General features: G+C 46.4%; 5 protein-coding genes and 1 pseudogene across 7 annotated transcripts; 2 read left to right on the top strand and 4 right to left on the bottom strand.

The window, feature by feature from the left end:
* The first annotated feature begins 15,896 nt into the window (after positions 1-15,896).
* LOC136523862 (putative E3 ubiquitin-protein ligase RING1a) lies at positions 15,897-22,419 on the top strand. Of its 2 annotated transcripts, XM_066517403.1 has the most exons (10): positions 15,897-16,433; positions 16,560-16,632; positions 18,769-18,827; positions 19,315-19,396; positions 19,559-19,679; positions 19,756-19,797; positions 20,670-21,200; positions 21,281-21,388; positions 21,705-21,875; positions 21,949-22,419. In XM_066517403.1, the coding sequence occupies exons 1-10, from the start codon at positions 16,244-16,246 to the stop codon at positions 21,979-21,981; spliced, it is 1,410 nt and encodes a 469-aa protein (XP_066373500.1). In that variant the 5' UTR covers positions 15,897-16,243; the 3' UTR covers positions 21,982-22,419. The 2 variants fall into 2 exon arrangements, with proteins under 2 accessions (XP_066373500.1, XP_066373504.1); XM_066517407.1 differs by lacking the exons at positions 15,897-16,433; positions 16,560-16,632 and adding an exon at positions 17,863-18,037.
* Positions 22,420-22,631: 212 nt separating this feature from the next.
* On the bottom strand, positions 22,632-27,809 carry LOC136523876 (probable sodium/metabolite cotransporter BASS1, chloroplastic). Of its 2 annotated transcripts, none has more exons than XM_066517413.1 (8): positions 27,358-27,809; positions 25,811-25,899; positions 24,362-24,455; positions 24,251-24,284; positions 23,887-23,941; positions 23,703-23,786; positions 23,336-23,623; positions 22,632-23,119 (listed from the first exon to the last, which is right to left on the bottom strand). In XM_066517413.1, the coding sequence occupies exons 1-8, from the start codon at positions 27,743-27,745 to the stop codon at positions 22,967-22,969; spliced, it is 1,185 nt and encodes a 394-aa protein (XP_066373510.1). In that variant the 5' UTR covers positions 27,746-27,809; the 3' UTR covers positions 22,632-22,966. The 2 variants fall into 2 exon arrangements, with proteins under 2 accessions (XP_066373510.1, XP_066373514.1); XM_066517417.1 differs by having other exon boundaries at positions 27,704-27,786.
* Positions 27,810-29,706: 1,897 nt separating this feature from the next.
* LOC136538776 (dormancy-associated protein 1-like) lies at positions 29,707-31,612 on the bottom strand. Its single transcript, XM_066530728.1, has 3 exons — positions 31,370-31,612; positions 30,716-30,938; positions 29,707-30,110 (listed from the first exon to the last, which is right to left on the bottom strand). The coding sequence occupies exons 1-3, from the start codon at positions 31,473-31,475 to the stop codon at positions 30,074-30,076; spliced, it is 366 nt and encodes a 121-aa protein (XP_066386825.1). The 5' UTR covers positions 31,476-31,612; the 3' UTR covers positions 29,707-30,073.
* Positions 31,613-36,848: 5,236 nt separating this feature from the next.
* On the bottom strand, positions 36,849-37,854 carry LOC136536539 (F-box protein At5g07610-like; annotated as a pseudogene).
* Positions 37,855-38,669: 815 nt separating this feature from the next.
* On the top strand, positions 38,670-49,086 carry LOC136523890 (uncharacterized). Its single transcript, XM_066517420.1, has 2 exons — positions 38,670-39,477; positions 48,627-49,086. Exons 1-2 carry the CDS (start codon positions 38,753-38,755, stop codon positions 48,874-48,876), a joined length of 975 nt encoding a protein of 324 aa, XP_066373517.1. The 5' UTR covers positions 38,670-38,752; the 3' UTR covers positions 48,877-49,086.
* A 212-nt stretch (positions 49,087-49,298) lies between these two features.
* Positions 49,299-49,616, bottom strand: LOC136536540 (auxin-responsive protein SAUR71-like). Its single transcript, XM_066528797.1, has one exon. The coding sequence runs from the start codon at positions 49,614-49,616 to the stop codon at positions 49,299-49,301; it is 318 nt and encodes a 105-aa protein (XP_066384894.1).
* Between the last annotated feature and the right edge of the window lie 20,924 nt (positions 49,617-70,540).

Here is a 70,540-nt window from a genome sequence, read left to right on the forward strand (position 1 = left end):
ACCGGTGCGTCCGGTGCTGCGTCCGGTCAGTTGGACCGGAGCGTCTGGTCAGCCCGTGTTATGCCCAGTGAAGGAGTATAACGGCTCTATTTCGTGGGGGCTTCTATTTAAGCCCCATGACCGGCTATAGCTCACAACCTTTAGCCATTTTCATTGACATAGCAACCTTGTGCGCTTAGCCAAAGCCCTCCCACTCATCTTCATCATTAATTTATCATCTTTGTGAGATTGGGAGAGAATCCAAGTGCATTGCTTGAGTGTTTGCATCTAGAGGCACTTGATGTTCGTGCTTCGCTGTGGATTTTGCTTTGTTACTCTTGGTGGTTGCCGCCACCTAGACGGCTTGGAGCAGCGAAGATCATTGAGCGAAGGGTGGTGATTGTCTCCGGCTCCGATCGTGGTAAATGTGATGGGTTCTTGATCTTTCCCCGGTGAAGCGCCAAAAGGTACTCTAGTGGATTGCTCGTGGCTTGTGTGATCCTCATCTTGTGTTGGTTGTGCGGCACCTTATTGAGGGTTTAGCGTGTAAAGCCAATTAGCGCGTGAACCTCCAAGTGAATGAATCGCCACAACGAGGAGTATCTTGCCGGCAAGCAAGTGAGCCTCGGTAAAAATCATTGTGTTCATCCTTTGATTCCGATGTGATTGGTCTTCATTGTTATTCATCCTTGTGATTGATTGGTTCCTTCATCTATACGGCGGTATAATCTTCTTGATCACTCTCTTTACATTACCGTAAACTAGTTGTCAAGCTCTTTAGTGTAGCTAGTTGTGAGAGCTTGCTTGCTTAGTTAGTGTGGCTCTTTAGTTAGCCTTTGAGAGCATACTAACATAGGGTAGTGTCATAGCCATGTGTGAATAGACACTATCTAAACTAGAATTGTGGTAGATGGTGAAAGGATCAAGATGCCCAAGAGGGGGGGTGAATTGGGCTAATTCGAAATTCTCTTGCAATAAACAAATCCTACGGATAGCCCAATTAACCCCTTGTGCCTAGAAAAGTGTTTCTATCAAACTAATGCACAATGAACTCACCACCTATGTTCCAACCTTACTCAAGCAAGCAATTCTATGGATGTAAAACAAGTATTGAATTGCTCAAAGTAAATACTCAAAGTAAGTGCTCAAAGTAAATAGGGAGAGAGAGGAACGCGGCGATGTTTTGCTGAGGTATCGAAGAGTCGCCACTCTCCACTAGTCCTCGTTGGAGCACCCGCGCAAGGGTGTAGCTCCCCCTTGATCCGCGCAAGGATCAAGTGCTCTTTACGGGTTGATTCTTCGACACTCCGTCGTGGCGAATCACCCAAAGCCGCTCACAACTTGAGTTGGGTCACCCACAAGCTCCGCCGGGTGAACACCAAACTCCTAATCACCACCAAGCCGTCTAGGTGATGGCGATCACCAAGAGTAACAAGCACGAACTCTCACTTGACCACGCGAAGCCTAATGAGAAGATGGATGCACACTTTGCTACTCTTGATTTGCTAGTGAGGCTACTCTCTTGGATTCTCAAATCACAAACACCTCACTAGGACCTTGCTCTTCTTGGCACTCACAAACGTGTTTCTCAGCTGTTGGAATGAGCAAAAGTTGCTCCACTCACGAGTGGAGCTTCTATTTATAAGGCAGCCTGAAAAACTAACCGTTATGAGCTTCTGCGGGGTGACCGGACGCTCCGGTCATGATGACCGGACGCTCCGGTCAGTTCAACCCGCGAACCAGTTTTCAAGTGATGACCGGACGCTGCCAGGGTCCGGTCAGTACCGACCGGACGCGTCCGGTCGCTCTTGGATGCTTACTGTAAACGACCGGATGCTGGATACACAGGGTCCGGTCACACTGACCGGACGCATCCGGTCACTCTTTTCCAAGTCTGGACCCTTACTGGAGTCGACCGGACGCTAGCCCTCAGCGTCCGATCACACAACCTTCCAGCGTCCGGTCACAACAGACTTAACCACCTCAGTCAAACGAACTGACCGGACCTTGCGGCCAGCGTCCGGTCGCACCGGAGCCAGCGTCCGGTCAGTGTTTGACCCTCCATTCACTTCCAACTTTCGAACATATGTGAATGAAGTTTGCTCCAAAGGATCTTAGGCATTCATAGGAGCTACCTAGAGCTAGTTTTAACAAGTGTGCACCACACCTAACTCACTAGACTCAACTAGGTCAAGCTACTCGTTCATACCCCCCTTCATAGTACGGCCAAAGGAAAAACAAAGTCCTAAACTACTCTAAGTGTCTCTCCAACTCCAATCGACACTTAGAACTAGTTATCCTTAACCTTGTCGTCCATCCTTTGAAAACCGAAACGATTTCCATCGTAGGGGCATGACAACCTCGATTGCCCAATCGATCTCCATTACCATGACCTAACTTAATTGCCTCTGCAAAACACACGTTAGTCATAGTAATCTTGTATTGACATTAATCACCGAAATCCAACTAGGGGCCTAGATGCTTTCAATCTCCCCCTTTTTGGTGATTGATGACAATACCACCTCGAGTATGTTATGGAGTGAGGTTTTTGACGGGCTTGGTTCATATAAGCTTTTGTCAATAAGAACCAAAGAGTTAGTCAAGCTTATATGACCCAAGCCAACACAATGTACTCAAAGGATATGAATTAAGCATGAGTACTAATTACAAAGCTCATTTGCTTCGAAGTATAACCGCGGAAGCAAAGGGCAAATGAGCATTACTCAAGTGATATGACATATAGATAAAGCAAAGTAGAAATCACACATGTCAAATATCACAATCACGTAGATAGCACTATCACATATATATAATAGTATGCATGAAAGTAAACACACGAATGCATAAGTAATAGTGTATCACACAAATGAAACTCCAAATGTATATAATAAGCTAATACTAGATAACTAGCCCCCCTAAAACTCGCTCCCCCTGAGTCTACATACTCAAACCCTCTCCCCCTTTGGCGTCAAACACCAAAACCTAAGGGTCGGACGGCGGGGCTGCAGCAGACGAGTCGGGCGCTGAAGTACGTGGAGCAAGATGGAACTGGGCGGCATCATCATCTGATCCTGAGCTCTGAACTGACTGACCCTCTGAAGCAGGAAGTGTCGCTGAAGCGGTCTGGGTCTGAGCTGAGGCTGGTGCTGCCTGTGACGCTGCAAGTAAGTCTGTCGTAGGATCTGACGAGGCGACAGACGAGGGGAGCCTCTAAGTGGTCATGATAGCTGGAGCTGCTGTAGACGGTCCGGCAGTATGCATGTGAGGCGGAGTAGGCATGCCGGTCAACTCGCTGAATGATGCTCCAAGACTCCTAGAGACTGATGACTCAGGCACGAACAGCGAGGAAGACTGCTCTGGTGTAAAGCTTGTCTGAAAGGGCGTGAACTGCGGGGCAACACCCGGTGAGGCTAACCACTGGGACACCTGTACTGGAGGTGACGTGAACTGAACTGGAGGCTGTCCCTGACTCTGAAGCCCGATGGGCTGTACTGCTGGAGTCGTCGAAGTGGTAGGAGGCTGTGCAAGCTGGGGCGAAGGCTGTGGCATTGGGACCCCAATAGCTGTCACTACATGCTGCATGAATCCCATAAGCTGCTGCTGCATTAGTAGCTGCTGGTGCTGAAGGAGCTGCTGCTGCCGCTGGAACTCGTCCTGACGAGCCTGAAACTGTGTGAAGTTGGCAGCTGTCTCCTGTGCCTGTCGTGTCTGATCCTGCTGCATCCGCTCAAGAATAGCAATGAGAGCGGGGTCTGTCTGTGGAGCAGGTGGAGCAGAACTGGAGCTACCGGCCTCTGCATCGTGTCTGCGTGGAGGCATCTGAGGTATAGGCTGGTAGTCGTCGTCGGAGCTATCACTGTACTCGCTCACCTCCTGCTGTGCCTCTAGCTCCGCCTCCTCAGTAGCTGCAATCCCTCTGATGATCTCATCCTGCTGAGCTGCAGACTCTGGCACGTCGGGGCGACGGCTAGGCTGACTGGGTGCCTGAGGAGTGGCGTGTCTGATCTGCTGTGACAGGTTGTAAGCTGGGAACTCTGTGGTGGCACCTGTATACTCATCCATCATGCCAGGGGGCTTATCCATCACAACTCTGCGAATGAGGAAGGTGATCCAGTGAGCATAGGGAAGCTGCCTGCGGCCCTTGAATCCCTCAGCAATAGTATCCTCCATCTCTGAAAGAAGGAGGTCCTAGATGTCAAACACTGTCATCTGCATGATGGCATTGAGAAGCCAGAGCTGTAAGCGAGTCAGGCCCTCCCTGTATCCCAACCTGGGAAGCAGTGTCCTCCTGATGATGGCCTCTAGTATCCTCGCTGTAGGAGTCAAGTCACTGGGGTTCCTGCTCGACCCCTCACCAAATGGCTCCTTGAAGCAATGCCGCACTAAGTCTGTAGGGGGTACCAACCCTCCATGGGGACGCCTGGGAGGTCCCTGCTGTCCATAGCAAACCTCATGCATCTTTATAGGTTGCTCCTGTAGTCTCAGTATCTCCCTGGCTCTGCCACTAGTCACTCTATGGTCTTTGCCGTTGAAAGCAAAGTGAATGAATCTGTGATGAGGATCAACATAGAGCGAGGCATAGAACTGACGGACCCAAGAAGGTACATATATCCCTGTCCGTCCAATCAGATCTGACAGTCCTGGCAAATATGACAAGTATTGCCGAATGCCCTCTCCGGCTGCTGCCACAATAGACTCTATCTGACAGACCCTCTGTGATCTGAACACTGCCCCACTGTTAAGATATGCATTGTAGAAATCCTCATGCAGTGGCGTGTAGAACCCCTCAGCTGCTCTCTCATCCCTCCTCGGAGGAAACCATACCTCAAACTCAACAAACCGCAGCTGCTGAACCTGCCTGGCTGTAGCGGCCCTCAAGTCGAGGTGAACCACTGGAGGCGGACCCTGAGGTCTGGGCGGAGGACGTGAACCCCTGCGCCGTGTAACTGGCCTCGGTGGAACTGCAGCACTGGTGCGACTCGAGCGACGTAGCTGAGGTGCCGGCTCGGTCTCCTGACTCTCCTGAGTCTCCTGGGCTGGCTGAGGCTCTGATGGTGGGGGCTGCTCCTGTGCTGACGGACCCTCCTCAATGGCAACCCGTCGTCCTGCCAACGTGGCAGTCCCAGCTGGACTACCATGACGACGCTCAGCCTCCTCAATCGCAGCTCTGAATGTAGGTGAAACTGGCTGATCTGCAATGACAACTCCGCTGCGGGTACCACCTCTCTCGGCACGCTCTACGGCCTCTGCAACAGCTGCTGCTCTCGCTGTCTTGGCGTTGGGGTACTTCCGCTTCTTGGATGTTACTTGCTTGGTTGACTTGCCTTTGGATCCGGCTGGCTGTCGAGGCGGGGGCCTCCGATCATCATCACCTGGACCACCACCAACATTCTTGGTGCGAGCCATCTGAACTGACAAGATGGTGAACTGTCGCTGATGAAGATCAACTGTCAAACTGCTGCTTTCGAGGCTTGGCCTCGATCCTTACTCGCGAGCTTGGCTCCGAGTTTACTGCCAACTGCCAGACGAAACACAACGGAACCGACTCGCTGCACGATGGAATAGATGGATATACAAATAAATACAATATATCTAATAGATGCGAAATCCTAATAGAGAAAGCAATGTAGATGCGAAATTGAATCGAGTGGCTTTCTACCTGACGATCAGCAATCCGAGAATAGGTAAGATGTAATGTGGGGGATCTCGGAACCGGCTAGGGTTAGGTCAAATGCCCTGAATGCAATGGGGAACAGTGTATTTAGAATTTGATCTAGGTCACAATTGGAGATCAAATTGAAACATAAAGATTTCCATACCAATCACTGGGAGAATAGGGCAAGAACACTTGGCGAAGACCGGCAGCCTTGGCACGATTGATCGGCGAGCTTTGGTCAAGAGGAGGCCGGCGAGGAGCTGAGCAGGCGAGGTGGCGCGGGCGGTGCTCCGAGATGAGCTGGCGCGGGGCTCGGTAGCGCGCGGCTGGGCTGCAGCGGCGCGTGGCTGGCAAGGGGGCCGAGCGCGGTGGCGCAAAGGATGGCAGCGTCTTGGGCGCGGCGGCGGCTCGGGCTAGGGCACGGCTGCGCGGGCGTGAGGTGAGGCGCGAGGAGGCGACGGCGCAACGGTGCGGCGGCGACTTGGGCTGAGGTCAAAGAAGAAAGAGAGATCCGAATATATAACCCCCAACGCGCGACAGAGAAGGAAACGGGAAAAGAGTCCTTAAGACGCGCGAGATCTACTGACCGGACGCTCCGGTGGTAGCGACCGGACGCTACCACCCAGCGTCCGGTCGATTCCAGAGAGGTCCAAATCCTCTGAAATCGCGACCGGACGCGTCCGGTGGTCCATGACCGGACGCAGGCAGGGTCCGGTCAGTACAGTTTGTCCTTCCTTCATCGACCGGACGCTGAACCCTTTCTGACCGGACGCACAGACGCAGCGTCCGGTCACTCCTTCAACAGCAGTTCACCTCCTGTGAACTGACCGGACGCTGGACAGCAGCGTCCGGTGCAGTGTCCGGTGCACCTCTTCCAGCAATTCTTCAACATACCTTCGCGCTACCTGTTCCCAATCAAGTCCCAACTTGAATAAGATCCAAATAAACACCAATTAGGACTGATGTGAGTGACCTCTCTCAAACCCTCATATTTTTCAAAATATTTTGCCTTAGGCTATAATTCTTTTTAAGAAAATAGGCAACAAGAGGGCAAATGGAACAAAATGACAAAACAACATTCATGCATATGTAATACTTGTAAGTAAATCTAGTTGCTTGTCAAGTTTGATCCAAGGTTAAGCTTCTTCACACGCTCTTCGGCGGTTATCTTAACCATGTTAGACAAGCCCTATATGCATTGCCACAAATTAAACATGTTGTATTTTACAATGAATGCAAGGGACAACACAAGCTCAATTTTTTGTGAAGTTACTAAAATCAAGTACATTGAGCTCGTTCCGCAATCTATAAAATGTAGCTTCATCTAGCGGTTTAGTGAAGATATCCGCTAATTGATCTTCGGATCTTACACCTTCTAGTGATATATCATTTTTAGCTACATGATCTCTTAGAAAGTGATGGCGGATATCTATATGCTTGGTGCGAGAGTGTTGAACCGGATTATTTGCAAGTTTTACCGCACTTTCATTGTCGCACAAAAGAGGTACTTTCACTAGAACTACTCCATAGTCTAGTAAAGTTTGTTTCATGTATAATATTTGTGCACAACAAGCACCCGCGGCAATGTATTCCGCTTCGGCGGTGGACAAAGCCACACTATTTTGTTTCTTGGAGGACCAAGACACAAGTGATCTACCAAGCAAATGGCACCCTCCAGATGTGCTCTTTCTATCAACTTTGTATCCTGGCGTAGTCCGAATCGGAATAGCCAATTAATTCAAATAAAGCTCCTTTGGGATACCAAAGGCCAATGCTTGGTGTGTGCTTAAGATACCTAAGGATTCTTTTTACGGCAATTAAATGTGTTTCCTTAGGACTAGCTTGAAATCTAGCACACATACACACACTAAACATGATGTCGGGCCTAGATGCGGTTAAATATAACAAGCTACCAATCATAGAACGGTAGAGAGTTTGATCAACCGAGTTACCTCCCTCATCTAGGTCGAGATGTCCATTGGTAGGCATTGGGGTCTTGATTGGCTTACATTCATCCATCTTGAATCTCTTGAGAAGATCTTTTGTGTATTTCTCTTGAGAGATGAAGATGCCTTCTTTCATTTGCTTGACTTGAAAACCAAGAAAGAATGTAAGCTCACCAATCATTGACATCTCGAACTCCTTAGACATCAATTCACCAAATTCTTTGCATGAGTCTTCATTTGATGATCCAAAGATGATATCATCAACATATACTTGACAAATGAAGATATGCCCATCAAGCTTCTTGGTGAATAGTGTGGTGTCGACCTTCCCAATGGTGAAGCCCTTCTCAATGAGGAAGTCCCGAAGGCGCTCATACCAAGCTCTTGGGGCTTGCTTAAGCCCATATAGTGCCTTGGACAACCTATAAACATGATTAGGATATCTAGGGTCTTCAAACCCGGGAGGTTGATCAACATAGACTAGTTCATTAATAAAGCCATTTAAGAATGCACTTTTCACATCCATTTGATATAGTTTCATTTCATGATGTGATGCATATGCAAGAAGGATACGGATGGCTTCTAATCTTGCAACCGGTGCAAAGGTTTCTCCAAAATCTAAACCTTCAACTTGAGAGAACCCCTTTGCCACTAGTCTTGCCTTGTTCCTCACAACAACACCTTGATCATCTTGCTTGTTGCGGAACACCCACTTTGTTCCAATGACTCTTGCATCTTTTGGTCGCTCTTCAAGATTCCAAACTTCATTGCGAGTGAAGTTGTTCAACTCTTCATGCATGGCATTGATCCAATCCGGATCTTTAAGAGCATCTTCTACCTTGGTAGGCTCATAGCAAGAGACAAAGGAGTGATGAGCAATAAATGAAGTAAGTTTTTGAGATCGAGTCATCACCCCCTTTGTTGGACTCCCTATGATGAGATCTTGTGGATGATCTTGTAGGAGAGGTGTATTTCTTCTATTGACCACTTGAGGAGGAGGTTGTGGAGCATCAACATCTTGTGCTTGTACCACCATTTGTTCATGGGAGATATGAGTATCTTCATTTTCTACTCTCCCAACTTTTTCACCATCTTGTGGTACATTTGATGAAGAGGGTTGATTAATGACTTGTACATCATCTTCATCATCTTTTGGCTTGATGTCTCCCACCGGAATATTCTTCATAGCCTCCCTCAATGGTTCATCACCTACATCATCAAGATTCTCATGTGCTCCTTGGGAGCCGTTAGATTCATCAAATTCCACATCATATGTTTCTTCAACCAAGCCGGTGGCATGATTAAATACTCTATATGCTTTGGACTTTAATGAGTAACCAACAAGAAAACCTATATCACAACGCCTTTGAAACTTCCCTAGGTGTTGCCGCTTCTTGTAGATGTAGCACTTGCAACCAAACACCCTAAAGAAGGAGACGTCCGGCTTCTTCCCATTGAGCAACTCATATGGTGTCTTGACAAGGAACTTTTGAAGAAATAGGCGGTTGGATGCATAACATGCGGTGTTGATTGCTTCCGCCCATAGAGCTTCGGGAGTGTTGTACTCATCTAGCATTGTTCTTGCAAGAGTGATCAAAGTCCGGTTCTTCCTCTCAACTACACCATTTTGTTGAGGAGTATAGGTTGCGGAGACTTCATGTTTGATTCCAACTTCATCACAATAAGCTTCTATGTTTGTGTTGTCAAACTCTTTGCCATTGTCACTTCTTATCTTCTTGAGCTTCACTTCAAATTCATTTTGAGCTCTCTTGGCAAACTTCTTGAAACAAGATGCAACTTCGGATTTGTCATGAAGGAAGAACACCCATGTATATCTTGAATAGTCATCCACAATCACAAGACAATAGAGATTTCCTCCCAAACTCTTGTATGTTGTTGGTCCAAATAAATCCATGTGTAGGAGTTCTAGCACTCTTGTGGTTGACATGAAAGCTTTGGTTGGATGAGTGTTTGCAACTTGCTTGCCGGCTTGACATGCACTACAAAGCTTGTCCTTCTCAAACTTCACATCCTTCAACCCTCTCACCAAATCATTCTTCATAAGCTTCTTGAGTGAGCTCATCCCAACATGAGCAAGTCTTCTATGCCATAGCCACCCAAGTGTTGTTTTGGTGAATAGGCAAGTCTTCAAGTTTGCATCTTCGGAGGTGAAGTCAACTAGATATAAATTGTTGTATCTAAATCCATTGAATATCACTTGATTGTCATCTACCTTGGATACAACAACCTCCTTCTCGGTGAATAAGCATTGAAAGCCAAGATCACACAATTGCCCAACGGATAGCAAGTTGAAGCTCAATGAAGCAACATAGAGCACATTGGAGATGGAATGATCATTTGATATTGCCACTTTGCCCAATCCTTTGACCTTGCCCTTAGAATTATCTCCAAATGTTATTTTCTCTTGTCCATCTACCTCTTCATCTAGTGAGGTGAACATACGTGGATCACCGGTCATATGTTGAGTGCAACCACTATCAATAACCCAATGACTTCCACCGGTCTTGTAGTTCACCTACACACAAGAGATTCAAGCTTTAGGGATCCAAGCTTGTTGAGGGCCCTTCACCTTCTCAACAAGTGACTTAGCCACCCAAATTTTCTTAGGCCTACTCTTGTTGGGGGGACCTAAGAACATGACTTTCATCTTTCCACTCGAATCTTTTCTAAGCATGTAGTGAGCATTGAAAGCAAAGGGTCTAGCATGCTTGGGCAAGGGTTGTGGTGGTGGAGTTTGACACTCATGAGCAAAGTGGCCTTCTTGTCCACACTCAAAACATCTCTTTGGCTTTGGCTTTGGCTTTGATTGTTGGTGTTGAGCTTGAGCCTTCTTCTTCTCTACACTTGCCATGTATCCAATGCCACTTCTATCCATCTTCATGACGGTATTCATGAGTAGCTCACTTTGGAGATGCTTGCCTCTAGCAAACTTGCTCAATCCCACCTTGAGATGCTCTTTCTCCATCTTGAGCTTCTTGTTCTCTTCTTTGAGAATATCATTGTTCTTTTCCTCCTTGAGTTTCTTGATTTCTTCTTTTAGCTTCTCATTCTCAAGGATCACCTCTTTGTCATGATCAAGAGTTTCTAGCACAATGGTGTTGTGACTTTTTATTTCTTCAAGATCTTTCATGAGCTTCTCATTGTCACTCTTGAGCTTGACAAACTCATCATAGTCATTGCACTCAACCACTTGCTTGCCCTTGCTACTAGATCCATGCTCAATGCTTTCATCAATTAAATCATCACATGAGGTAGCTATATCAATCTTAACAACATGGTTAGTAGCATCATGTGGCTCATTTGGTAAGAATTCTTGTGCAATAATAAGGGTATCATAATTGATCTTTAGAGTTGTATATTCATCTTTTAGCTTATGGTGACTAGTGACAAGCTCATTGTGCACCCACTCAAGTTTATCATTTTTATCTTTAAGCTCTTTCTTAGAAGATTTGAGCTCCTTGAGTTTGGATGATATAGAATCATTTGTTTCTTTGAGCTCATCATTAGCCTTTTCTAATGTATCACACTTAGCTAAGAGTGAATCATTTTTAGCATCAAGTTTTTCATTTGTGGCTCTACTCTTTCTAATGATCTTAGTATATTTTCTTAGTATTTTGACAAGATCATCATATGTAGGTGAGTCATCATCATCGCTATCACTATCATCATCACTAGCATGTTCATCATCACTACTATCATCACTCTTAGTTACCTTGCGTTCACCTTTGGCCATAAGGCATAGGTGTGTAGAGGATGATGGCGATGGTGGCGGTGAAGATGCAAGATCAATAGCAATGGCGGCCACCTTTTCATCGTCACTCTCATCATCGGATGATCCACTTGATGAATCAATGTCCGTGAGCCAATCACCGACAATGTAGGCCTTGCCACTCTTCTTCTTCTTGTAGAAGTCCCTCTTTTTGCCATCTCTCTTCTTGTATGGCTTGTTCTTCTTCTTTTCATCTTCATCACTTGAATCATCTTTCTTGCCCTTGTTCTTGAACTTGTCTTTCTTGGGCTTTGTGCATTGATGAGCTAGATGGCCAAGTTCGCCACAATTGTAGCAATCCATCTCGGAGATTGGCTTTCTTCTTGAGCTTGTGAAGAACTTCTTCTTCTTGCCATCAAACTTGATGCCACTCTTATTTAGCCTTTTTAGCATCTTGGTGGTCTTCTTCACCATGAGGGCAAGACTTTCTTCATCATCTTCATCACTTGAGCTCTCATACTCAAGTTTTGCTTTGCCCTTGTCTTGGCTAGCTTTGAATGCTAAGTCCTTCTCTTTCTTCTTTGTAGAGGATGAGCCATCTTGTGGTGTGATGTGCATGTACATCTCATGAGCATTGATCTTTCCCAAGATTTGTGTCGGTGTAGCGGTGGAAAGATCACCTTGATGTAGCACGGTCACAATGTGCCCATATTTATCAATGGGGAGGACACTCAAGATTTTTCTCACAACATCGGATGGTGACATTTGAGTAAGTCCAAGCCCATTGACTTCCTCTACAAGAACATTTAATCGAGAATACATCTCATTAGCACTTTCTTTGGGAAACATCTCAAAAGAATTTAGCTTTTTAATCACAAGATGATAGCGTTCCTCACGCTCACTCTTGGTTCCCTCATGGAGCGCACAAACGTCCGACCATAGAGCATGGGCGTCTTTGTGGTTCCTTACACGATTGAACACCTCTTTGCAAAGGCCTCTAAAAATGGTGTTGCGAGCCTTTGCATTCCATTTCTCATAATTTACTTCATCGCCTTGAAGTTGTGCGGCATTCCTAGGTGCGGGGAACCCTTGAGAGGCGGCTCTAAGAATTCCAACATCTAGAGCTTCTAAGTATGCCTCCATGCGGATTTTCCAATATGGAAAATCATCTCCCTCAAAGATAGGAGGAGGTCCATCCCCGTGAGACATCTTGCTCTAAGCGATTAAGCTTAAAAACGTGAGCACGAGGCTCTGATACCAATTGAAAGGATCAAGATGCCCAAGAGGGGGGGTGAATTGGGCTAATTCGAAATTCTCTTGCAATAAACAAATCCTACGGATAGCCCAATTAACCCCTTGTGCCTAGAAAAGTGTTTCTATCAAACTAATGCACAACTGAACTCACCACCTATGTTCCAACCTTACTCAAGCAAGCAATTCTATGGATGTAAAACAAGTATTGAATTGCTCAAAGTAAATACTCAAAGTAAGTGCTCAAAGTAAATAGGGAGAGAGAGGAACGCGGCGATGTTTTGCCGAGGTATCGAAGAGTCGCCACTCTCCACTAGTCCTCGTTGGAGCACCCGCGCAAGGGTGTAGCTCCCCCTTGATCCGCGCAAGGATCAAGTGCTCTTTACGGGTTGATTCTTCGACACTCCGTCGCGGCGAATCACCCAAAGCCGCTCACAACTTGAGTTGGGTCACCCACAAGCTCCGCCGGGTGAACACCAAACTCCCAATCACCACCAAGCCGTCTAGGTGATGGCGATCACCAAGAGTAACAAGCACGAACTCTCACTTGACCACGCGAAGCCTAATGAGAAGATGGATGCACACTTTGCTACTCTTGATTTGCTAGTGAGGCTACTCTCTTGGATTCTCAAATCACAAACACCTCACTAGGACCTTGCTCTTCTTGGCACTCACAAACGTGTTTCTCAGCTGTTGGAATGAGCAAAAGTTGCTCCACTCACGAGTGGAGCTTCTATTTATAAGGCAGCCTGAAAAACTAACCGTTATGAGCTTCTGCGGGGTGACCGGACGCTCCGGTCGTGATGACCGGACGCTCCGGTCAGTTCAACCCGCGAACCAGTTTTCAAGTGATGACCGGACGCTGCCAGGGTCCGGTCAGTACCGACCGGACGCGTCCGGTCGCTCTTGGATGCTTACTGTAAACGACCGGACGCTGGATACACAGGGTCCGGTCACACTGACCGGACGCGTCCGGTCACTCTTTTCCAAGTCTGGACCCTTACTGGAGTCGACCGGACGCTAGCCCTCAGCGTCCGATCACACAACCTTCCAGCGTCCGGTCACAACAGACTTAACCACCTCAGTCAAACGAACTGATCGGACCCTGCGGCCAGCGTCCGGTCGCACCGGAGCCAGCGTCCGGTCAGTGTTTGACCCTCCATTCACTTCCAACTTTCGAACATATGTGAATGAAGTTTGCTCCAAAGGATCTTAGGCATTCATAGGAGCTACCTAGAGCTAGTTTTAACAAGTGTGCACCACACCTAACTCACTAGACTCAACTAGGTCAAGCTACTCGTTCATACCCCCCTTCATAGTACGGCCAAAGGAAAAACAAAGTCCTAAACTACTCTAAGTGTCTCTCCAACTCCAATCGACACTTAGAACTAGTTATCCTTAACCTTGTCGTCCATCCTTTGAAAACCGAAACGATTTCCATCGTAGGGGCATGACAACCTCGATTGCCCAATCGATCTCCATTACCATGACCTAACTTAATTGCCTCTGCAAAACACACGTTAGTCATAGTAATCTTGTATTGACATTAATCACCGAAATCCAACTAGGGGCCTAGATGCTTTCAGATGGCTTGCATTTTGAGTAGGCTAGCGCAACACTTGCTTCGCCTCATAATTGTCTAACCATTTTGTTAAGTGTTATTGTAGAATTTTTATTAGGCTATTTACCCCCTCTAGCCATTAGGACCTTTCATCCTCCTCCTCCGGCGGCGTGGATCTGGGTGAGGAGCTCCTCCCTTTCCCTCAAGCTTCTCCGGTGGCGCGGATCCGGGCGGTGCAGCGCAGATCAAGGGCGTGGTGGCGTAGATCTTGGGTTGGGCGGTCCATGCACAAGTCAAGCACAAGTCCGTGCACAAGTCGAGCAGTGTCGTGACGCCGTCGTGCGCCGCGATGACCCACGCGTTGTCTGAGTTCTCGGTGAGCTTGCAGAGCACCCGTGTCGCCGTCTCCTTGGCCGCCTTGCTGCCGGCGCCCACGTCGAGGACACGGACCACGGGTGCGATGGTGCCGCCGACGACCAAGTCCCCCCTATGCGCGTCGGACCCGGCGATCACCGAGACCGCCTCCAGGGCCTCCTCCTAGACGTGGGCTTCGGGCCCCTCGCCGCTCTCGGTGTCGTCGCCCTCGTCGTGAGCGCCGTCGTCGCCCTTCTTCGCCGGGGACTCGCTCCTCGACGAGCTCCAGCTGCAGGAGCAGCTCGCGCTCCTCGTTGACACCGGCCACCAGCTGCCCCTACTCGACGTTAGCTCGAGGAGATGATGCGCGCACATGTTCCCGGACGTGCAAACCTTCTCCGGCCTGATGGAGTACCTGGCCGGCGCCGACGACCTCAAGGGCGTGCACCAACTGCTCGGCCTGGTGTGGCAATGCTCGCCCTGAGGGTGTTCGACAAAATGCCCGCCACGTGGGCAGAAAGGAAGAGGTGGAGAAGGAAAGAACAGGGGCAGGAGAGACATTTGACGTCCGTACGCTGATTTGGATCCCTGCTGGAGCGAGGGCTGGCATGCCACGTGAGCAAAAGTGACATTTTTGTATCTGTTTTTCGTCTTTGCTGGTGAAAATGTAGCGTCGACCGTTGACATGCTACGTGAGGAGGTGCCAATCTTTATAATGATAAAAAGTTAAATCTCCCGCGTCATGCAGGCATCGGTCCATGGTGGGGCCAGCGGCTGCAGTTTTTTATGAAACCTGGCACAGGGGGCGAGGTGGGCGGTGTGTTGGCCCTGGCGGTTTCAAGGCATGGGAGACACGATCTCCAACACCCGAAGAGAGCGTGTCGGACCCAGGGCGCGGCGCTGGACTACAGTCACGTGCAGGCGCGGGCATTGGTGGTGATGCGACGAGGAATAGACACACAAGGCCCCGTTCGCTTGTCTGAATTCTGGAGGAATCTGGATGGTTTGGAGCAATGCTGGATGAATTTGTGAGAGAAAAACACGGTTCTGGATGAAAAAAATAAGCAGATCAAGCTGGATTTAAGGGCACGCGAACGGGCCAAAGATCAGAATGACCAATGGATCTAACGCCCAGGAAATCAAGCGAGGGAGAGAATCACTCGAGCAACAGATGGCTTTTTCGTTTTTTTACCTTGATAATAACAGGGTTTCTCTTCCCATAAATGAATCTATAATCTATATATAATAATCATGGAAATTTTCTTTATACCAAGTTTGATTTAAAAAAACAACAACTAGCCGTGCGTACTTCCTTATATAACTTCCAAAAATCACGCATTTACTTGTGGCCGTCGGGACTCGGACCTGGAAGAGCGAACGGCGTCTCGCTGACCCAAATCGACGGCCTGGAGCTCGTTGACATCCCGGCCGCGGAGCTCGGCCGGCAGCCCTGCCCGGGCACGAGACAAACAAGAGCGCCGCCTTGTTTGGCCAGCGCCGCAGCGGGCACCCGCATCCCCCGCCCCTCCCCCGGACACGACGCGTACGCGCGATCCAAGAGCGCCGACCGGGCGCGAGCGCGACACGAACTGGCTACCAACCCAAACCGGCTGCACCACTCCGAAGCCCGGAGCCGTAGAAAAGCCAGCCCCGGAGACGGAGAGATCCCCGTGCCAGCCCCGCCCCAGCGTAGCAACGCCCGCTCCCGCCCCACCTCGCCGCCTCTCCACGCGACCCGCTCGACGCTGCCTGCCGCCGCAGCCCAAATGCCCGCCCAGAAGCTCCCGCCCCCGCCACCCTCGCCCTCCCCCTCCGCGGCCCCGGGCGCCGGCTCGCCCCCTCCCGCGTCTCCGCCGCCGCCGCCGACGGCCGAGCCCGCGGAGAAGAAGCCCAAGCTGGAGGAGAACGGCAGCGCCGGCGCCGGCGCCGGCGCCGAAGCCAACGGCAACGCCAACGGTGAGCGCTCGTTCGTTCGTTCGCCCTTCCGCCCCTCCCACGTCGACGGCGCTCTTCTCCTCGATCTCCACGCGCTGATGCTGGTTTGTTTCCACTTCCGCCCACGTTGTTTGGCTTTGCTCGCAGATTCCGGCGCGAAGGCGGCTGCGGCGGAGTCGTCGGAGTCTGAGTCGGAGGACGCGGACGCCACAAAACAGGAGTACGTGCTCGGACGCTCGCCAACCGTCCCGTTGCTTGTTTTGCCGTTCTCCTTTCCCCGTCGTCGTGTTTTCGTTCCTGATGCCGTGCTCCAGATGCGGCACCGCTAAGCGGCCACTCGCGCGCGTGTTCGCTCCCTGTCGTTGGCCCTTTCCTCAGTTCTCGTGCCTGAGCCGAGCCCGTCGGTCTTTTCTTAGTTGGCTATGGCTGGCTGCGGATTTCTGAGGGGCTGTTTGCGGGAAGGGAGGCGCCGAGCCATGGATGTTGCGTGGTTTGCCCTATTTTCTACCTGTGAGAGGAGTATGTTGGTACCCAAGCAACACAAGTTGTGCAGATGCCAGCGCTAGCTGTAGTCATCATCTGATTCATAATTCTTATATCTTATTATTAATAGAGCCAAGTTACCTAAGGCGGTATGAAGTTTGAGGCAGTCGTGAAGAGTGCTAAAGTTTTCAATCCTACAGACCAGTGCGGGTTAGGGATGACACTGCAGATCTTTCCATTCATATACAAGTAGAAATGAAGTGGCTTAATTGGTGGTTTGATATTGATCATGTTCCTTATTTAAGAAAACCTGTTGATCCTGCCTCTCTCCAGCAATAAGTTTCAGCTCACACATCATAATGTCCTTTGTTTCATCGCTACTGTGAAACTGAACATGGAGTGTAGCTTTTAATGCGGACTGCATCATCCATTTATTTACTGCTTAATAATTAAGGATGCTATGCTAGTTGTAATATCTGAGCTCCATCCACCTATTAATTGAAACATACATTATGAACTTGGAAGCCTATTCAGAATTGGTAGGTTGAAGCTTTTGGCATACTGGTAGAACCCACCACCCCTAATTAATTAGAGCTTTGAACTAAAGTGTTTTTAGATGCATACAGCTTTAGTCTAATTGCTGACATGCATACTGATGCACTGTAGTTGCTGCTATGCATATAAATTTGGTACACAGATTTATTATAATAATAGAATAAGATCACATGGCTATTTCTGCCTAGTGAAAAGATATATCAATAAACTTCTGTAACTTAGGTGTTATTTATTCTGGCAAAAGATAGTGATGAATTAAGCGAACATTAGCCTTTTATTTTGTACTCTCGTTTCTCTCTTAGAGTGATGGGTATTGCTCTATGCATCTCTGTTATGGTATATGTGTCTGGCTCTTGCCTTATTTTGATGTCACACAACCAAATGCAGAGAACAAAAGCAAATGAAAGCCAAGTTTGCTTATTAGTTGTAACATTCATCTTCAACTTAGCATTGGATGGTCATTGTGCAGCCAGGATAATCCCAGGTTACATGGCCTAGGTCTGATTTTTCTTGTCAGCAATATCATAGTGCAAGCTGCCTACCTAGGATTTAGATGGATCATTCATTCACAGAGAAATGAAAACAAGGTTAGCTTTTTGATTTTACATGTAATTGGGGCTGAGCTTGAGCAATGTTGTTTGCCTCTGGACTTCATACGACAGATTTTACAATGTGTTAGCCTAGGATAAGCTTCTCATAATTTCTAGCAAGTTGATAAACTATTTGTTTGCCTCAGTCATTTTTACATGCATGAACTGAAATGAAATGAAAGGCACATGCAGTGTGTCAGGATACATTATTAGTCCTGAACGTACATCGAAAGGGCCTCTAGCTGAGTTGGTTAGGTGGCTTGAGTAGCACTCCTCAGGTCCCGGGTTCGACTCCCCGTGGGAGCGAATTTTAAGGCTGGGGTTAAAAAAGTCCCCTCGTCTGTCCCACACCAAAGCACAAGTCTAAGTTGTGGCAAGGCCATGGTCGTTCTCACATGGGCTACAATGCCGTTGTGTATGGGTGGGGGAGGGGTTCGGGGGTTTTCTTGACCTACGTGAGAAGGTCTTCTTAATGCAATGCGTGGGAGCTGTCTTACCCCCTGCTTTTAGTCCTGAACATACAGCTCCTTCGTAAGCTCTGACTATTTCTCAGATTACACCTTTAGCACCACCTTGTGTAGCATGCATGATCTATACTACTATACTAGAGTAATCTAGTGCTTCACCTCAAGTTTTTATAATTCTTATAATTTTATTACATGGTGTTCATTTTCTCTTGCTTTCCTACCCATTGTAAAGAGTTTTGACACTTCCGCTGACACCTGCAGGTTTGTACCAGTAAAATTGCCGGATGTACGCAAAGAAGTGCAGTGTCCCATATGCTTAGGTACCTACACAAATGCAGACAAACCTGTAAACTTTGGTATTGCACAAAAGAAGCTGCCATTTCTATATGGCTAGATTATTCATATACTGTACATTGCAAACACACAATGTGACATTTCAGTATTTTGAAACCCACCTATACTTTCAGTTGGAGAGAATCCTTGCCACAAAGATAAGAATTTTCTTGGACGTGCCATTTATTAGGAGCTAGAGCCAATGGATGGTACATATTTTAGTCATGCTTAACTAAAAGTTAAAACTAACTTTCTTCATTCCGGCAGTAAATAATTGTTTCTGTGAAGCTTTCGGTTTTCCATTTTTAATTTTGTAGCTTTTTTTAGCCAATATGTTTTTTAACAGAAAGATGTTGCTTGCAGATATAACTCCTTCAATTTCATTCTTGCTGTCATACAAAAACTCTGTTAACATGTCGCATAACTGAATATCAACTTTAATTTACTGATTGTGGAACCATCTTATGCTGCTAGGCATCATCCGGAAGACTAGAACAGTTATGGAGTGCCTGCACCGGTTCTGTAGGGAATGCATTGACAAATCCATGCGACTTGGGTAATACATGACTATTATATTGCATTCCTGTTGTGTTGTTTTGGCTTCTGAGTCAAGACTTACAGTTCTCTTCTTTTGTATATTGTAACATGCATCCCTGCAGTATGTCAGCCCATGTTGAGTAGCACAGTATTGTTACTAACATATCCCTTTGCTATAAAGGAACAACGAGTGCCCAGCGTGCCGCACACACTGTGCGAGTCGGCGTTCTTTGAGAGATGATCCGAACTATGATGCCTTGATTGCAGCTCTATATCCAGACATTGACAAATATGAAGAAGAGGTATTGTACTTGGTATTTCTTTATACATATTAAGAGATTGATCCTAGTAAATGTTTATGCATTGTCCCATGTCCAGGAGCTAGCGTTCAACGAAGAGGAGAATGACCGCAACAAGCAGGTTCTTTTCTATTTCTGTTTTGCTGATATCAGTTTTATATCCACTTTCATGTGCATCTGCTGTGGTGTTCCGCATCAAATATTCCCCATCAATTTTGACTTAGATCTCTGAACCTGTGTGTTACAAAAATGGTGTGATATGATTCCCTGCTACTTCTTGTAGGATAGTTTTGTCCCATGTGGACCCTCCCTACATTAGCATTTTCTCGATGGGTAGTAGGAAAAATCCCAGCTAAATTTCATTTCTAAGGAATCAAATTTGGTCAACTCTGCTACCCCTTTTTTGCTCCTTTCAAAATGTCCAAGCATCAATAGACAGGTGCCCTGGATTCCTGGAATGACTTGGACTAAGTTGACATCGTAGCATTGAGCAGGTTGTTTGGTCCAACTGCACTTCTTGCAGAAGGATAATAATAAGTTAATGACTGAGAACTTCATAAAGTTCTTCGAAAATAAAGAGAACTTCATAAAGGAACAAAAATGAAATAGAACAATTAATTATTTTCATGTTAACTTTGTTAGTGGCAGAACTTCATTATATTATTTGTAACTGTAAACTGTAAAGCCCGCTCTTCGTTCCATTGGATGGAAACTTATGTTAACTACATGAATAGTGAAGTCATGAAACTGCCAACTATGTCCTACCCTTGCTACGAAGTGCAGATAAGAATATTAGAAGCCTTTTTCTTCAAGAACCCGGGAACATTGCTTTGATGTCTGTGCATATGCAAATGCTCTTGTATTCAAGTCTGACACCTATATGACCCGAACTAATGATTGACATATTTGTGTGCATCTGCCATTTTGTTTCCTCGCTTTGTTTATTTTTACATTGAACTCAAGTTCATTTTCCTGATTAATTTACATGTGAAGATTCAAGCATCCATTGCTGAGGCTTTTCGGAAACAATCAGAAGTTATTGGGCGGAAGTCTACCACCAAAGCTACTGCTGCTGCATTCGTAAGAAGATCACGCCGTAACATTCGGCCTAATGGGCAGAATACCTATTTCCGTGGCCGAGGAAGAGCCAGTTCCGATGATTTTGCTCTGGCCTGTTCTGAAGATGAAGAGGATGGAAACGGTGAAAACGGTAGCAAAGAGGCCTCATCTGCTGAGGAGAGTTCCCCAGAGAAAAAGCAGAAACGACTGCCAAAATGGCCAACACCACGTTCTTCACCTGCCCGAGGAGCATGCAATGACGAGCTTGCTTCTGATGAAAAGGATGATGTAGGAATATCCAGGGAAAATTTTAGCACATCTCCTCTACGAGCATGGGGAAAGAATGGCACTCGCAGTCAGACTCGCCACAGTAGCTTCAGTGGTTCAAATGGTAGGATGGTCAAGGGTGGGCGCATGATCAAGTTGGTTGAGTGCTTGCGAAATTCTGACGACAATGACGGTGAGGTGAGCATAAAGATACTCGTGATATGTTTCCTTATTCATTTCAGTGTTGCCTTGCATTAGTTACTGACTTTATTTGACAGCGTGATGTGCATCTTTGTCTGCTTCCACTTGATGGACAAACGGCACCAAATCTGGAGAAGTCATATCTGTGTTGCGGCCCAACTCTCTCCATCAAACAACTTTGTCAGGTCAGTACTTATTGAAACACTAGTGTCCATTGTCAGAAATCAGAACTTAGGCCTTGTTTAGGTGGCGTTTTTTTTTGGAAAATGGTACTGTAGCACTTTCGTTGTTATTTGGCAATTAGTGTCCAATCATAGTCTAATTAGGCTTAAAAGATTCGTCTCGTGAATTTCGTCTAAACTGTGTAATTAGTTTTATTTTTTATTTATATTTAATGCTTCATGTGTGCGTTCAAAGATTCGACATGACAGGGAATCTTGAAAAATTTTGCAAAATGAAGTGGAACTAAACGGTACCTTACAGACGGATTTCTTTGTGTAGTTTGTCGCCAATCAGACATCTCACAAAGATGAAGAAGTTGAGATGTATGCGCTGAAGCCTTCTTATAGCAATCCTGTCAGCACTAATCCATCTGGTCTTGACAAAGCAAGGCTCGCAGGGGAGGAATGCCTTTCAGACTTGCGCTCGTTCACATTTCCTAATGGGGTTCTGGTGAGATCAAACACTTTGATTATCTGATTAACCTTGTTTACATTTCTTCTAAATGTTTTGCTCTTCATTTCAGGAGCTGGTATATGCCATAAAAGTGGCGAACTAGATGTTGAATAAAGGCCAGTTAGTTCAAATGGAGCTTGTGAGATGTGAGATAAATGTGTGTAGGTCTGTCAACCAGAAGTTTCAAAAGAGTCAGATTGGCTTCCACAGTTCACCTCGCTGTTAACCCAAATTTCGGTCTGCACTGCACTGCCAGTATTCGGGGAGTTTCTCGGTTGGGTGAAGGCTGAGTTCTTTCCTCGGGTGGTTAAGTTCTTTTGTTTCACAGTTCAGCAGTTTCAGCTTTTGGAATTCATCCGTTCATATTCTTCAGACGGCAGCCAGTCCGTGCTGCGAACGGCTTCCCAGATATACGTAACAGAAATCTGATTAAAAAAAGATATGTAACAGAAATTACTTTTTTGTCGTTTCTCTTTGTATGACAAGGACAAAGTCGTATTTAACCTTTAGCTGATTATACCAGAGCGTTACTGTTTTATTATATCTGTACGTATGTACTTGCTACAAGGGACTTGCGTGAGGTGGAAATGTATTGTTCCTTTGCGAGTTTCTTCAAAGAAAATAAAATAAAGAGTTGCGGCCCCACGAACACTGGTTGGCTGGAGGGGGAGAGTCAACAATTTTGGAAAACAGTACGCTGCTACGCCCTTGAGAAACTGATACGTTACACTGTTTAAAGCTGAGATGCTGGGCATCCAAGTGAAAGTGTGATAAACAAGCTGCCATGGTAATATGGTGTATATCCATAGCAATCATGTATTCACCAACTACACTATCCGAGTCCAACGAAACCCTCATCAACAGACCTCCAGAAAAACAAATGAACCAGCTGAGCAGCCTAGTGCAGCCTAGTGTTCTATAGCGCACGCCACTCTGCGGTGTTTACTCTTTGCTGCAATAGATCATACACAAAGTGCTGCTACTGACAGCGTAACCACCCTTCATTCTATCAACGGTTTAGTCCCACAGGTAAAATCCTTCATCCATCAGGACAACAGAGAATTCAGATGGTTGACATGATCATCGCATCATTCTCCCTTGTCCTTAGTGGGCATAGACCTCCAGATCCCAGCCAAAATGCTACCGTAGACCGAGTGACAGATGCTCGAAACAGCACATGGAACAGCCGTGAGAGGGTTGCCGAAATGCTTGGTTGCAAGGACAACGCCCAGCACTGAGTTCTGCAAAGATATGAAATTCGGTGAGATATAAATAAGGCAGCCGATGTACAATTGGAAGGGCATAAGACGTAGATCCTTTGAAAAATGAAAGGAAAAATGGGCAGACACTTGGTTCACCAAAGAGATTAAGAGTTGCTTAGGTAGAATGAGATGAAAACTTTCAAATCATCTGTATCTGACATAAGGTAAATGGTACAATATTTCGACATCAGTTACCTGCATGCCAACCTCAATAGAGATTGTTCTTGCGGAAGAGATATCAATGCCTAGTATTCTTGAAAGAACATAGCCGAAGAAAAAGCCAGATGCATGCAAGCAACCAACAGATAAAACCACTTGCGACCCAGATGCTAGGATTGCTGAAGCATTCTGTGCAATAGCATTGCCACAGAGAACGGCTACTGTTGCTACAGCAATGAAGGGCATCAACGGGGACACTAATTGAACCAGACCATTGCAGTACTGATTAAGTAGAGCACCCAAAAGGACAGGTGCGAGGACAACCTGTAAAAGATATATCAACATTAGCCAGGGGTCAAAAAAATTAGACATAAGATAAGACAAAATTTGAAATTTGCAGCACCTGAGATGTGGACACAAACAGTCCCATTGGATCTACTGCAACATATTGCCCAGCAAGTTTGGATGTCAGGAGAGGGGTCATGAACTGCATCAGGGAGCAAGATGTGAATAAAAAGCAAAAGGTAACAGCTAAGTTGAGGATTACAGATGTGAGAGCAGTACAGTGTGTGAGAGTAGCACATTACCGCTGCAGCGAAAGTGCTTGCTGCTGTCATCAGGACTGAAAGAGCAACATTTGCCCTGAAATTTGAATAAGTCTCTTTACTTTTCAGTACAATTCCCTATTCCTGAATTTTGATTATTTGCCTCCATTGAATTTGAATTAGATGCAAATGCACTAACTTATTTCAAGTTAATTTTCAACACCAGTCAGTTATACCCACTGAAGAATTCAAGAGATTCATCACCATGACAGTCATTATTCACTTAGAATATATCGTTCTGCCAACATTTCATGAATTGCCACCAACCAGATGATTATTGTTCTAAGTTTTAACAAGGCTTGTGATGGCATTTATTCTTGGCATGTACACTTTATTTTTTCATTACCTTGCTAAATAGGTCACAATGTTGCTCGCTGTGCCTGCAGATACATTTTCCTTCTCAGTTCAAGTGCCATGTAGCCAATCTATAGAAAAAGGAAGGGAAGTGCATACACACCTCCAGGGCAACAGGCCACTAAAATTAGTCCAGCAGCATAATGGGATGGCAATTTCAACAGCTTGCTCACAAAAAATCCTGACAGTGGCATCACCTGTACATAAATCACTCACTCTGGATTTTTCTTGCACATGGAGGGGAAAAACATAAAATATATATCCATGTCATCACCGAAATATGCTTAGAAACAGAAGATGCGCCAAATTTTACAAGGGACGACTCTGCAGTTGTAGTAACAGTCTCATAGATAATGACGATGTAAGCAGTATGGTTTAACAGAGTATATGGTTTTTCATCCACTTACAACAACGATAATCATAATATTTTTTGTGTTTAGATAATTGCCTAAAAGTATTTTTCAGGATGCACTTATGACTCAATCATGACGTGAATACGTGATATGTGGGGACCTTGGGTCAGACTCCCAACTCGTTGAAACTTCCGCATAGTTCATGCTACAAGGATTTTTTTTTTCTTTTTTGGTCTCTGTTATGCAATACACTAGAACTTATTTCAGGTTTTGCGAATTGTTCCTGTTACTGTTAGGGAATATTTTTTTAGAAAGAATCCTGTTAGGGAAGAATGACCTCACACCATCCATTTGAGTCTAGGGTTGCAAGTATATACAAGGGTATGGGCCAGAAAGAGAGAGAAAACAGAAAAATATCTGTCTGTATATATTAACAGTTCCCAGTATTGGGAACAATGAAAACAACCATGTTTCTTATACCAGATGTTGTGGTATGCCTTTGCTACCAAGAGAGCAGGTTTGTTGAACCGGCAGGCGTGGAACCTCGACATGTAAGTAACATGATCAACTCTACAACGTGTTTGGTTTGTTGGATTGACTGGCGCGGAACCCAGCAATGATGGACATAAGGAACCATGGATGCAAACCAAACAAGTTACTAGGATCGGATTTAGGATTGGATGCTTTGATGGATCACCTGGTGACTCAATCCAAATAGGCCACTAGTGAAGGGCCGTGAGAATAAGCGTACAATGGCTGATGGTTTTTGCGGCTGATAAGCCGACTGATGCTGTTTTGTTGTGAGAGAAAAGCATTGTACCATGGCTGATAAGTTGAAGCGAACATGAGAGTGGGCGGGCTGGGGGTAGATTTATTGCTTTCTTGCTTGTTTAAATCATCAAACGTAACTGGCTATTGACTACTACAAATTTATATTGTACTCGATGGCTGAACCTACTATTTGATCCCCTCTCTACTAATCTGCTAGCCTCAATGATCAGGATTCCATCTTCACTATACCAAGTCACCAACTCATGTGGACCTCCTCTTAATGGTGTCTGTGACAAGGAAAACTCTAATACTAACTACAAAATATACTAACATTATGCATCAATAGCGTAAATGTATGTGTATTTTGAACTTGAGAATATGATTACAAGGATTCAGACATATGAAGAACAAAAAAGGGGGGAACTGACCGTGTATTGCAGTATAAATCCAGCAGCTAACTCCCTCGGCATCAATAATGCGGTTTTGAGGTCATCCAAAGTCAATGTCATTCCCATTCCTGTAGGTATAAATCATATATCAATTACCAACTATAAATACAACGGTCCCCAAATGAAACCAGGGGTGAGTAACATGAACAGACACAAGAAAGTAAACACTCCTCAGTTTGCACATGTAAATTGTAAAGTGACAACATACATGAGTACAAGAAAGTAAACACTCCTCAGTTTCCATGAACTGCAGAGTGCTCGAGAATTTGGTCCTGCTGCCTCCACCATAATGGCACAGTAAAGAGCAATTTTTCAAGTCGTCCGATTAATCGTGATTAATCGCGACTAATCATCCTTATCGGTCCTTAGTGACCGATTTGGGGTACCGAGGCGACCAACTCAATCAGAAAGCTGGTCGTCCGATTAATCGAAGAGTAATCGTGATTAATCGTTCGACTAGGACACAGACGACTAGTTTGGTTGCTCTGTTTTTGAGCCTGTTTAACCAGGCCTATATGTGGCCTATTGGGCTTGTAATTTGGAGATGGAGATGGAGGCTTCAATTTTAATGTTGATTTGCTTAATTAGATGGCTAGTTGCCTACTTTTGTTGGACTGTGTTGAACACTTTAGCTTACGTGTACTGAAGTCGTTTTGTTATGTAATATACTGGCTGTGTGGCTGCTATGGTCTGCTATGTGCTAACTGCTAAATGCTAGTTATTTGCTACTACAGCAGTGCTTGCTAATGTAGCAGTGCTGCTGTTGAGCTGTGTCAAGATCAAGACTACATTAGTGTTGCTAATTATGGTCTTCTTTGGTATTTTAGGCTTCCAGCAGCAAGTCAGCAAAGAAATGGAGTTTGGGACAGGAATATGGACCTCTGGACATGACAGAAAAGAGAAGAAAACAACTCCCACAAGTAAGTCACCAGCTAAACACTAATGTAGTCTTGATGCTTGCTTTATTGTGTATACTATATAGTATATATAGGTATATATATAGTAGGTATATATGTCCTGATATATAGGACGACTAGGGGTCGGCTAGGCTCGACTAATCGGCCTGGTCGACGACTAATCACGATTAGTTTCCTGGTCGGTCCCATGGCGACTAGGTTCGACTGGACCACATGAAAACATTGGTAAGGAGAACATCTTATATAGAAACTAGAAAGCCAAAAACTCGTATCAAAGTGAGAATATGCAAAAGATGACGGATTGTGCTAGAGTACTGAAATTGTACAGTTCTTTTTTAAATCTTCATCTTCTTTTCTCCTAATCACTTGTCTGTCCTTTTTCATTTTGGGATATACTTTCCTGCTATCAGCTTGTGCATTTAGTCAGCGATCTCATTGCTAGCAGCTGTTCTAATATCATATAGAGGACATCAACAGAGCTAATAACCACAGGGGAAGTAGAGTTTGAGTCCACTTAGAAGAAGTGGCACGAGACAGCACCATGAGGGGTAGAACAAGTACTAGCGGGGGAACGGAACTACGGATACGGAAGGGAAGGAAGGCGCCGACCGAGCATTGTGAAAGAGAGGCCGAGCATCTGCGCGGTGGGCCCGACCCAGAGGAAGGCCGGCGGCCGCCACAGCGCGAGCGCGCAGGCCGACGCCACCCACACTGGGAACCCCAGCGACAGAGCCTCCCCAACGCGCACCAGCGCGCCCCGCACACCTCCATCGGCTCCTGGAGCCTGGGAGGGCGCTGCATCGGCATCGGCAGCGGCCGCGCTGCACCCGGTCCTCGACGGAATGCCGCGGGGCGGGGTGGCGTGGCGAAGGCGGAGGCAGGCGAGAAGCGGTGGGGTGGACGTAGCCTTGAGGCGCCTGTGGGGAGTAAGGAGGATACGATGGGGAACGGTTACCGCGGCGGCGGGAGCCGGCGGCGAGTGGCTGAGGAGAAGCATGCCGAAGGACGGAGAGCGGGGAAGGAACTGAACGCCGTTGACTTCTGATAACTGGGCAGAGTGAGCTGAGAAGTGGGGTGTTGTACGTAGATCAGGGGCTTAACTCTTTTTTAGCTTTATTAACGGTCCGTCAACCGTGAAAAAATTAATATAAGCTATGAAAAAGCTGTTGTGACCTATAATTTATGGTTATATATTGTTTGGCTAAAACACTTTTTCCCTCTGTTTTTCTTGAAATAATTGTGAAATAACTCTCTATCTATACATTTCGAAAAAACAGAGGGCTAAAAGCAGGATCTAAGGTGTTTTTTTTATGAAAAAGTATATTCATATTTCAACTATTTGGTTAGCTTTACGTTTTTTTTACAACAAAGCACTCTTCACAGGCTCAACCAAACATAACCTAAGTTATTGGATTCAATATCACTCTAGGCCTTTTATCACCGTCCTTTTATTTCAACTTAGGTTACCTGTTATCGGGCTCAACCTCGCCACTGTAGGGTGGATGCTAACATTCTATAGCATCCTTCCTCTATGAGAGCGAGGACATCCAATCACAGAGATCCATCGTAATATTATTTTAGCCATTTTCACTTAAGAATCTTCAATGATTTCAGCAACCTAGCAGGTTTATGATGCTTAGCCGTCACTTTCTGACAATATCACATTATAGACTTTTATCTATTTTCATCAAAAAAAAGCTGTTTCAAATCTCGATATATCTTATACCCTGTTTGGAACAACTTTTCTAGACCTCCCTTGGAATCAAAGCTGCACTTCTTCCACAACGAACTTTTATAAGAATCACGCGGAGAAAAAGCTTAGCGTTTGGTATGGCAGATTCTAGGGGGAGAAAGAACTCGACATGCATGTTCAAGCTCCGACGAGGGCGCAAAGAAAGAGGGGCTCGGTGAGGAGGATGTTGCGTAAGCCCATATGCTGTCACACTGTAGTGCCTTCTCACTGGATTCAACGCCGCCACTGGCCCTATCTTGCGGACATCACCCACCATATCGTCGTCGCCGGGGGCAGATTTGTCGGATTCGACTGCTTTTTGGCTCCGGTGGTGGGGAGGTGAGAGGAAGAGGGAGGCGGGGCCTAAGAGAGGGAGGCGGAGATAGGACTCAAGGTGACCAGACACAGTGCCGAGGGAGGGGAGGAGGAGACAGGGGCTCTAGCGAGTGGAGCCAGGCGCGGGGCTCGAGCGATTCCGTGTTTATGTTGAAACGCGGTGGGGAAAGAATCGCGGTCAAAATGTGCCAGTGGAGAATCACAACATTCAACACCCTTGGACGACTTCTTTTTGCCAGAAGCTGTCTAGAAGTGGTTCCAAACAGGACGTCTCAATTAGATGCACCATATGGTGAGTTTCCTTAAAATCCATTTTCACCTCTGCATTCTAGGCATTCTTAAAATCCATTTTTACCTCCGCATTCTGTAACACGCAAAGGTGGTCTCAGAAACAAATAGCACCACAAGCAATAGTCAATTGACTAGTACTAATGCCACCACCCACTAGCTTAGCCGATTTCGCTATCGAGGTAGGATGGCATAGCCGGATCTGATTGAATCCTCACGCGGGTGCCCGAATGCGGTTACAAATGGCAAGTCACGGTCAGCACAAGCCCAACACGGCAGCCTGACGACGACGTGGCAACCATTTTTTAGTGATTATTAGTTAAGTTGAGTTAACGGGGTAGTAACTTTTACCAAGGAGCCAAACTCGGGCTCCGTTACCCATCACGGTGCATTTTGTTCGCACTCCCCTGCCGCACATAACATAGACCGATACAATACAGCTGTCTGTCTGTATGGTGTGTGTATGTGTTTAGGCTAAGCAGCGAGAAGAACGGATCCTTGTCTGGGTAATTTTGTTGCTATCCATGTCTTCAGCGCTGGTTTACTAACTGATTATACTATTCATCAAGATTAGGAAAATTAAAATGGAAGAAACAGGCACGTAGAAGTACACGCATCCATTACTCGCTGGCAAAATATTTACAAGATGAGAAGAGCTAGCACACACCACACGTACCACACACACAGAGCTCCCTTCACTGGCCAAGCCGAGTCAGAGGAACTGACCAAGTATACCAGGAACTACGAACTCAGTACTCGCTACTAGGAGCGACGACTGCATATCACTCACTCCATAACATAACATAACATGACATGACATGTAGGATAAATTAAACGGCAAAGTCTTTATCAGCAACAGCAACGCAGAAGTACTATAATAGAGCGTGCATGACCACAAGGACCAGCAAACGTGGCCCTGACAGAGACGCCGGGCCCTTCATCATCATCGATCTCATCCAGTCATCCGATCTAACGGTGGTTGCTCCTGGTCTCGTCGCTGTAGAGCCTGAAATGAAATATTATACATATGACAACATTCTGTGTCACGATATTTTGTTTGCTCAAGTCCAAATGACACCATTGTTTAACTAGTAGTACTAGATCGTTTTCACAGGTTAATTATTACTATATTAAGAAACAAATTAAGAGGAGTTTATTTATATACACGGAGTATTATTTATATTAATATTAACTAAAATAAATTTGGCCACCAGCGTGTGTGGCCTTTAGGCCTTATCCGTTCGAACAAACACTGAAACAGTAAAGTATAGCACTCTCTGTCACTGTCTCACTCTCCTCGGTCGTGCTTCTGGATTGGCATGCCACGTGAGCAAATCATGGTTCGCTAAGTGGATCCCATGTTGCCTTTGTTTTTTTTTTATTGGTGCTTACTTCACTAGTGCATATATTGTCTTAATTATAGAACTAATTAAAATCAACCATTCATCCAGTTAAACAAGACTCAAGAGAGCAAGAGTGGGAGCAGCACAGCAGCCAAGTTTGTGCTCAATTATTAGTTTGATGCTGGATCTGCTGCTTGAGCAGATCACGTAGGCACGTAGGTCTAGCTGTAGGCGAAGACGGCGGTGTCAGAGATGAGATGATGCTTACCAGTCGTAGACGGTGGGGGAGTTTGGCTGCGGGCGGTCGAAGAGGTTGGCGCCCATGCCCTTGGTGGCCAGGTTGCTCCCCGGGTGGAACACGCTGCGCCACACGTTGTCGTTGGCGCCGCGCCGCGGCGTCGTCGTCGACGACGACGGCGTCACCGGTGTCGTCGGGGTCGACGGCATCGACTGCGTCCGCTTGTAGCTCCCCGCGGCTCCGGCGTCCGCGTCTTAATTTATTTATCAGAAGAAAGTAAAAAAAAAAACGGTGGTCAGTAAGATCAGTCAGTGAACGAATTAACCTGCAAGCCCGGCAGATTAACACAACAACAGTACCATAGTACTCCGTAATTAGTGACGCCACGCCCTACAACTTATGTAGGATTTTACTAGCGCCGTGTTCGGCTTATAAGTCGTACGCCAACGAACGGCATTTTTTTTTGATGAAACAAACCCAAACGAACAAACGAACAGGGCGTATATCAGTATGGTTTAGATCAGTTCTGATTATATTTCTGTTCCTGAACGACATAAATAACGAGTGATTCATTCATTTCTATAGTAGTTAGTCATATAAGCTGCTACTTGGTTCGACTGCATAGATAGCCCATATCCGATGCTGATGCCGATTCGATCCTACGAAGCCGATGACGATGAGTACCTTTGTCGATGACGAGCGGGCGGGGGGTGGCGGCCTTGCGGAGCTTCTCGAGGCCCGTCTCCGGGTGAGGCCCAGCCACCACGTCGTCCCACAGCTTGTCCAGCATCTTCTTCGCTCGCTGCTCGCTCCTTTCTCTCGAGCTCACTCACAAAGCCAGCAGGGTAGATGGATCTAGAGCTCCGGCGAGTTAACGAGTTACAGCTACCGCTAATACAATGGCAAAAGAGCACCGAGCACCGAGCACCGAGCTGATGGGCCTCTCTTAAATCAACGGAGGGGACGTGTGTCCGGACACCGGCGTGGTCATTGTACCGCCCGCACGCCAAGGGCGCGATGGAAGCTGGAAGCATGCGCGGAGCTAAGGATGAAAACGGAACGAAAATATTCTAAATCTAAATCTATCGTTTTCTATATTTAATCCAATCGAATCCGTATTTTCTTATCCGACTTTACCGTTTTTGTTTTCACATTTCACATGTTTCGTATTTCAAATGTAAATATAGAAAACGGTTTAGACATTTTTCGACCGTTTTCTACTTTTCTACTTTTAATTTGAAATATTTCAAATTAAAAATTTGGTTTAAACCGAATTTGGCCAACTGCACATGTCATATATCCCAATTACAGGTTGTTCACCACGCAACTGCGTTCTTTCTACTAGTAGCCAGCTGCCCTCTCTTATAGACGGCGTCCAGCCTCATCTCTCTTCACCTCATAAGATGGTGCTAAATGTCAAGAAACCAGCAGCATCTACACGAAAGCCCATCTGGGCCATAGCCCATCAAGCTCATCGGTTTAACCCCCACCTGCAAAGTCAATCATTTAATAGTTTTTGCATCAGCCGAATAAATCTTTGTTACTCAAAAGAAAAATCTAAATAAATCTTTAAAATAAAATACTACATCTATTCTAAAAAGATTAATAAAATTATTCTCAGTTCGAGTTCATGTTTCTATAATATGCACTTGTTAATTATTATATGTACTTAAACTTGATTATGTATGCACTTAGTCATGCACTTGGTCTATGGGTCGGTATTCCGAATTGAGTTTTCATATATCGACCGTGTTCGACATAAATCCATTCGAATTGATTCATTTTCGAAATTCTCGATAATTCGTAAGTTCGCGTTCGTTTTCGTGTCCGATTTTTATCGTTTTCGCTTTCGTTTTCGTATTTCAAATATAAAAGTAGAAAATAATTTAGAAAATTTTCGATCATTTCCGACCGTTTTCATACGTGGAGCACATAAATGCGTTCAGCCGGGTCCCGGTCATGCGGTGGCGTAAGTAACCTCTGGATCTGGACCGGAAATTTCAGCTGGTGCACGCGGTGAGCGGACCTGCCCACGTCTGAGAGCCTGCGATGACGCAGCAAAGTAGATAAGGATGGAGTTTTTTTTTTCAAAATCAAACAAAGAAAAATGAAGCGGACTGCCGCCAAAATCTTATATTATGTAGGCCGCCGCACTAGTTCAGCCCCGTACTTTATATTTTTCAGCGAAAAGAACATGATAGTATTTTAACATCAATGTCAGAATAAGTTAAATTTTAGTAAAATGAACAGAGCCATGGATAGTGCGTATTTGAATTCGAACATTTAATATCTAATTGTATTTAAAATCAAATATTCAAAATTAATTTTGTTATATATATATATATATATATATATATATATATATATATATATATATATATATATATATATATATATATATATATATATAGAACTACTATCCTGTAGCTGGCTACAGAATAACTTATTCTGTAGCCACTTTGAGTTACGATAATTACTATGTTATTTTACGAGATTATAGTAACTCCTTACTAAGTGGTTTAATATAACGTTATGGTAAATATCCTCATGTGTTACAGTAACCCAACTATCGTAAATATGTATTTATATTATGGTAAATTAGTATATAAAATTATAGTAAATGGAGGTGGCTACAGAATAACTTATTTTGTAGCCGGCTACTGAATAGCCTGTCCCTAGGGAGAGGCTATTCAGTAGCCGGCTACAAAATAAGTTATTCTGTAGCCATCTCCATTTACTATAATTTTATATACTAATTTACCATAATGTCAATACATATTTACGATAGTTGGGTTACTATAACACATGGGGATATTTACCATAACGTTATATTAAACCACTTAGTAAGGAGTTACTATAATCTCGTAAATTAACATAGTAATTATCGTAACTCAAAGTGGCTACAAAATAAGTTATTCTGTAGCCGGCTACAGGACAGTAGTTATATAGGGAGAGGCTATTCAGTAGTCGGCTACAAAATAAGTTATTCTGTAGCCACCTCCATTTACTATAATTTTATATACTAATTTACCATAATGTCAATACATATTTACGATAGTTGGGTTACTATAACACATGGGGATATTTACCATAACGTTATATTAAACCACTTAGTAAGGAGTTACTATAATCTCGTAAATTAACATAGTAATTATCATAACTCAAAGTGGCTACAGAATAAGTTATTCTGTAGCCAGCTACAGGATAGTAGTTCTATATATAGGGAGAGGCTATTCAGTAGCCGGCTACAAAATAAGTTATTCTGTAGCCACCTCCATTTACCATAATTTTATACACTAATTTACGATAATGTTAATACATATTTACGATAGTTGGGTTACTATAACACATGGAGATATTTACCGTAACGTTATAATAAACCACTTAGTAAATTAACATAGTAATTATCGTAACTCAAAGTGGCTACATAATAAGTTATTTTGTAGCCAGCTATAGGATAGTAGTTCTATATATATAGAACTACTATCCTGTAGCTGGCTACAGAATAACTTATTCTGTAGCCACTTTGAGTTACGATAATTACTATGTTAATTTACGAGATTACAGTAACTCCATACTAAGTGGTTTACTATAACGTTATGGTAAATATCTTCATATGTTATAGTAACCCAACTATCGTAAATATGTACTGACATTATGGTAAATTAGTATATAAAATTATAGTAAATAGAGGTGACTACAGAATAACTTATTTTGTAGCCGGTTACTGAATAGCCTCTCCCTATATATATATATATATATATATATATATATATATATATATATATGATGCGTCTGTATCGGATCCGGTTTCATCCCAGCGTTGGATACCTGTTGGACTGGATGGATGCATCTGGCCAGCCCAAAATATCCTATTCCCAAATCCCAACCCAATCCGATCTGATGGGCAGCGTCAGACGTGGCCACGTGGCAAGACGAATTGGCTCGCCCCGTCGCCCCTTCACCTCGAAGGTCGAAGCCCGCCACGGCGCCACGGGTCCCTACCTACCCGCCTGCCTTGGAGCCAGGCGACAGCAAAGATTCCTCTGGAGATCGCCAGGCTAGCCAGCCCGCTCTTGCCCGGCAACCGGCGTCCTCCGTTTCGATTCCACAGTGTTGGGCCTGCGGGTTTACCACCATTGTGTAACACAGATGAGAATAGTTGCACCTTTGGGCCCAGCGGCGCACCCCCAGACCAAACTACTATACTCCTAGATAAAGCCCATGCTTATCACATTCTCATACGGCAATAAGCCTTCTCTTATCCAAATAGCTTTTGTAATAATCTATCATTCTTGAAGATAAATTCTATGCACATCCAGACAGGAATACTACCACCCTTGAAAGCAATGGTTGGAATCTTATTACATGAACAGGATTCAATTGGTAGGATCCAAATGGGCCCTTAGTATAAACGTCGGCATCCGCATACAAAGCACATCCTTGTTAATCTCATGGCCTACTGCCTGGCGCCTGCAGATAAATAAGTAGCCATGTAAAACATGAAAATAACAGAGAAGCCAGCGAGAAAAGGCCACGTAAACTACTGCACCATCTTCTTTTCTCTCTTCAGAAACAGTCTTCTGACATTGAATAAAAGTAGAATTTCACAAATGACCCACCATCAGTCGTAAATCATTCCATCGGAAACACGATGATACGCAAAAGTACGATCCATATCTGAATTATGGATTGGGTGGTTGACTGCCGACAGCAGTTTTTTTTCCCAAAAGCCATAGCTGTTCAAGCAAATGGCTTTTAGCTTTGTCACAGTTCATAAGCCATATCAGCTTTTTCACAGCTCAACCAAACACGTTAGACTGATAACTCCGACTTTGTATTTTTATTTGGCTTTATTATGGTTTTCGAGTTTGATTTCCGACAAAGAAAAGGTGAATCAGGAAACATTTTTGATATTTTCACCTGATTCTGATCATTATCACCTCTACTTTTCCAACACCAATTCTTGGGTATAAAGATGTGCTATGGTCCTGAAAATGAATGTTTCTACAGAATATACAAATGCACATAACTATCCTAGTCCCAACAAATATAAATATATTATAATTAGTTAAAAGAAGCAGAGACAAATTTATAAGTAATTTTTGTATACTTAAGCTGCAGAATCTTCACGGTTGACAACAGCTGTACTTTAATGTCCATTCTTCACAACTACTTACCTTTTATTAAATTGAACAGGCAACAATCTAGTTCTCCTAAAATGATTTCACCTAGTGAGGAACTGAGGATACATCTTAGTTGAAATTGTAAGTGGTCACATATATCCATCAAATGGACTACTCCCTCTATCCTATAATATAGCGCATTCCAAAAATTTTAAGACAACTTAACTGAATGATCAAAAGACGCATGTACCTATAGACTAAGTCCATTTAGGACCCGTTCGTTTACCGGGGAATGGAGGCCTGGAACAGTTCCAGTTCCAGACGGAATGGTAAGTTTATTTATAGTACTAATGATCAGCCGGATTATTTCCGGCCCTTAATCCGCACCAAACGAACGAGGCCTTAAGGACTTTCTCCTCAAATTATAGTTACCTTTTTAACGAACTTTACCAAATCTGAGTATGGGCACCACACAGAATGCATTCAGTCTGTTCGGCTGCTAGGATTGCTGCTTAATTTTAGAAGTCACAACACACCATATTCTAGGACAGAGTAGCTATGACAGAGAATTAGATGAATGTAGGCAAATATATGGCACTGCAGATAACAAATGGCAACAATTATCATTAATGAAAAGCAAGCATACTTATTTAAGTAATCTCTGCACTATCAGGTATTCAAGTTACAATACAACCTCTTTGGCCCCGTTCGCTTTGTTGAAAAAACAAGCCGAAATATTGTTCCGGTTGATTTGTTGTGAGAAAAAAATATTGTTCCGGCTAAAAAAACAAGCTGAAAAAGACGGATTATAAGAGAAGCGAACATGGCTTTATGATTGTCGATTCATAGCATTTCTTCAAAACAAGACCAGGAATGTATCATACTACCATAAACACAGACTATGAAAAGAAGATAAATTAAAGTAGATAACCTATCCTCATGATTTAATTTGGTCACAACCGAAGTCCAGCTCATGAGAAGACACCCATAGCATTTTGGAGTCACAATTGTTGATCTTCACCTTTTGTGTTGTGCTTCTAGTTTTGATCAGTCAGTGAGTCCGAGAAAAAAGGTACATATGGAAAATATTGTAGAAAAAAAAAATTCTCATCAATAGGCTCTGTGAGAGTACATATAACACAAACTTTCCCACAATCCATGTCATATGACATTAGCAGATTCTCACATTTCCAAACAACGAAAATCACATTGCATTCTGGGTGGATTGCGATTAAAGAATAATCCCACTCGAACATGAGATCCACCTCTCCGCAAAGTTGGGAAGTGGTAACATTATACTTAAATATCCATTGACCCGCACTATAGTCTTCAAGAATCCAGACTGCTATTTTAGAAGTGAGATGCCTCCTAGTATTTATATAGCACAAGCGCCCCTGTGATTGACCAATAAAAGCAACAGGGCCCTTATAAAAGTTTTCAAAACTCAATATCCCTTCCTTGTCCACTGTCAGTATAGTGGAATCAGAGATCAAATGGAGTATTCCATTCATAAAGACACCTCTTTCCTCGACCGGCACAACCTCATCGCTCCAACCATTTTCCTTGTGACTCCACGCTCCAGTTTCCGACGAGTAAATTTCCAGGCCAGTGATATATCCGTACTGATCTTCCTCTAGGAGCCGGAACACATAGAAGTGAGAGGAAGTGTCCGGGTCGAAACCCAAACGCATTGTAGACACTGGGCTGTTGTTGTCAAGGAGGCAGGACCATCCATTTATCAGCACCAGCACATGTTGAGGAGAAGGCCACCGCAGCAGTCCCTAGGACGGATCCACCTGTAGTCAGCCAAGAAGGGCAACGAAGGGTCCAGCTGTTATCTTGTTCTCGTGGCTCAACAGGTAGTGAGGGTAGAAGAAGCCAGATATTGTCTGGGGAATGTTCTTGCGGTGCACGGGGTGAGAGATGAGGCCGTGCCAGTGACGGGAGACGCACTTGAATCGGCGGGCGAGACAGTATCTCGATGATGAGGTCGGTGAGGTCGGTGGCGGCAGTCGCGGCTCTGGCCCTCTTCTTGCGTGAACATCGAGATCAAAGTGACACATGCGCTAATGTTCAAAGTGCGTGAACATCAATGAGTCTTATTTTTTTAGCGCATGCGGCAGACGCACTTTGAACATTCACGCAATGAGGCTTGTTTAAATCCAGGGCATAAAATTTCAAAGTGTCACATCTGGTATCATTGCGTGAATATTAATAAAAAAAATAAATTACAGAATCCATAAGTAAACTGCCTAATTAATTCATCATTAGCGCATGTGTTATCGTAGCACCACGTTGTCAAATCATGGGCTAATTAGACTTAAAAAAATTCGTAAAGCAAATTAGTCATAAATTATATAATTAGTTATTTTTAGTCTATATTTAATACTCTATGTGTATATGTGAGATATGGAGTAAATTTGAGATGGGGGAAGGCCTCGATAATCAGTCACCACTCACCACGAAAACTGCAGACCTGCTCAGTTCTACGTTTCAGTAAGAATCCATCAAGTCGAACTGAATCAATTGATAAAAACACGATACCCTTTTTTCTTCGTTCTGCTGGTAGCCTTTGAGCTAATTTTAGATGATTAAATAGTATTCTGTAAAAAGAAATAAGCTAAAAACAAGCTAAAAAAAAGCAGCCGAGACATGACCAGCCGAACGCCCTGTAGACGAATGCTGGCGAAGGGTACCCAACTGGCCGCTAGCCCAACAAGGCGATAATGGGATTCCCATTCCCCTTGGGTATGGAGTCTGGGACGGGCCGATCCGTTCGGCCCAGGTGGCCCATTAATGATCCAACAAGGCTGCCCCGTCTCCACACTGGATAACGAAGGGATAAGCTGGGTCACGGCCACTCCCATCCCCGCACTTTTCACCGGCCTCCGCCTCCTCCCTCCCCTCCATCGCCGTCGCCGGGGCGTCCTACAACTTCAAAATGGCGGCCACTGCCACCGCCATGGCCATAGCAACTATCTCCCCCTCCGCCCCGATCCCATCCGCGCCCTTCCCATCCCTCCCCCTCCCCCTTCCCCTCGGCCTCCGCCTCCGCCCTCAACCCCTCCTCCTCGCTGCCTCCCGCCGCCTCCTCCTCCCTGTCCCAAAGGCCTCCTCCTGGGACGACTCCGTCGCCGAGGAGGGAGGAGACGCGGAGGAATCTGCCGCCGCTGGGGACGAGGAGGAGGACGACGAGGACGAGAAGCCGCGGCCGGAGCCGGTGTCCTCCTCCGAGTTCCAGTTCGCGGCGCCCCCCGAGGGCTACGTCGAGCCCGCCGCCTTTGACGAGCTACCGCCGGAGTCTCCAGAAGACGTGGCGGCGGCGTACGAGTCTCTCTACGGGCCGGCCTTCAGCGGCGAGTCGTTGCTGGGGAACAACGTCTACGAGGTCAAGGTGGTCGACCCCATCGACATGGACCGGGAGCAGCGCCCCAACGACGATTTCACCGAGCGCGTCGTGCAGGTCAACCGCGTCACCAAGGTCGTCAAGGGAGGCAGGCAGCTCTCCTACCGCGCAATCGTCGTCGTCGGCGACATGAAGGGGCACGTTGGCGTCGGCGTGGGAAAGGCCAAGGAGGTCACGGAGGCCATCACCAAGGCCGCCATGAACGGACGACGCAACCTTGTCACAGTGCCGCTCACTAAGTATTCCACATTCCCGCACAGGTCAGTGACATTGTCCAGCACTACTTAAGATTCACTTGTACTTGAATTGCTTCCAAGATGGTTAGCCTACACCTAATCCTTGTGTTAGGTTGAATTTAGTGAGATACTCTGGACATTGAGCAGTGAAGGTTAATTGGGCGTCTCAAGATGGATGGAGCGAGCCTCCCGGTTGCCGAGGAACTGGGACTCGACGGCAAGCCAGGCATGCCGGGCAGTGGAGCCCTGGGCGGAGATGATCTCGGCAAGGTCGTCGGTGAGCGTAGTGACGATCCAGGACTTGACGACGCAGTCCATCCGAGCCCAGTCAGGGGAGATCGGGGCCGGAGGTTCCTCGTGGACGTGGTCCTGAAGAGAGAACTTGCCGAGGATGAGCAGGAACTGATCGCGCCAGCGATTGAAGTCGCCGGAGTCGACGTCGAGGACGGTGGTGACGTGGTTCTGGATGTTGTTGACGGCGACGGCCTAGGCGTGCAGTTGCAGCAGTGCCATGGCCTCATGGAGGAGCATGGCTGAGGCGAGGTCGGGAGGAGACGTTGAAGATGTGCTGGAGGAGGCGCCGCCAGGTGCACCGGGAGGGGCGGCGGCGGCGGCCGCGCGCTACATGGCTGCGCGCGCCAGGGCTTCGCTGGCGCGGGCAGCAGCCGCGTCGCGATCTTTGACGGCGGCTGCAGCCTCCTCCTCGGCCTGGGCAGCGCGAGCCAGGGCGGCCTGGCGCTCCTTGTCGAGAAGTTGGGCGGCGGCGGCGGCGTTCGCCTTCTCCTTGGCCTGGCGTGCCGCGATCTCGTCAGCAGTAACATCCCCAGACCTGGGAGAGGGCGGGGGAGTGGGAGACATGGCGCTGCACGGCAGAGGCCGGCGCACAGGGGTGGGCAGCGGAAGGGAAGACCTAAACCTAGGCGGCTGATACCATGAGAGCGAATAGGTCTCGGGAAATTGTGATAGATTGATATGGGTACAGGGAGTACATTATATAGGCAAGGATCAGGACGGGTTTATAGAAACACCCAATCAACGGTGATCTTTGCCTAATCAATAATCATCTACCATAATCCCTAGAGGCAGCCCAACCGATAGGCTTGGGTGCCAGGCCCATGGCCAGCCCATAGGCGCCTATTCTAACAGAAATAAAGCTGGTTTTAGACTTGCTTTCAATTTATTGCACTATTCTTCTACCTTGACTGAGGCCTAAGAAAAACATACATTAAGCTGTTTTAAGAAATGTGGCTAGTGGCTGCAAAATCAAGTCTCGTTGCTGGTTCTCTTGTGGTACTATTCTTGACCCAATGTGGCTATTTTGAAGCTAACATGACTTTTGAAAATTGTCCCTGTTAGCGCATTCCTATTTGACAGAGGCACTGAAGTGTCATGGTCATTTATCTTTTGTTTGATCAAGTTTGATGCTAAAATCAATCTGAATTTTCTTTCACGAATTTGTAATTCTCTACATCGACAGCAAACTCCATGTTAGATGTTAGATCCAGTACTGTAGCTATGTCTCCTTTCCTGTTGTCTGAATGTTTTAGTTGTGTGGATAAGCCTATAGTAATTCACTTGTTTCGGATTAGCAAGGGGCGGGTCTGGTTGAAGTCAAGGGTGTTCAATTGAATACCTATTATTTTTGCAAAACAACGAGTATTTCAATATGTTGAACACTTTTAAGCTAGGTTCAAGTCTATGAATCTAGGATATACTGCTCAGTTCTGTGTTATTTATTATACAGTTAGTGCTATGTGATGCTGTAATCAATTATACATGCAAAAAACTAACCCCTCCATTCCAAATTATATGACGTTTTGGCTTTTCTAGATACATTGCTTTTACTATGTATCTAGACATAGTGTATATCTAAGTGCATAGCAAATGCTGTGTATCTAGAATACCCAAAATGTCTTATAATTTGGAATGGAGGGAGTAGGCTTTAGACTGTAAGAAAAATCATTTTTTTGACCCTTTGAAATTTTGGTGTGAGTGTGTTAGTCGCTGAATTCTCACTCTTGGTAGTAGGAGAATTCTTACTCTCATCGAGAGAGGATGACACTAGGAGTTGGGGCAATTTTCTTGTCTATTTCTCACACAAGCTCACACAAATGCCATGCCACCCCAAGGGGTTGGGGTTACATATTTATAGGCTGCTAGCCAGCCAAGCATATGCCAAGATGCTAGTCTAAGATGCTAGTCTAAGATGCTAATATGCTGTCCTAGCTAAGATGCTGTCCTCTAGTCTAAGATGCTGTCCTCTAAGATGCTGTCCTCTAGTCTAAGATGCTGTCCTAAAAACAGAAAAACAGCCACAAGGACAGCTACAAGGACCATGACCATGTGAGCATCATAGCCCCACAAAGACCAGCCACACATGAGACTTATCCATCATTCTCCCCCTAAGTCTTGTGCGTCGTCTTGTGGGAGAGTTGAACCATCCCGGTCCTGGAGCAGAGCTCAAGGAACTTGATCCTCCCAAGGGGCTTGGTGAGCAGGTCCGCAAGCTGGTCCTTGGTGTTGATGTAGCTCGCCTTGATGCTCCCTTCCTCCAAACAGCTTCGGATGAAGTGGTACCTCACCCGGATGTGCTTGCTGCGTTCGTGGAACACGGGGTTCTTTGCCAGGGCCAGAGCGGACTTGCTGTCCACCCTGAGCTCCACCGCTCTAGTGTCTCTGCCGAGGAGATCACCAAGCAGTCGAGCGAGCCAGAGCGCCTGAGTCGAAGCGGTGGAGGCCGCTATGTACTCGGCCTCGCAGCTGGACAGGGCCACCACCTGCTGCTTGACCGACTGCCAGCTAACGAGGCACTTGCCGAGGAAGAAGAGGATCCCGCTCGTGCTCTTGCTGGTGTCGATGTCGCCGGCGTGGTCGCTGTCGCTGTACCCGACGAAGTGTGCCGCCCCAGGGCACCTCGGGTAGTAGAGGCCGTGGTCGAGAGTCCCCGCAACATAGCGGATGATCCTCTTCACAGCCTGCTGGTGCTCCGTCGTCGGTCGCTGCATGAACCGACTAACGTAGCCGACGGAGAATGCCAAGTCCGGCCGTGTGTGGGCGAGGTAGCGAAGGCTCCCCACAAGACGCCGGTACTGCGTAGCGTCCACCTCCTCCGTCGTGCTGTCGCGGCTCAGCTTCAGCCTCTCCTCCATCGGAGTGAGAGCTGGGTTGCAGTCGGTGAGCCCAGCTAGCTCAACGACGCGCTTGGCGTAGGCGGTCTGTCGAAGCGTGATCCCAGAGTCATCCTGGTGTACCTCGATTCCCAGGTAGAAGGAGAGAGGCCCCAGGTCACTCATCTGGAAGGTGGCCTTCATCTCTTCCTTGAATGCCGCCACCTCCGCATCCTTGGTGCCGGTGATCACCAAGTCGTCGACGTAGACACCCACCAACAGGGCATTACCTCCATTGCCCCGTCGGTAGATGGCCGCCTCGTGCGGGCTTTGCTCGAAGCCCATCCCCTTTAGCGTGGAATCCAGCTTGGCATTCCACGCCCTCGGTGCCTGCCGCAAGCCATAGAGGGCCTTGCGCAGGCGGAGCACCTTGCCCTCCTTGCCGGGGATCGCAAATCCCGGCGGCTGGTGCACGTAGACCTCCTCCTTCAAGTCGCCGTTAAGGAATGCCGACTTGACGTCCATGTGATGAACACGCCAGCCCTCCTGGGCAGCTAGCGCAAGGAGGAGTCGCACGGACTCCATCCGTGCCACGGGAGCAAAGGCGTCGTCGAAGTCGACCCCCTCCTGCTGCACGAAACCTCGTGCCACCAAGCGAGCCTTGTGCTTGACGATGGCACCGGCTTCATCCCTCTTCAGCTTGTACACCCACTTAAGGGTGATCGCGCGATGACCACGAGGAAGGTCAGCAAGCTCCCAGGTGCGGTTCTTCTCAACCGCATCCATCTCCAACTGCATCGCGGCGCGCCATGCCGCGTGTCTCTCGGCCTCTGCGAACGACCGAGGCTCGCCGTCGTCACACGCAAGGTGCAACTGCGCCTCCAGGTCCTCCAGGTCATGAGGCACCAGTCCCGGCACCAACTGGTCGCCGAGAAGGTTCTCCATCGTACGGTACCGCAACGGCTCGCCGTCGTGGTACGCGTCGATGCGCTCCTCGTCGTGAGAGAGCGGAGTAGCGAGCTCAACCGGGCTATGCTCGACACGAGCTGGTGTTGGAGTAGACGTGCCCGGAGAGGTGCCTGTCGGTGCTAGAGTGCGTGGCGTTGCCGGCTGTGGTGAAGCCGGCGAAGAACTCATCGCAGCCGAGGTCCTGGCTGGAGAGCGTGGAGCTGTCGGAGTAGCAGGCGCCGGGATCGGTGGAGGCTCGGGGACTGGGGTAGACGCGCTCGCCGAAGAAGAGCTGCCTACTCCCCCAGCTCCCTCGAAGTGGACGTACTCGACAGTGAAGTCGTCGTAAGTCGGAGCCGAGCCATCGTCCACCGCCTTGTCCCACGCCCATCCTCGCCCTTCGTCGAACACAACGTCGCGCGCCGTGCGCACACGCTGTGTCTTCGGGTCGAGGATGCGGTAGGCCTTCGAGCCCTCCGCGTAGCCGATGAATACTCCCGGAGTGCTCCTGTCGTCGAGCTTGCTGATGTGGCCAAGCTCCTTGGCGAACGCGAGGCAGCCGAAGACCCGCAAGTGGGAGACCGCCGGCTTGCGCCCATGCCAAGCCTCGTACGGCGTCCTGCCGTCGAGCGCCTTGGTAGGCGAGCGGTTGAGGATGTAGACGGCCGTCACCACCGCCTCTCCCCAGAAGACAGCCGGCATCCCCCTCTGCTTGAGGAGGGCCCGAGCCATCCCCACAACCGTCTGGTTGCGCCGCTCGACGACGCCGTTCTGCTGCGGGCTGTATGGCGCGGAGTAGTGGCGCTGAATGCCCTCGTCAGCGCAGTACGACGCGAATTCAGCCGCCGTGAATTCGCCGCCGTTGTCGGTGCGCAGCACGCGCAGCTTGCGGCCGCACTCCGCCTCCGCAGAAGCCTGCGCGCGTCTGATGGCGTCCGCAACCTCTCCCTTGCTGCCGAGGACCATCACCCACATGTAGCGGGAGAGGTCGTCGACGAGCAGCAGGAAATAACGTCGTCCTCCCGGTGTGGCCGGTGTCACCGGGCCACACAAGTCCCCGTGCACGAGCTCGAGCCTCTCCTTGGCTCGAAAGCTCGCCTGCTGGGGAAAGGGGAGTCGCCTCTGCTTCGTCAACACGCAGACGTCGCAGAGCTGCTCCACATGGTCGAGGCACGGCAGGCCTCGCACCATCTCCGTGGCACTGAGCCGCTTCAGGGCCTCAAAGTGAAGGTGCCCGAAACGCTCGTGCCACTGCCACGCCTCGTCGTCCCGACGAGCAGCGAGACAGAGGGGTTGTGCCACCTGCACGTTAAGGACGTAGAGTCGATTTGCGCTTCTGGATACCTTGGCAAGAAGGCGACGACGACGATCCCAAATCCTCATGACTCCGTCCTCAACCACCACGCGCGAACCGTTCTCATCCAGCTGTCCCAAGCTGATGATGGAGTTCCTCAACGCGGGGATGTAGTAGACTCCGGTGAGCAGCCTGTGCTCACCAGACACGGCGGTGAAGATGATGGAGCCGACGCCCTTGATCTCCACGCCGGAGGCATCCCCAAACTTGACGGAGCCTCGGACGCTAGAGTCAAGCTCGGTGAAGAACTCCCGTCGACCGGTCATGTGATGGGTGGCGCCGGTGTCAAGGCACCACCCGTCAGTCTTGTCGTTGCCGGAGCTGTCGCCGAGGAGGGCGTGTGCTTTTGGCTCGTCAAGGTGGAGGAGAGCCGCTGCGGCCGGTGCCGCTGGAGGTAGCTCGATGCTGGCATGTGCCATGAACAGAGCCGGCTCCTCCTCCGCCTGTGCGACGTGGGCCTGGCCGCGTCGTGGCTGTCGACAGTCCTTGGCCCAATGGCCAAGCTGGCCGCAGTTGCGGCAGGCGTCGTCTCGTGCCGGCTTGTGCCTGCCGGCGGCGCCGCCCTGGGCGCCTCCGCGGGCATCACCCTCGGCGCGTCCTCGCGCCCCGGCCTGGGCGTCTCTGCGCACCTTGCGTGGCTTGCCACGCTTGCGGCCGCCTGTCGCGGAAGAAGGCTCCCCCTTCCTCCGGTCACCCTGGCTGGCAAGCCACTGCTCCCGAGTGAGAAGGAGCTTCCCGCCAGTGGTGATGGGCCCTGAGAGGGACTGTGGCTCATCACTATCGACGACCTTGAGGCGACCTATCGCCTCCTCGATCGACATCGTGGAGAGATCCAGCAGCGACTCGATCGAGCGAGCCATCTGCTTGTACTTCTCGGGGACGCAGCGGAAGAGCTTTTCGACAGCTCTCTCCTCGCCGTAGGTGTCGTCGCCGAACTGCACCATCTTCTGCAACAGAGTGTTGAGACGGAGAGCAAAGTCATCAACGTCCTCACCTGGCTTGAAAGCCAGGTTCTCCCACTCCTTGCGAAGTGCCTGCAGTGTGGACTTGCGGGCGCGGTCGCTGCCGATGCGTGCCGCAGCGATGGCGTCCCAAGCCTCCTTGGCAGTCCGCTTGCTGGTAAGCGAGAACTGCATCTCGGGCGGGACTGCAGCGATGAGAGCATCCAGCGCCCGTCGATCTAGGTCGTAGTCGACGTCGCCGTACCGGACTGCCTCCCACATGTGCCGCACCTGGAGCTTTACCCTCATCACCGCAGCCCACTCGACGTAGTTGGTCTTGGTGAGGGTAGGCCACCCACCGCCGGGACCGACGTCCCTGACAACAGCCTGGAGCCCGTGGTAACCACGGTACCGATCCGGGGAGAGAGAGCCACGCTGCCTGTGAAGGCCGCGCTCTCCATCGACCCGTCCGCCACCGTTGCCGTGCGCGCCTCCTCCAGGAGCGCCACCGGCGCGTCCGCGCCTGTCTGGGCTGCCGCCGCGCTCGTGGGCGTGCGCGGCTGCCCCAGGAGCGCCACCGCCGTGCGCGCCTCCTCCAGGAGCGCCGCCAGCGCGTCCGCGCCTGTCTGGGCTGCCGCCACGCTCGTGGACGTGCGCGGCTGTCCACTGCGCCGCCCGCGCTCGCGCTGCCTCCCTCTCTAGCAGCTCGAGGTCCGCGTCGGCGGTGTCGTCAGCGGAAATGGAGCTGCCGATGCTGCCGCGCAGAGCCTCGACCTCCGCCGCCGCCGCACGCGCTGCATTCGCCGCCGCCGCTGCTTCCGCCTCCGCTCTGGCTGCTGCCAGCTCCGCCGCTGCTAGCCTCGACGCCCTTGCCGCCGCCGCAGCGGTCTCTGCCGCCGCTCGCTCGCGTTCCTCTGCCGCGGCAAGTTCGGCCTCCTGCCGACGCCGCGTGCTCGAGGCGACCGAGCGCTGAGACTGCCCTACGGACATGACGCGCTACCGGGGGGCTGCTGCGTGGGGAGAGGGCTGCTTCAGACGAGCTGGGAGAGGAGTGAACAGGAGCGGCCGGAGGAGCTGCTGCTGCCAACAGCTGGGGCTGTTGTGGGGCTGGGAGAGAAGATGAGCAAGAGATGCTCAGGCTACAGGATAATACGGCTCTGATACCACTTGTTAGTCGCTGAATTCTCACTCTTGGTAGTAGGAGAATTCTTACTCTCATCGAGAGAGGATGACACTAGGAGTTGGGGCAATTTTCTTGTCTATTTCTCACACAAGCTCACACAAATGCCATGCCACCCCAAGGGGTTGGGGTTACATATTTATAGGCTGCTAGCCAGCCAAGCATATGCCAAGATGGTAGTCTAAGATGCTAGTCTAAGATGCTAATATGCTGTCCTAGCTAAGATGCTGTCCTCTAGTCTAAGATGCTGTCCTCTAGTCTAAGATGCTGTCCTAAAAACAGAAAAACAGCCACAAGGACAGCCACAAGGACCATGACCATGTGAGCATCATAGCCCCACAAAGACCAGCCACACATGAGACTTATCCATCAGAGTGGTGTAAATGGGTTTTGTAAGGGCTCTTCCCCTTTTTCTTCTTAATATTATGATACACAGCTCTCGTGTGTGTTCAAGAATATTTTTTCGAATACCCATCCTCCAAATCATGGGCCCACCACATGATGTCATAATCATAATTATGGTGTCATGAAGGTTGCTTGCCATTGGTGGCGTTAGTTTTGTATTAGCAGATTTGTAGGGGATCTTGAACAACATGGCTGAGAAAAATTGGCACTTAAAAATCAATCATTTTAATTTAGTTTAACACTTTAATGTAGAGAAATTAAATTGAGGTTTATACAGTTCTTGTATGACATAACATTGAACTAGTATGATTTATTTGTAACAGTGTTTGTCAGCAATGAATAATTTAAACTATCATTTTTATGAATCCAAAATGCTCTAAGTAGAAGTAATTATTTTTGCAACATAGTGTTCACCTTTAACTTCCTTTCCTCCTGGTTAAGGTGCATGCATCATTGCTTTTAGACAATTTAGTGCATTGTTTTTGGTCTTTTGTTCTTGCAGTACTAATTTGGGTCAGTTAAAACTTTTTTATGGCATGATTTAGTTTCCTGAGTTGTGATTTTTTTTCAAGCATTACTTGTAGTATTTGCAAGGTTGCATCAATTATATCTGTTCAAAACTATCATTTATTCAAGCATTACTTTTACAAGCTTTTGGCACAAATACATTTGTGAGTAATCTAGAACCTATTTGGCAAATCAAATTCAAGCAAATGAATTCATTGGCTCAGTGTTTCTGACTTGGTTTTCAAAAAGGAGCTAGCCTGACACGAATAGCTAGAATATCTGGTCCAAAAAAAGAGATTCTTAAAATCCTGTTCATCTGCCAATAGAAGCTTGTACTAAGTCGGTGTTTGCTTAAGAGGTTGTGATATAATTTTGTAAACACTTACTCACTACTGAAGTCTGAACTCTGGAAGTGCTGCTTTAGTGCTTTAACATTTTTTTCTCTGGTCGATTGGGTCAAGTAAAAGGTTTCTGCTCAACTGATTGCAGTTTTATGCCTCTTGAGTTTACCATTTTATTTTTCTCTTTGGACACATTACTAGCACTGTTTTTATTCCCCTTGAATGTTTGTCATGTTTTGAATTGGTCAATCCTCTGGCATCCCAAGCAATAAAAGGATTTTCCCTCTCCTTTCTATGATAGATGGGTCTATATATAACTGTAAAAGTTGAGCATGTGTTGATGTATTGCAATCTGAATATTTGTCTTGGTTTTTGCTGCAATGCGAGCAGAGCTGATGCAGACTATGGAGCAGCCAGGGTGATGTTGAGGCCTGCTTGCCCTGGATCTGGTGTTATTGCTGGTGGAGCTGTGAGGGTTGTGTTGGAGATGGCTGGCGTTGAAAATGCTCTGGGTAAGCAACTGCGCAGCAAGAACCCCCTGAACAACGCACGAGCCACCATCAAGGCGACGCAGACGATGAAGCAGTTCAAGGATGTCGCCGAGGAGCGTGGTGTACCAATGGAGGAGCTATGGAAATGATAAAAGCAAAACCAAACCAAAACCCCTTTTGTAGCATTCTTTCTCCTTTCGCTGTATTTTTCTTAAGTTCTTCATTTTTCTGCTGTATCTATCTATGGGATGGGATAACCCCGCCTCACAATTTCTTTTTGCATCTCTCTTCTGAGATCTGTGAGTAGTGGCAACATTTACATGCAAGTTTCCGATGAAAATTGAATCCATGGATTCTGACCCTGTATGCATACTCTTCACATCTTTACACTAACTACTGGTAGAAGTTCAGACAGAAGAATGAACAGGTTCAGCACAAAATGCATCTTGTCTGTACATGAAGTCAGGTATCTAGCTTCACCTGGCACACCGAATACTGGATGAAATCCGTATCAATCAAAGAATGGACAAATTCAGCACAAATGTGGCTGCCCGCCGTATACATACATAATCTATCTAGCCTCGCACGCGCCGCCGACCATCTGTTGGAACCGGTCGACGATGCATGGGATCCTCAGCACGCCTGGCTGACCATAGCCGAACTGCTGCGCGGCCATCTCCAGAACGGCCGCCATGCACGGCTCCTTGAGCATCTCGACGTGCACCATGATCCTCTCCTCGCTGCCCTCCTCGTCGCCGACGAGCACCATGGGGACGTAGCCTCTCGGGGTCCACCCCTGGTCGCTGGCCAACAAAGCTTGCCGCGACGAGGGTGCTGTGGCGGCGGACCTGGGGCTCCCGTTCACCGGTTTCTTCCACACTGCCGCCATGGCTGTTGTTGCCAACGGCCGGGATCGGTCGGAGCAGAAGGCTTGGGTACGACACTAACTAAGGTGGTTAATTAGCTGCTTGCGAGGCGCAGTATGATATGATCACTTGCCGATGCACACAAGTGCAGATGCTCCGTGCCTCCGTGGCCGTGGTCCGTGGAGTGGGGTTAGTTATATATGCATCGGTTTGTCCCAAAGGGATCGGCCGGACGTCGGACGAGGGAGGACCATGGTTCGTACGCAAAACGAGAGGTCTTGGAAAAATTCAGGGGACGGTCCAACAATTAATTAAAGGAGTGTTTATGAGCACCTGCTAGAACGTGACGGGAAGTGATTATTAAAACTAAAGAATTGTAATGAACACCTACTAGAACGTGACGGGGAGGTTATAAACAAAGCAAAGCTCAATCTTTGTGATGGAGTGTCGCGAACGCAAGACGTGTGAGAAGGTGTATCAAAGTGTTATTAAAAATTGAAGGAGTTTCGGAGACAAAGGTTCCACGTGTCTTGATCCTCTCCTAGACCCCCTACCATCTGGACGTATGTTAGCAGATGAGATCGGGAGGAGGCAGAATTGGGGAATAGGAAGGAGGGAGAAGGTAGAACACGCAAATAGGCAGGAGGAAGGATTGAATTAGTTCAGTTGTAATGATTCTTGTTGCCTCCCTCGTGCTCTCCATCTCTCTTTATACAAGGCGTTGGCCTCGGCGTGAACCCACAGGCGCAGCTGTGTCTAGCCCATGGTTCACGCCCACTCGGGTCCACTGACGCGCACGCTGGGTCGCCTGATTCGCGCCTCGCGCCTGGGTTCGGGTGCTTCCGACTCCGTGGTGACCACGTCGCGTTCCGCGCTGGGCGCGCCCAGTTCACGTTCTGGTTCAGCTTTCGTTGTCGATGCGTCTTGGTTGCTGACATCCCCTCCCCGTCGAAGACTTGCTTGATTCGCGCCTCACGCCTGGGTTCGGGTGCTTCCGGCTCCGTGGTGACCACGTCGCGTTCCGCGCTGGGCGCGCCCAGTTCACGTTTTGGTTCAGCTTCCGTTGTCGATGCGTCTTGGTTGCTGACATCCCCTCCCCGTCGAAGAACTGCTTGTCCCCAAGCAGGAGCGCGCGTGAACCTTTGCTTGAGTGCTTCCAAATCTTTCCACGTAGCCAGGGACTGAGGTAGACTGGACCACTGCACCAGGACCTGTGGAACGACGGCATGGTCGGAGGTGCTGACGCGGCGCTGCAGGATCTTTACTGGAATTTGGAGTCCTTCAAGAGCTTGGGGAAGCGCCGACACTTGGTGCGAAGCAGGGACTGCTGTCTTGAGTTGTGAAACGTGGAAGACAGGGTAAATGGAAGTAGACTCCAGGAGCTGGAGCTTGTAAGCGACGCTGCCGACTCGTTCCATTACCTGAAAGAGACCAAAGAACTTGAAGGCAAGTTTCTGGTTAGCTCGTGGTGCCAGCGACGTCTGAACATAGGGTTGCAGCTTCAGGTACACCCAGTCCCCCACTGAAAACTGCCGTTCAGAACGAGATTTGTCAGCCTGTGTTTTCATTCGCTTCTGGGCTCGCATCAGATGCTGCTGGATCAATGCAGTCATCATGGACTTCTCTTGTAGCCAATCATCCAATTGAGTAGGGGAAACAGCATCAATATCAGCCATACCAAAATGCCTGGGGTGATGACCATTCAGGACATAGAATGGTGAGTAACCGAGTGAGGAGTGCCAGGAAGTGTTATACCAGTACTCAGCCAAGTAGATCCGGTCTATCCATTTCGACGGACAAGCGCTGACGAAGCAACGCAAGAACGTTTCCAAGCATTGGTTGACATGTTCGGTCTGGCCGTCTGTTTGGGGATGGTAAACAGATGACATCTTGAGGGTAACATCGACCAGACGAAAGAGTTCTTGCCACAGCTGGCTTGTGAATACACGGTCCCGGTCAGACACTATTGAAGTGGGCAGACCGTGAAGCCGGTAGACACTAGAGATAAAAGTCTTGGCAACTGTCAGCGCTGTGAAAGGATGAGATAAGGGAACGAAATGCCCATACTTGGAGAAACGATCCACAATCACCAGGATACAATTTTTGCCTCCGGAGGATGGAAGGCCTTCGACGAAATCCATTGAGATGCTCTGCCAGGCCATTGAAGGAACAGGCAGAGGCTGCAATAACCCAGGGTACTTTGCACGATCTGGTTTAGCCTGCTGGCAGGTTGGGCATGCTGTCACAAACTGATGGACCGCAGTTTTAAGTCTTGTCCAAGCAAACAGACGTTTGAGGCGCTGGTAAGTAGCTGGAATTCCAGAATGACCACCAATCGGGGATGAGTGGAAGGCTGCAATTATTTTTTGCTGGAGAGTTTGGTTGTTGCCCACCCAAATGCGACCTTTGTACTGGAGGAGCCCTTGTTGTAGAGTAAATGGAGAGTCGGCATCAGATGCAATTGCCAATTTCGCCAACAGTTCCCGAGCCTTAGTATCAGAGATATAACTGTCCACTATGTCAGTCATTCAATTGGGTACAGGAGCCGAGATAGCCGACAGTTCAACAACTTGGCTTCGCCGATATAGAGCATCAGCAACCCTATTATCAGTGCCGGGCCTGTACACCATACGGTATTGGAGCCCCAGGAGTTTTGTGAAAACCTTTTGTTGCCAGGCGGTGTGTAATCGCTGATCACCTAAGTGGATGAGGCTCTTTTGATATGTGAAAATGATGAATTCGCCAAGCTGCAGATATGAACACCATTGGTCGACTACAATGAGTATAGCCATATACTCCTTTTCATACGCTGATAAACCTTGGTTTCTGGGGCCGAGAGCTCGACTAAGGAATGCTAACGGGTGTCCATCCTGTAGGAGCACAGCACCGATCCCACAGTTTGAGGCGTCTGTTTCAATGCAAAACTGCCAAGTGAAATCTGGAAGTTTCAGATTGGAGCAGTACAGAGGCAATTCTTCAGAGTAGTGAAAGCTGTGTCATGCTCCGACGTCCAAAGGAACAACGTCTGCTTCTTCAACAAGGACGTCAACGGCTTGGAGATGATAGCATAGTGGCGAACAAACCGTCGATAAAAACCTGCGAAGCCCAAGAAGCTGCGAAGCTCTTTGACATTTGTTGGTGTCGGCCATGTGACGACTGCTTCGATTTTGGCCGTGTCCATGGACACACCCCATTCACTGATAATATGACCCTGGTATGCAATCTCCGTCTGAACAAATTTGCACTTGGACAGTTTAATGTGCCACTGATCTTTGGCTAGAAGAGAGAAAACCTGTAAGTGATCATTGTGTTCTTCGAAGGTCTTGCTGTAGATCAATATGTCATCGAAGAAAACGATAGCATAGCGACGAAGAAGGGGCTTCAAGGTTGTGTTCATCGCGCCCTGGAATGTGCCTGGTGCGCCTGACAAGCCGAAGGCAACGACACAAAATTCATAGTGTCCAACGTGAGTTGAGAAGGCAATCTTGTGTTCTTCACCTTCACGCAGACGAATCTGGTGATAGCCTGACAACAAATCCAAAGTGGAGAAATACCGAGCAACAGCAAGTTCATCCATCAACTGTTCAAAGACTGGTATTGGGTATGCTGTTTTGACCGTCAAAGCATTCAGATAACGGTAATCGACATACGTGCCGTCTTTTTTGCACACAAGCAAGACTGGTGAGTTGAAAGGAGAAGTGCTGGGTTGAATAATACCCTGTTGTAACATAGAATCCACTTGAGCTTCGATCTCATCCTTAAGAGCTGGGGGATATCGGTACGGTCGTACCATAACTGGTCGAGCTCCATCCACCAATGGAATTTCATGATCACACTCACGTTTTGGAGATAACTCACTTGGTGGAGTCACGACAGATGGAAATTCAGATAGCAGTTGAACAATGGCAGGAGGTAGTGTGATATCAGTTTGAGCTGATTGTTCTGACACACTGAAAAGCTGCACCAACAATTCATCAGCCGGTTGCATTCCCCCTGGTGCAATGCCCTGAAGACGTACCGTGGAAAGTGCAATCAAGCTCTAACTGTGGGTTTTAGTTATAATGACAACATAATTAGAGAATTAATGAGATTTATCGAGATGACAAGCAGAGAATTTATATTCGAGGATGCTACACGAAACAGAGGAGTCCCTAATTACAAATGTTGATGGCTTCGAACTCAAAGGAGGTTTAAATTCTTTTATATTTTGAATTTAAGTATAGGAAAATCCGTACTATAAAGTGGGACACAATGCTTAAGCTAATATGTGCTACCAAGTACTCAAACATATGCATGCATTCTTAGATTCATAGCCAAAACAACCTAAACTTCACTCTTACCCTTGCTGTCTTGACTGGTGCAGCACTGCCGCACTTAAATAGAGACACTGCCGCAGTGTGGCACTGCCGCACTTAAGCCGCGGCACTGCCGCGACTTAAGTGACCGTTGGGGCTGATGGAGTATTTATACCCATCCTCTTTCTCCCCTCCCCAACGATAATCTTCTTCCTTCTGCTCATTCCAGCTCATCCAAAATAAAAAAGGAGCTCTCTCTCTCTCTCTCCCTCCATTAATGACCTTAAGCCCTCAAGCAAATCCATTGATTTTCCCATCAATCCTTGAGAGAAAAGGGTCCAAAACTCGATTAGAGAGCAGCTTCATTGATTCCTCAACTCAAAAGAGCACTTGGTTCACGTTTTGGCCGGCGATTGTGTTTGTTACTCTTGGAGCTTGACTCCTAGCCGGCTAGAGCATCGTCCGTGGAGCTTGCCAACTTGTGTGGCAGCCCCGAGAGGTTTGTAACCTTCTCTTGAAGCTAGTAAACTCACCCCTCATCTCAAGAGTTAAGTCTCTTGACTTGAGAACGAGAAAGGGTTGGAAAGCCCTAAGCCTTAGTGGCTAACCTCAACAACGTGGACGTAGGCAAGCCTTGGTGGCGAGCCGAACCATAGGATAAATTATTGTGTCTCTAATGCTTAATTTACATTACTTGCATGTCATATTGTTGTTGAGGTGATTTCTAGGGTTTCTAGTCAATCTACTTGTGTGTGGTGTTCCTACTACTTCTAGCTCTTGATCTATGACTATCATACCTGCAGTAAGCTGAGAAATTTCTCCAATCTAAGTTTCCGTTCACTGATTTTGAACTGTGATTTGAAGTTATCTGCAGGTGTGGCAGTGCCACTATTCTGGCCCGGCAGTGCCGCTCGTCAGAGCGGCAGTGCCACAGGGTCAAATTGATAAAAGTTGTGTTTGTTTTGACAGGCCTATTCATCCCCCTCTAGGCCAACCAGAGATCCTATAGTATGGGATGGCCAACCAGCAATGCTGCCAATCAACTTTCGTTGGGCTAAAGAGCTGGAGCCAGTCCATGCCTAGTATGATATCAAGTGACTGATAGGCAAGATCTTCAGATCATGTACAAATTGATACTGATGGATAGTCCAAACTGCTTCAGGCAGGTAAGAGGAGCACTACATAAGTTCGCCATTGGCCACTCTGACAGCCATAGTCTGCAAGAAGCAGGGAATACTAGAAGAGCTGAAACAAGCTTTTGACTGATGAAAGAAGTTGAAGTACCGAAATCCAACAAGATCAAGATGGGCTGCTGCTGAAATTGTCCCTAAAATTGCAAGGTTTTCACCCTCGAAACCTCAAAACCATCAGCAGATAAGCAACAACAAGTGTCTTCGGCCATTGATTCAATTTCTTCATCAGTTATCGTACCCGCTATAGTATCTTTAGAAGTGAAAAGAGCATAGAGCTCGTCCAGTACATGGAGGCCAACCTGGGCTGCACACTTGTGTTCACGGCTCCGTTTCTCTCTACAGTGATAACATAAGCCACAGGCACGCTGGTAAGCCTTGAAATCGGTGTGCTTCTTGTCTAGTAGCTTCTGATTCAGCACGGGCTTGTTAAGGACCCCAGCTTGTAGGCGATCTTGATGGGGTGGCAAAGGATATCCCGCCTTTTGATTCCATTGCCTGAAATTATGCTTCCTTGATGACTCCGTCGCTTCTTCCTGCAACAACGCCAAAGTATGCACAGTATCCAGGTGTGTGTGTGGGGGGGGGGGGGTATGATGTGGTAGAATCGCCTAAAATAACACACTTACGGAGGCGCTTGTCTTCTACCAGACACTAAGCACCCCGTAAGCGAGCTACAACGGACGGTATCCATCAGGCACACCCTAAGGGAGAACCCGAAAGATCTATATTTTTCCCCAAGGATCCAATAATGAGAACGAGTTACAATACTTAATGCATTTCATATGTCCAGAGTTCATAAAAGGTACATTATTATATTTCCAAAGTCAGAGTGCAGAATATTAAACAACGAAATTTAAAAATAAACATCTAGCGATAAGGAACGAGGATCCGTCTGTGCCCACCAGAAGAATCCTCCACACAATGGTACTATTCAAACATTACCTGCAACAGGGGTAAATAAACCCTGAGTACACAATGTACTCGCAAGACTTATCCGACTTGTGGGAATAATTTTTCGACTCCAAGGAATATGGTAAGCTTTATGGTTTGCTGGTTTCCTTTTTGCAGAAAGCAATACTAATAGTGAGTCCTTATTTATGTTCTCATTTATCAGCCGTATTAATTTATTAGCTAGCCAGTCTATGTAAGCACCTATTCTACTTTAAAGCAAGAGTTGAGCAATCAGTTTCATTTCATCACCTTCCATCTTTCATTTCTTACTATGATCCTGAACCGTAGACAAGCCGTACCGGAATGCCGGCAATTCGTGAATCAATGCCCCTAGCTGGGTACCCCAAAAACACATGCCCCGCTTGTACCCCAGGCACAAGTAGGACTAACCCATCACCCTATTGTCCTGGGTGTCTAGATCCCCGTCCAAACTTGGACTCTAAGCCCCCACTCTTGAGTTCTGGACTCAGTGCAGTGCAAGGACCTCCACCATCCCTGCCTCCAATCAGTCAGTCCAGAAAGAACCGGATCCACAACAAGAGAGCAATGAGTCTTCCCTGCGCCCATACCCAAGTATGTGCTCAGGATAATAAATCTATGACTTGCCTAGAGCCTTATGCAACGACCAGTCCTTAACCAACACAGACAGGGAAAAAGTGTAACCAAGCTATGCCCTGTTGGCCGCAGGATACAACCTCTTACACCCACCAATACCTAAACCATATCCCTGCTCGGTCACCACTTTTCCTTTCCACCATTTTATCATGAGTGATCATAATTATCATCTATTGCGAGTAACGCAGGTTACCCATGCTACCGAAATCCTGAGCATAGCAGCTACTCGACCTGCACTAGTAGGACTTATAGGTAGATATATTTATGTATATAGTTTCCATAAAATATCTGTAACATAAATGCACATCATATATATATTCAGTGATTATTAAAAAATAGGGGTTATGCACCGGGGCTTGCCTTGGGCAGGCGGTGGGTCAGCAAACTCAGCACCACAAGGCTCCGGGGCTCCTTTCTGCACGAGGATCTCCTCCTCGTACTCCTCAATGACCTCTTTGTAATCCTGTTCATCCACGGGCATGAACTCTACCAGCTCGTGATCTACACACATGAAATGATGATGCAACACTTAATAATATGGCAACAGCAGCTCTTAAAATAAAATACATCTATTAAGTTATTAAGCTAGTCCTACCAGCTAAGGTACTAAGTTACCTACTATTACCACTAACATGTATGAAGCATGACATACATTATCATAACAACTGAAGGTATTCTTACTCCTAATACTGATTTACTCTATATATGATAAAACAAGAGTAATAGCTACTCTATTCATTAAGCCTGGGCGTTCGGGTTACCCGATTTTTTCGGGTCGGGTAATTCGGGTAATTTAAAATTCGGGTAATAAAAATTGCTACCCGATATTACCCCCGAAAAAATACTACCCGCAAATTCGGGTACCTGATAATTCGGGTTCGGGTTCGGGTATTACCCGATATACCCAAATTTACAGAAAACAACAAACTACACTAAATTTCAGTAGCGATCTATATATAATTTTAGCAGCAATTTGTATAGAATTTCAATAATAATTTGTAGAGAATAATATATTACAGTCACTCATTCAAATAGAGAGAATTATATTCTAATAAAGTGATAAGTTAAATGGTTCAGCTAACAACACATGATGAATACAAAGACAAAACAAATCTTTGGGTAGTTCGGATAGTTTGGGTACCGGGGGATATTATCCGAATTACCCAAACTAATTTCGGGTAATCAAAATCGCTATCCGAATTTGGGATCGGGTACCTCGGGTTTGGGTAATTCGGGTACGGGTAATGGGTATCGGGTATTTTGCCCAGGCTTACTATTCATCAACCTACTCAAAGGCTATAAAATTTACAACAAGTACATAATAATCTAATGAGCCTACTATAAAAATTTCGTAGCTAAAGCTATCACCAATTTGCCACAAGAATTTCTACAAATATTAAGCTAAATAATACTAACCTTTCTAAATTGAATTTATGAATATATCATTCTCACAACTAACTATAAACTAACTACACCAATAGATAGATAATATTTTTGTGAACCTAATAAATTTTGTTTCACTATTTTTGGACATCTATAAGATTTACTACAAATTATCAAAGTTTAGCTCAAAACTTAATTGAATAAACATTTATAACTTTACTGGAAATTGGAAAACCATATTCTACCGCGTGGCCCAAAACTCACGGCGCAGCCCACAACCGCGCGGCGCATGCACGCGCCCGCGCACCATCGACGCGGCTCAGCCGAGCGATGACGGCCCGCGACGGGAAGGCCCGCACGCATAAGAACATTTGCTAAAACGTCCTCCTTCTCCTACTGAATCTAACCAAGGTCCATAGTACTATTTCTTCAGTCAGCTATCTTATGAATATGATCCTCCTCTTTTCCTTCTTTACCACGGCCAAGTCCCCCAGGCACCCGCGCGTGCACCGGTACGGCGGCACTGGCACCGGTTTTTACACCGGTGAGACCAGCCCTTCCCCGCCCCCAATCTCAAGTTCCCTCCACGATGGTGGACTCCTTGCTACGGCGGCGACCACATTCCCGTGTGTCAAGGCATAGACAACGTAAACGAGCTCTAGAATGGGCATCAGCGACTCACCCTGAACCTACCAGACATGGTGGATTGACCAGAGATGACCCGAGCCGAGCTGGCCACGTGCGCACGGATGGTACAGAGGCGCATGGTGGTGGCAAGGCTGTGTCAGGGATGGCTAGGCAGTGGTAGCGACTTGGCAAGGGTGCGTAGGGTGACGAGGAGGTGGAGGCAAAGTTGGCGATGCAACTAATTGGACAAGAGCAGCTCTAGCGAGGGGGCTTGTCGTCGACATGCGCCGCGATGGTCTTAACGACCCGGTGAGAGGAAAACTCCAAATTGGAGGATGGCACGGTGAGGCTCACTGCAAGGTGGGGTCGGGTGGGTGGGTGGCTACTCAGCAAAGCCGAGGACGGAGTTAATCGGACTAAGGTGGCTCCACTACGGCGAATTCAGAGGAGTGGGTCCGACGACATGGCGACCGAGAAATAGGGAAGGTAGGCAAGGTTTGGCTCTACGCTGTCGTGGCGGGATGTGGCCGTCAACTCAAAGCACAAGCGTGCATGACCGAAGGGGGACAATGAGACATGCACAAGACGCTTGGCTGCAATGTCACAACACGCAAGCCAACGATGGCTCGGTACATTGCGTCGTAGTGGATGGCGTCGGCCAGGGGAAAGGCAGCAACATGGCGTCACGATGAGCGCTGATGTGGTGGCAAGGTAGGCGGGCAAACCACGCGTGTGCAGCCGTGAAGTGTCAATAGAAATAGTGACCACACTGCAGCGGTGGTCAGAGCACAGTGTAGCACGACGCGATGGCGACCGGCGGAGTAGGGCTGGTGAAAGCTCTATTTGGTTTTGGTGAATTGATGAAACCCTAAGTGCTAACCTAGTTTATTAAGTGATCATGAGATAGGTAGCACATTCCAAGTGATGAAGCAAATGAAGACCATGACATGATGATGGTGATGCCATGGTGATGATCAAGCGCTTCAACTTGAAAAGAAGAAAGAGAAAAACAAAAGGCTCAAGGCAAAGGTATAAATGGTAGGAGCTATTTTGTTTTGGTGATCAAGACACTTAGAGAGTGTGATCACATTTAGGTTTGATAGCCATACTATTAAGAGGGGTGAAACTCATATCGAAATGCGGTTATCAAAGTGCCACTAGATGCTCTAACTCATTGCATATGCATTTATGATCTATTGGAGTGCTAACACCCTTGAAAATGTTTGTGAAAATATGCTAACACATGTGCACAAGGTGTTACACTTAGTGGTTGGCACATTTGAGCAAGGGTTAGGAACTTCACTGATGGAGTGTCCTCCCATAGAGTGCGGACAGTGCGATGGTGCCACCGATGCCCTAGACAGAAAAGATAGAGGTCACTGTAAGTGATCAGACGCTGGTCTCAGTAGGACCAGTGCGTCCGGTTAGAAGAAGTAGCGAAGACGCTGGCGTCGGTCTCTGACTAGATGCTAGGTCACTTAGTGACCTGACATTGGAGGGTTGCATTTGGTCCTACTGACGTGGTAGTGCATAGAGGAGAGGCCGAGTGACCGGACGCTGGGTGAGTCCAGTCGAGCATGACCGGACGTGTCCGGTTGTGAAAAATCGTTTCTAGATGCTTACTGGAAATGACCAGACACTGAGGTCCAGCGTTCGATCACATTACAGCAGCACGTCCAGTCATCACTTGACCGTTGGGATCAGGCACTTAGTTTTTAAAGAGAGGGGACACGTGGTGTGCATCGCACGACCGGACGCTATGGTCTAGCGTCCGGTCAATATGACCAGAGCATCCGGTCACCCCATGTCGTGCCCAGTGAAGGGGTACAACGACTCTATTTCATGGGGGCTTCTATTTATTCCCCATGGCCGGCTCAAGCTCCCTCGCTTGGCCATTTGTATTGACATAGAAACCTTGTGAGCTTAGCAAAATCCCTTCCACTCATCTCCATCATAGATTCAACATCTTTATGAGATTGGGAGTGAATCTAAGTGCATTGTGTGAGTGTTTGCGTCTAGAGGCACTTGGTGTTAGCCATTGAGAGCACACTAACTTAGTGTAGTGACATAGCTATTGTGTGGATATAAACTATATAAACTAGAATTGTGATAGGTGGCTTGCAATTTTAGTAGGCTAGCGTAACACTTGCTTCACCTCATAATTGTCTAACCGGTTTGTTAAGTGTTGTTGTAGAAATTTTTTATAGGCTATTCACCCCCTCTAGCCATTAGGACCTTTTAAGTGGTATCAGAGTCGAGGTCACAGTGATTTGAGGCTTAATAACCTTCAGTATAAAAATGGCTCAAATCAACAACACAAAGAAGCCACCCCAATTTGATGGCATAAATTATCCTTATTGGAAGTCAAAGATGACCACACATATCAAGTCAATCAATAGAAAAGTATGGAAGGTGGTAGAAACCAAAATTGAGATTGATGATCTAGAGAATCCCACCGCGGCCAAAGAAGTGCTTCTCCAAAATAATGACATTGCTCTAAGTGCCATTCATGATGCAATTGATGAGAGAACATTTGAGAAAATCAAGAATATTGAGATGGCTCATGAGGCTTGGAAGAAGTTGGAAGAATCATTTGAGGGCACTCAAGCCATGAAGGGTGCAAAGGCATACATTCTCAAAGAGAAGTTTGCAAGCTTCAATATGACGGAGGATGAGAGTGTGCCAGAGATGTTTCATAGGCTTCAAGTTCTTGTCAATGATCTCAAAGCACTTGGAGAAGAGGTAAAGGACAAGGACTTCTTCCACAAGTTCTTGAGATGCTTGCCTTCAAGGTTTGGCACATTGGTCACTATTCTAGTGAGGAGTGGTTTGGACACCATGACACTAAACCAAGTGTTGGGAGATATAATGACCGATGATATATATAGAGATGATGATGAGAAGGAAGAAAAGAAGGAGAAGAAAGATGGGAAGAATGATGAGAAGAAGAGCATGTCATTCAAGGCAACATCATCCAAGGGCAAGGCAAAGCAAGATACATCAAGTGAAGATGATGGCTCATGGGATGATGATGATGATGATGAGAAGATGGCTCTCTTTGTCAAGAAATTTGGCAAGTTCATGATAAAGAAAGGGTACCATGCTAGAAGAAAGAAATCTTCATCCAAAAACAAAGAAGAGTCAAGAAGGTGCTTCTAATATAGAAGCAAAGATCATCTTGTTGCTCAATGTCCATACAATAGCGACAATGATGATGACAACAAGAAGAACAAGAAGAAGGACAAGAAGGAAAAGAAAGAGAAGAAGGACAAGATGACCTTCAAGAAGAAGAAGGGTGGTTCATATGTGGTCACTTGGGATAGTGATGCTTCCTCAAGTGATGATGATGATAGTGATGATGACAAGACAACTAAGAAGAAGGCACTTGCAAGCATTGCAATCAATGAGAAGCCTTCTCTCTTTGACACTCCATCATGCTTCATGGCTAAGGCCACTAAGGTATAAATTTGTGATGATGGAAGTGATGAGGAACATGATAATGAAAATGAAAATAAAAGTGATAGTGATGATGATGAACCTACTAAGGATGAACTATTTGACATGCTAGAAGATGCTAAAGAACACTTTGACATCAAGAGAAGAGAATGCAAAAGCTTGCGTAAGGAACTAAAAGCCCTTAAGCAAGCCTTTGATGAGCTCAATGCATCTCATGAGAGGCTAGAGGAAGCCCATGAGAAGCTTGGCAAGGCTCACAAAAAGCTTAAAAAGGCTCATTCCTCTTTGCTTGATGAGCAGAATAAAAACAAGCATGTTGAAACTTGCAATGTAGGTTTAACTTATGATATAATTGATGAATCATTATCTATGCCTATCATTATTGCTCCCACTAACCCTTGTTGTAGTACTTCTACTTCCACCTCATCAAGTAGTGATTGTCTCACTTGTGATGCCTCACTAATGGTTGAAAATAAAAACCTTAAGAAGGAGGTCAACAAGCTCTCTCACACTTTGGCTAAGGCTTATGGTGGTGAGGACTGCTTACTTATGTGCTTGGGTAGCTAAAGAGCTTCTCTCTACAAATAGGGATTGGGCTATACCGCCAAGAAAGGCAAGGCGACTTTTGCTCCTCACAAGACTAGTTTTGCAAAGAACAATGGTTAGTTTTGCAATAGTTGCAAGCAAGTTGGTCATAATGAGCATGAATGCAAAAATAAGAGCAAAAATGCTAATATATTCTCCATTAAGCTTGATTCTTTTTATATGCTTACAAAGGGTGCAAATGGTGTAAAGGCTAAGTTTATTGGTAAACCATGGATGGGCTCAAAGAAGAAAGCCATTTGGGTACCAAAGAGCTTAGTGACTAACCTTTAAGGACCCAAGCAAGTTTGGATACCTAAAAAGAATTTATCTTCTTTTGTAGGTCAATTACAAAGCCGGAGGAAGGCATTAGGTTCTTGATAGTGGGTGTACTCAACACATGATCGGTGATGCAAAAATGTTCAACTCAATCAACACCAATGGCAATGATGGTTATGATAGTATCACATTTGGTGACAATGGCAAAGGAAAGGTCAAAGGGCTTGGTAAGATTGCAATATCCAATGACATGAGCATATCCAATGTGTTGCTAGTAGAGAGCTTGAACTTTAATTTGCTATCCGTGGCTCAATTATGTGATCTTAGATTCAAATGCATATTTAGGGTAGATGATGTAGAGATCATAAGTGTAGATGGCTCTAACTTGATCTTCAAAGGCTTTAGATATGAGAATCTATACTTGGTTGATTTCAATGCTAGTGAAGCTATATTATCTACATGCTTGTTCACTAAGTCTAGCATGGGTTGGTTATGGCATAGAAGGACTTGGTCATGTTGGAATGAAACAATTGAATAGATTGGTTAAGCATGACTTGGTTAGAGGCTTGAAAGATGTTGTGTTTGAAAAGGATAAGCTTTGTAGCTCTTGTCAAGCTAGAAAACAAGTTGGAAACACCCATCCTAAGAAAAGCATGATGAGCACTAGTAAATTATTTGAGTTATTGCACATGGATTTGTTTGAGCCAACACAATACACTAGCATGGGTGGTAACAAATATGGTATTGTGATAGTGGATGATTAAACTAGATACACATGGGTATTCTTTCTAGTGGATAAAAGTGATGTGTTTACAACATTCAAATCATTTGTCAAGGGCATTCACAATGAATTTGAAATAACCATCAAGAGAGTTAGAAGTGACAATGGTAGTGAGTTCAAGAACACTAGAATTGATGAGTTATGTGATGAATTTGGAATTAGACATTAATTCTCGGCCAAGTACACTCCACAATAAAATGACCTTGTTCAGAGGAAGAATAGAACAGTTATTGATATGACAAGGTCTATGCTTAGTGAATACAATGTGAGTCAATCTTTTTGAGCTGAAGCTATCAACACGGCTTGCTATTGTAGCAACCGCCTCTATTGTCACCCATTAAAAGAGAAGACACCATATGAGCTCTTGAATGGTAGAAAGCCCAACATTGCATATTTTTGGGTCTTTGGTTGCAAGTGCTATATCTTAAAAAAGGCACTAGATTGGGCAAGTTTGACAAGAAATGTGATGAAGGATTCCTACTTGGTTATTCCACTACAAGCAAAGCATATAGAGTTTAGAATTTGGATAGTGGTACTCTTGAGGAAGTTCATGATGTTGAATTTGATGAAACCAAGGGTTCACAAGTAGAGAATGAGAACTTGGAAGATGTTAGAGGCATTCAACTTTCAAATGCCATGAAGAACATGGATGTTGGTGAATTGAGGCCTAGGCAAGTGAATGATGATGAAGATGATCAAGTGCAAGTGCTCTCTAACTCAAATGTGCAAGATGATACAAATCAAGTTAGTATAAGTGGCTCTCATGATAATGAACAAGATCAAGTGGCTAGTACATCATCTCAACTCAATGATCAAGCAAGTGCAAGCAATCAAGTTCCAATACTCCAACCAACAAATATTGCAAGAGGATCATCCATTGGACACTATAATTGGTAGATATTTCTAGAGGTGTGCAAACTAGATCAAGATTGGCATCATTTTGTGAGCATTTCTCATTTGTGTCATCCATTGAACCAAAGAAGATAGATGAAGCATTAAAGGATGTTGATTGAGTGAATGCTATGCATGAAGAATTAAATAACTTCACAAGAAATCAAGTATGGGAATTGGTAGAAAGACCAAAGGGACACAATGTGATTGGAACCAAATGGGATCTTTAGAAACAAGCAAGATCAAGATGGGATAGTAGTAAGGAACAAAGCAAGATTGGTAGCACAAGGCTATACATAAGTTGAAGGTCTTGACTTTAGAGAAACATATGCTCCGGTTGCTAGATTAGAAGCAATTAGAATCTTGTTAGCCTATGCTTGTGCCCACAACATCAAGCTCTATCAAATGGATATTAAGAGTGCATTTCTCAATGGTTACATCAATGAAGAAGTATATGTTGAGCAACCTCCCGGTTTTGAAGATGACAAGAAGCCCGACCATGTGTACAAGTTGAAGAAGGTATTGTATGGCTTGAAGCAAGCACCTAGAGCATGGTATGAGAGATTGAGGGACTTTCTACTCTCTAAAGGGTTCATGATGGGCAAGGTTAACACCACTCTTTTCATCAAGAAGATTAGAAAAGATTTATTTGTGTTAGCAAATCTATGTTGATGACATAATATTTGGATTCAACAAATCAAGATTTTTGTGATGAGTTTGGAAAGATGATGGCTAATGAGTTTGAGATGTCCATGATTAGAGAGTTAAGTTACTTCCTTGGTCTTCAAATCAAGCAATTGAAGAATGATACATTTGTGAGTCAAGGCAAGTATATCAAGGACATGATCAAGAAGTTTGGCATGAGTGATAGTAAAGCCATTAGCACACCAATGGGAACAAATGGTAACTTGGATAGTGATGCAAGTGGGAATATGGTGGATTAAAAATTGTATTGGTCTATGATTGGAAGCCTACTCTATGTGACCGCATCAAGGCCGGATGTCATGTTTAGTGTATGCATGTGTGCAAGATTTTAAGCCTCACCAAGAGAAAGTCATTTGAAGGCTACAAAGAGAATATTGAGGTACTTGAAGCATACACCCAATGTTGGTTTGTGGTATCCCAAAGGAGCAAAGTTTGAGCTAGTTGGTTACTCCAACTCGAATTATGCAGGATGCAAGGTTGAAAGGAAGAGTACCTCGGGCACATGTCAATTGTTGGGAAGATCACTTGTTTCATGGTCATCAAAGAAGCAAAATAGTGTTGCATTATCAACTACCAAAGCCGAATACATATCCGCCGGTAGTTGTTGTGCACAAGTACTTTGGATGAAGGCCACTTTGAGTGACTTTGGAATCAAGTTCAAGAAAGTGCCATTGCTATGTGACAATGAGAGTGCAATCAAGTTGACAAACAATCCAATTCAACATGCAAGAACAAAACACATTGATGTCCGCCACCATTTCATAAGAGATCACCAACAAAAGGGGGATATTTGCATTAAGAGTGTAGGCACCGAAGATCAACTTGCCAATATATTCACCAAGCCATTAGATGAGAAAATGTTTTGCAAGCTAAGGAATGAGTTGAACATATTGGATTTCTCAAATATGCGTTGATGCACCCCCACTTATATGGCATGCCTCTCCTTCGAGCAATCCAAGGTAAAAGTTGATTGGCATGGCATACATCCTTGCTAAGGACATGTTTAGTGCATCTAAACATCCTTCACATTTAATAGGCTCATTCATGAAAATCAAATGAATTTGATGATTGTATGGTACCACTATTGCTTCTATGCTTATTTTGATCTAGTGGTAGCATATGACATGTTTGTGGGCTTGTAGACCTAGTGTTTGATCTAGAAAATGAGCTCTAAGTGTTTAACTCAACATAATACAAGGTAACCCTTATTTGGAGGTGTGAAAAAGCTTGTCCTTGGATCAAACCAAGTTAAATATCTTTGGTAAATGATCTAGATTGGACCAAATTTGGGAAAATGATCCTCACCCCATTGATTGACATTGATAATCTCAACCTATCTATATTTTTGAACCTTTGTGGTCATTGATGACAAAGGGGAGAAAAACAAAGATATTAGTACATGGAGAGAAAAACAAAGATATTAGTGTACTAAGATTATGAAAAGACAACATAGGGGGAGAGATATGACAAATGAAAGGGATCAATTAAAATTTTGAGCACACAAGTAGGGGGAGCAAGCTCATGAACTTGTATGGTGCATTTGAATGTGCATTTCATATGTTTGCTTGCATGGCACAAGTTTTAAATTTCAATATTCATGCTCGTGTGGTGTATGCTAGTTGAAGGTTTGAATGATGAAATGAAAATCTAGCATGCATAGGTTATTAGTGATTTCATTTCCAAGTATTTCCAAGTGGTATCGAGCTAACCATGGTGCTAAGGATGGTATAATGGTGCACTCCGATTGGTATCACGCTTCAAAGGTCCATCTTTTATACCTTAGCATCATTGGGTAGACATTGTCTCCTATATTTCCTATCTAAGCATATGTGCAAGCTACAATCCAAACTCTTAGCATATATGTAGGGGGAGCAATTGCTACCATTTGGGGTTCATGAAACTTGTCCATATCCTTTTACACATGGTAAATATGCTTGGGCAAGCAACATGGATTCAATTGAATTTTAATTCATATCTTTGTGAAAGGGTTGTCATCAATTACCAAAAAGAGGGAGATTGAAAGCTCTAGTTTGGTTTTGGTGAATTGATGAAGCCCTAAGTGCTAACCTAGTTTATCAAGTGATCATGAGATAGGTAGCACATTCCAAGTGATGACGCAAATGAAGACCATGACATGATGATGGTGATGCCATGGTGATGATCAAGCACTTGGACTTGAAAAGAAGAAAGAGAAAACAAAAGGCTCAAGGCAAAGGTATAAATGGTAGGAACTATTTTATTTTGGTGATCAAGACACTTAGAGAGTGTGATCACATTTAGGTTTGATAGCTGTACTATTAAGAGGGGTGAAACTCATATCGAAATGCGGTTATCAAAGTGCCACTAGATGCTCTAACTCATTGCATATGTATTTAGGATCTAGTGGAGTGCTAACACCCTTGAAAATGTTTGTGAAAATATGCTAACACATGTGCACAAGGTGTTACACTTGGTGGTTGGTACATTTGAGCAAGGGTTAGGAACTTCACCGGCGGAGTGTCCTCCCATAGAGTGCGGATAGTTTGATGGTGCCACCGACGCCCTAGATAGAAAAGATGGAGGTCACTGTAAGTGACCGGACGCTGGTCTCGGTAGGACCGGCGTGTCTGGTTAGAAGAAGCAGTGAAGACACTGGCGTTGGTCTCTGACCGGATGCTAGGTCACTTAGTGACCAGACGTTGGAGGGTTGTGTTTGGTCCTGCTAACGTGGTAGTGCACAGAGGAGATGCCAAGTGATCGGACGCTGGGTGAGTCTAGTCGAGCATGACCGGACATGTCCAGTTGTGAAAAATCATTTCTGGATGCTTACTGGAAACGACCAGATGCTAAGGTCCAGCGTCCGGTCACATTACAGCAGCACGTCCAGTCATCACTTGACCATTGGGATTAGGCACTTAGTTTTTAAAGAGAGGGGACACATGGCATGCATCGCACGACCGGACGCTGTGGTCTAGCGTCCGGTCAATATGACCGGAGCATCCGGTCACCCCATGTTGTGCCCAGTGAAGGGGTACAACGACTCTATTTCATGGGGGCTTCTATTTAAGCCCCATGGCCGGCTCAAGCTCACTCGCTTGGCCATTTGTATTGACATATCAACCTTGTGAGCTTAGCAAAAGCCCTCCCACTCATCTCCATCATAGATTCAACATCTTTGTGAGATTGGGAGTGAATCCAAGTGCATTGCATGAATGTTTGCATCTAGAGGCACTTGGTGTTTGTGTTTCGCTGTGGGATTCACTTGTTACTCTTAGTGGTTGTGGCCACCTAGATAGCTTGGAGCGGCGAGGATCGTCGAGCGGAGGTTGGTGATTGTCTCCGGCTCTGATCGTGGTGATTGTGAGGGGTTCTTGACCTTTCCCCGGTGGAGAGCCAAAAGGTACTCTAGTGAATTGCTCATGGCTTGTGTGATCCTCATCTTGTGTTGGTTGTGCGGCACCCTATTGAGGGTTTGGCGTGTGATGCCAATTAGCGTGTGAACCTCCAAGTGAGTGAATCACCACAACATGGAGTAGCTTGCTGGCAAGCAAGTGAACCTCGGTAAAAAAATCATTGTGTTCATCATTTGATTCTGAGGTGATTGGTCTTCATTAGTATTCATTCTTGTGATTGATTGGCTCCTTCCTCGACACGGCGGTATAAACAAATTGCTCACTCTCTTTACATTACCGCAAACTAGTTGTCAAGCTCTTTAGTGTAGTTAGTTGTGAGAGCTTGTTAGTTTGGTTAGTGTGGCTCTTTAGTTAGCCTTTGAGAGCACACTAACTTAGTATAGTGACATAGCTATTGTGTGGATAGAAATTATATAAACTTAGAATTGTGGTAGGCGACTTGCAATTTTAGTAGGCTAGCGCAACACTTGCTTCGCCTCATAATTGTCTAACCGGTTTGTTAAGTGTTGTTGTAGAAATTTTTATAGGCTATTCACCTCCCCTCTAGCCATTAGGACCTTTCAGCCGGCAACGATGCGACGCGAGTGGCCCAAGGGCACAACAGCGATGTTGACACAGGTGTACACCATAGCAGTGGGAGGAGCAGCCGCACGTCTTGGGTACCCAGCCACCGCGGCTAGCCGGACGCAACCCGGCACACGTGTGCGCGGTCAGTGCGCCGACATGGCATAGGGCAGTGGTGACCACGGCCAGATGCTAAAACTGACTGGAATCATCATGCGCACGACTTTTAAAGCATTCCCAAAAATCAAACCCGATGATTCAAATGCCTAACCTGTTTTACTATACTCAAGAGGGTACATTGGGCTACCAAACTAAGCCAAAACATCTTGCCACTACTTAACCCACATCTCCTACAACAATTGTCGAACTTAGCTTCGTCGAACCATTTTCTGACTTAGGAAAATGACTAAGTTTTTGTTTGGGTTCGCGTTGAATTCAATTTCTAGGCTATCAAGTATGCTAGCTAGCGAATCCCATTCTCGACCGCAAGTATTTCATCATTGCCTATGAAGCTAGTACTACTAACTTTATTATAGTGCCGCATACATGTTCTATAGCATTTTCGTTCAATAAAAATTCATCTAGAACCCTAAGTGATGCAACGCGACATGAAACATAACATTCATTTAGCATTTCCGATGAACGTTTTGGGCCACAGAAATTGATCTACACTCTATAATTCATACACTATCATATAAACATGATGCATATGCAATATTTTAGCAAAAATTGTATAGTGTAACACCGAGGGTGTTACATACGACCCCGGATACCCATGGCAGACTACATGGGCTACGCCCCCAGGGGTGGTCCAGCCCACAAGATGAATCCTTGCGGAGCACGGCGCTGCTTAGCACGCCCCGCAAGACATCAAGGATGATATCCTAAAGATACTACAAGATCTATTAGGATATATACGATTCCATGATTCCTGTAATCTGTTATTACTTTCTGGTTATCTCCTAGATCTAACTAACTTGTAACCCTACCTCCTAGACTATATAAGGTGGGCAGGGACCCTCTCAAAACACACGCAATATCACATGATCACCAATATAAACCAATAGACCATAGGAGTAGGGTATTACATCGTGCTGATAGCCCGAACCTATCTAACTCTTGTGTCTCTATTGCCTTCTTGTTCTTGATTACGTGCACCTCTGCCGATCAATCTACCTTCATGGGATACCCCTCGGAGGACTGCCGAGCATCTTTTGTCGACAGTTGGCATGC

This window comes from Miscanthus floridulus, chromosome 2 (genome assembly GCF_019320115.1).
Source record: "Miscanthus floridulus cultivar M001 chromosome 2, ASM1932011v1, whole genome shotgun sequence".
NCBI classification, from domain to species: Eukaryota; Viridiplantae; Streptophyta; class Magnoliopsida; order Poales; family Poaceae; genus Miscanthus; species Miscanthus floridulus.

What these genes read in the sequence shown, in the direction of transcription:
- LOC136523862 (XM_066517403.1), top strand. Translation starts at nt 16,244, where the DNA reads ATGCCCGCCCAGAAGCTCCCGCCCCCGCCACCCTCGCCCTCCCCCTCC. An exon ending in CTGACGACAATGACGGTGAG is followed by an intron (nt 21,201 to 21,280) that starts GTGAGCATAAAG and finishes TTTATTTGACAG; the next exon opens with CGTGATGTGCATCTTTGTCT. An exon ending in CATTTCCTAATGGGGTTCTG is followed by an intron (nt 21,876 to 21,948) that starts GTGAGATCAAAC and finishes TCTTCATTTCAG; the next exon opens with GAGCTGGTATATGCCATAAA.
- LOC136523876 (XM_066517413.1), bottom strand. Translation starts at nt 27,745, where the DNA reads ATGCTTCTCCTCAGCCACTCGCCGCCGGCTCCCGCCGCCGCGGTAACC. An exon ending in CAAGCACTTTCGCTGCAGCG is followed by an intron (nt 23,787 to 23,886) that starts GTAATGTGCTAC and finishes TCCCTGATGCAG; the next exon opens with TTCATGACCCCTCTCCTGAC. An exon ending in CTATTGAGGTTGGCATGCAG is followed by an intron (nt 23,120 to 23,335) that starts GTAACTGATGTC and finishes ATATCTTTGCAG; the next exon opens with AACTCAGTGCTGGGCGTTGT.
- LOC136538776 (XM_066530728.1), bottom strand. Translation starts at nt 31,475, where the DNA reads ATGCTGGACAAGCTGTGGGACGACGTGGTGGCTGGGCCTCACCCGGAG. An exon ending in CCCGCTCGTCATCGACAAAG is followed by an intron (nt 30,939 to 31,369) that starts GTACTCATCGTC and finishes AAATAAATTAAG; the next exon opens with ACGCGGACGCCGGAGCCGCG. An exon ending in TCCCCCACCGTCTACGACTG is followed by an intron (nt 30,111 to 30,715) that starts GTAAGCATCATC and finishes ATTTCATTTCAG; the next exon opens with GCTCTACAGCGACGAGACCA.
- LOC136523890 (XM_066517420.1), top strand. Translation starts at nt 38,753, where the DNA reads ATGGCGGCCACTGCCACCGCCATGGCCATAGCAACTATCTCCCCCTCC. An exon ending in TATTCCACATTCCCGCACAG is followed by an intron (nt 39,478 to 48,626) that starts GTCAGTGACATT and finishes CAATGCGAGCAG; the next exon opens with AGCTGATGCAGACTATGGAG.
- LOC136536540 (XM_066528797.1), bottom strand. Translation starts at nt 49,616, where the DNA reads ATGGCGGCAGTGTGGAAGAAACCGGTGAACGGGAGCCCCAGGTCCGCC.